Source organism: Rosa chinensis, chromosome 4 (assembly GCF_002994745.2).
Source record: "Rosa chinensis cultivar Old Blush chromosome 4, RchiOBHm-V2, whole genome shotgun sequence".
Lineage (NCBI taxonomy): Eukaryota > Viridiplantae > Streptophyta > Magnoliopsida > Rosales > Rosaceae > Rosa > Rosa chinensis.
The window spans coordinates 15,645,193-15,717,281 of NC_037091.1; the positions used below are offsets into that span (position 1 = coordinate 15,645,193).

The following is a 72,089-nucleotide window of genomic DNA, read 5'->3' on the forward strand; positions in this document are numbered from 1 at the left end:
AATGCTATACCGTCTGGGGCACCGATCAACTCCTGAATCCTGTATCAAGAACACAACGTCAGAGGGATAAACCGTATCAGACGGTTTATACCTCTCCGATGTCTGAGTGAGAAACTAATAGATGTAGAGATCAAACTGTGTATGTAGGAGTTATTACCCGTGAAAGGTGGCTGTGCTAATGTCTTTATACTCAAGCGTGGGAGGGAGTCTCCCCTATCCTCGATGTGGGACACAGGTTGTTCTTCTGATGTCATATCAGCTTTCTTGTTGCGTAAATAGATGGGCTGTGATGGCCTTGCCCCGAGCCCTGGGTGCCCAGGGTGGCATCCCATGTGAGGCCCGCTATGGTAGGTCGTGAACCCGGCCCATGGCGTAGTACCTGGGAGTACCGAGGGGGCTCAGAGGCTAGTGCCAAACCTAGTTGACTCCCCAGTATGTACAAGTCCCCCAAGTTCCCGTTCAAGATGTTTCTTGGGTGGGGACTTTATTTTAGTCTCAAGGTTTGGCAGTAGTGAACCTATAGGTAGTCCCCCAAGTTCCCTCAGAAGAGAAATCTTGAGCGGGCTACACTGTAGGTAAGCCACCTCGGTGGGACAATGAGGTTGAGTCCCTAGTACTGGATGGGATCGAGAATTTGAGCCTCCGGTACCCAGTGGGGTACAGAGAGAGGGCTTGGCTCCGATACCCGATGGGGTAGAAAATTTGAGCCTCCGGTACCCAGTGGGGTAGAGAGAGGGCTTAGTTCCGATACCCGATGGGGTAGAAAATTTGAGCCTCCGGTACCCAGTGGGGTAGAGAGAGGGCTTAGTTCCGATACCCGATGGGGTAGAAAATTTGAGCCTCCGGTACCCAGTGGGGTAGAGAAGGCTTGGCTCCGATACCCGATGGGGTAGAAAATTTGAGCCTCCGGTACCCAGTGGGGTAGAGAGGGCTTGGCTCCGATACCCGATGGGGTAGAAAATTTGAGCCTCCGGTACCCAGTGGGGTAGAGAGAGGGCTTGGTTCTGATACCCGATGGGGTAGAAAATTTGAGCCTCCGGTACCCAGTGGGGTAAAGAGAGAGGGCTTGGTTCCGATACCTGATGGGGTAGGAAAATTTGAGCCTCCGGTACCCAATGGGGTAAAGAGAGAGGGCTTGGTTCCGATACCCGATGGGGTAGAAAATTTAAGCCTCTGGTACCCAGTGGGGTAAAGAGAGGGCTTGGTTCCGATACCCGATGGGGTAGAAAATTTGAGCCTCCGGTACCCACTGGGGTAAAGAGAGAGGGCTTGGTTCTGATACCCGATGGGGTAGAAAATTTAAGCCTCTGGTACCCAGTGGGGTAAAGAGAGAGGGCTTGGCTCCGATACCCGATGGGGTAGAAAATTTGAGCCTCCGGTACCCAATAGGGTAAAGAGAGGGCTTGGTTCCGATACCCGATGGGGTAGAAAATTTGAGCCTCCGGTACCCAGTGGGGTAGAGAGGGCTTGGCTCCGATACCCGATGGGGTAGAAAATTTGAGCCTCTGGTACCCAGTAGGGTAGAGAGAGGGCTTGGTTCCGATACCCGATGGGGTAGAAAATTTGAGCCTCCGGTACCCAGTGGGGTAAAGAGAGATCTTGGCTCCGATACCTGATGGGGTAGAGAATTTTGAGCCTCCGGTACCCAGTGGGGTAGAGAGAGGGCTTGGTTCCGATACCCGATGGGGTAGGCGGTGCATGTAGGCCACGTGGGGCAGACTGGGTTATGCAATAAATGCCCGTCCCTTCGCCTGCAAAGGCCTCGAGAAATGGGGGAATGCGTGGGACACGTGTAGCGATCCTATGGTTGAGGTCTTTTCGGTTTCGACGGCCATGATGTATTGGAGATTGAATTTCAGAGGGAAACCGACTGTTTTCCCTCACTTTCATGAAAAAGAAGCTCAGAAGATTCAGCGAAGAGAAAGGGAGAGCCAAAGCGGAGAGAAAGGGAGAGCCAAGGGAGAAGTGTGAGTGCCTGTGGAGTGATAGATCAATCGTCTGCCGAAGAAGAGGTTAGATCTCTCGCCCTGCTTGTACGATTTAATTTATTTATTTGTCAGGTCTATTGTTTATGTTTCTTCCATGGCAGTTTCTGTTTGTGTTTTTGTTCCTCCTGTTTGCATAGACAGAAATGAATAATTCCAGTGTCGTTGTCCTTCTGTTTTAGATTTCCGGGTTTGTTTCACTTTCTGGGTTTTTCATTGAATTTCTGGGTTTTTATGGGTTTTGGCTTGAATTTCTGGGTTTTTATGGGTTTTGGCTAGGCTAACCCTTGTGCTTCTGGTTCCAGATAGCGAGATTTGAGGTCCCCGGTACCGTAGTTAGGATGGAATCAGAAGCCAGGGGTGGGGATACGGGATCGTCGTACCAGTCCTCTGCCAGGCAAGCTGAAGTGGACATCGACCGATACCTAGGCCGAGTAGATCAATTAGCAGAGAACACGGGATCCTCGACTGGGGTGTTCTCAGAGAGTTGTGAGGAGTCCGACGAGGGTGAGAGCGAGGGTGGATCTGCGGAGGCCCCGGTAGTCACAGTGGCCATTCCGGAGGGCATACCGAAGCCGAGGTATACACTTGCGAATGGGACCGTATGTGACGAGCCTGGAAGAAGTATGATGATGAAGGAGATCATCGACATGCGACTGAAGTGGGGGATACCGGACGCGGTTGAGCTTAGGCCTCTCAGGGATGGAGAGATGGCCGCGAATCCTGCCCCGGGGTGGGTGGCGCTGCACGAGAATCAACTTCACCACGGGTTATCTCTACCGCTGCCCCGGTGCCTACAGTATCTACTGCGGATGCTGAACCTGTCACCGGGGCAGCTGACCCCGAATGTCGTTCGCCAAATATATAGTATGATGGCAATGTGGGACTTGTGCCAACAAGGGTGGCCGTCCATAAACGAGTTCCGCGCGGTACATCGGGTACTGTACTCAAGGAAGCAGCAGTGTGCGGGTACGGTCACCTTTGCCGCTAGGGATTACGAGCCACTAGTTACCGACATGCCTACCTCGATGAGCAAAAGGTGGAGGAACAAAGTGTTCCTAGCTGGGGGGCGGTGGCAGATTAAAAATAAGAAGTAGCAGCTGACCGGTACCTTCCAAGCTATCGGGGACCAGTCCTATACTCTATCCGAAGTAGAAAGGAAGAGGATAGCCCGGGTATATGCCGTTTGGTCAGAGAAAGAGAGGAGTTCTTATAGATTCATCCGGCACTCTATACTTTATAGGCTAGGGCTAGGGTGGCTCCCCGGTAAGGGATTTACAACCTTACACAAATATGTATATTATTATTATTATTTTTTTTTTGTGTCACTCGTCCTTTTTACTTTCGACTAACCTTTGAACTGATTGTAGTGAAAGCGCCGAAGAGGAAACCCCGGAAAGGCAAGGAGGAGGACAGAATGGATGATGCCCAATTGATGGAAATGCTGATGGGCCAGGGAGAAGACACCCTTCACATTGACGTCGACCTAGGGTCGAAAGGTACGAGTCAGTCCATTGAAGAAACCCTGCTGGAGATCGCCGATGAGGGATATGGTGAGCCTGACCCCGACGCTCCCGTGACCCACGTCGCGCAGCCCTCCATGGCCGATGTTATCACGATAGATGACACCGGGATGGGAAAAGTACCGGCCCCATTGCCGATTTCCTCTCGCTCCACTGGGAGCGATGAGGCATTACTCCCTGGTGAGAAGAAGAGATCCCACAGGCATCGGCATCGGGCTGATAAGGAGGTGACGTACACTGGCCGGGATGTCCAAGGTACTGGTGCTAAGAGGCAGAAGAAAGATCACCCGGGACCAGAGTCGTCGCCTTCTCTTGGCCTGTTATCTCCCGCCATTCCGGTAATCCCCAAGAAGCCCATCAAGCAGCTGCTTAGTGAGTACGGGGTTGCCGATGAAAAGTTCGTGCGGTCCATGCTTGGGGATCTGAAGGTTATTGACCTCGACTGGGTTCGGGCCAAGGATAACACTCCCCAGGAGAATCGCCGTCTTGCCCGGGAATCAATTATGCGGGTAAGTCTTGTATTTTCTCCGGTGTTTTTTTTTTGTTATACACGCACTAATCGGTGTATCTGCAGGCACTCTTCAATGTGTACGCCATTGACGCCAGCGAGGAAGATACTCATCTGAAGGAGGAGGTTAGCAATCTCTCCGGGCAGGTGAAGTATCTTTATGGCGAGAAGGCCAAGCTGGAGAAGGAGCGGGACTCAATAAGGACTGAGATGGCCGCCGCTAAGCAGCGGATCGCGGAGCTTGAGGGTGAAGTCGCCGAGGCGCGGGAAGAGGTAAAAAATGCCCAGGACTCCGAGAAAAAGGCTGCAGAGTCTGCCGTCTCATGGAAGGAGAAGGCAGACCACCTGGAGGATCGTCTTCCCGCGGAAAGGCACGAGGCCGTGGAGGAGTACAAGTCCTCGGAAGAGCTCATCTCTATGCTAGCTGCTGCCCAAGATAAGGCTGTCATTATGAAGTTCAAGGAGTGGGTGGCGGCCGGATACTTAGATGAAGCCAAATTCAAGCGGGGTCTCCTGGAGAGGAAGAAGAAAGATCTGGAGGCGGCTGCCAAGTCTGGTGCCAGTGGGTCCCAGAGTACCGGTGGAGATCGGTTGTAAAAAAAATTTATTTTATTTCATTTTGAACAATTATCTTATTGTCTGGTAGTCCAGGCCTTTTGTGAATGGAAACATCCAGACTTTGAATGGGAATTGGAAATGAATTAAAATTTCTGGGATTTTCGTTACCGTAAGCATTTGTTTGCATCACTTATTACCGGAATAGAGTAACTGACAATAGCTATGTCCGGGAATGTCCGGGGTAGGTAAAAAAAAATGTCAGAAATGGTCTGAATAATTCATTTTTCCAGTCAAATACCACAAGGTGGTTAAATACAGAATGAGTACCCGATGGGTAGCTTGCCATAGCTGTATGTTCAAAAAGCAAAAGCTAGGACAAGATGCTCCCGGAGCTACTTATAGTAATACCGTAGGCGCTGGGTATTCCATGGATGCCTGGAAACGACCCCATTCATGTCCCGGATGAAAAAGGTTGCGGGACCTACCTCTTCAATGATCTCGTAAGGGCCTGTCCAGGATGGATCCAGTCCTCGGGGCTCTGGGTAGACTTGCTTCATGACCCAGTCCCCCTATTTTAATGTCCGGGACTGTACCTTGGCATCGTAGTAACGAGCTATCCTCCGCTTGTTTGCCAAGTTATGCATGTGCACCACATCTCTTTGTTCCTCAAGTAAATCGGCATCGAGGTGTAGGCCCTGTGAGTTGGTACCCGCATCAAAGTATTCGATCCGAGGACTCTGGATTTGTGTTTCAATAGGGAGTACTGCTTCTGATCCGAAAGCCATGCAGAAAGGGATCTCCCCGGTAGCCTCCTTTGCCGTGGTCCTGATAGCCCACAACACCTCCGGGAGTTTAGCAGCCCAAAGACCCTTTGCTTCGTCAAGCTTCTTTTTCAGTATTTTCTTTATTATCTTGTTGACAGCTTCGACCTGACCGTTGGTCTGGGGGTGGGCCGGGGAAGCATAGAGGATCCTAGTGCCTAGGTTCTGTGTGTAAGCCCTCAACTCATCATTGTCAAACTGGGTACCATTGTCCGTGACTATGGTATCCGGGACTCCAAACCTGCAGTAAATGTTCTTCCATAGGAAGCTTTTGACCTTTTCCGTGGTGATGGCGACGAGAGGTTCTGCCTCAACCCACTTTATTTGGTAGTCCACGGCAACAATGGCGTATTTGAACTGTCCTACTGCTGTGGGAAGTTTACCAATCAGGTCCAAACCCCACTGACAGAACGGCCATGGTGCCAGGAGGATGGAAAGGGCGATGGGCGGTGCCCTTGGGATATTTGCATACATTTGGCATCTGTGACAAGAACTGGATATTGTTTGGGCCAGAGCCGACATGGTTGGCCAGAAATATCCTGCCCTTAGGGTCTTGTGCGCAAGAGATCGGGCTCCGGCATGGTTACTACATACACCAGCGTGAATGTCCTTCATTATTTTGTGACCTTCCTCCGGCGTTACACACTTCAGGTTGGGAAAGCAATGCCCCCTTCTGTACAGTTTGCCATTCATGATCGTGTATCGAGCTGACCTTAGCTGTAGTCTTCTGGCCTCGACCTTATCATCCGGTGCTAGGCCGTCGATCATGTATCTCAAAATTGGGTCCATCCATGAAGCTGTGTGATCCATGGCAAATATTTCTGACACCGTCTTAGAAGTGCTAGGTCCTGCTAGTATTTCGACCTTGGTGGCCCCATAGGTAGGGTTTGGAGAAGTTGATGCAAGCTTTGCAAGGGCGTCTGCCTTATCGTTTTCTGCCCTCGGTATTTGGGTAAAAATGTAGGAGGTAAACCTCTGAACTAATGCCCGGGCCAAGGCTTGGTAGGAGGACATGTGGGGCTCCTTTGCCTCAAAGTTACCGCTGACCTGGTTTACGACTAACTGAGAATCACTGAAGATACTAAGGTGCTGCACCCCTAGTTCTCGGGCGATCTGCAGACCTGCTATAAGTGCCTCGCACTCGACGGCATTGTTGGATGCTTTGAAGGAAAACTTGAGGGCGTACTCGTAGACTTGCTCGTCCGGGCTAATTAGCAGGATGCCGGCTCCGCTGGTTTTCTTGTTGGATGCTCCATCAACGTATAATCGCCAAGTGCTTGGCGGAGGTGGATCTGCAGCTAGTGGTTCCGATGATTCCCGGTTTGGGTTATGGGAGGGGATTGATTCTGAAATAAAATCTGCCGCTGCCTGGCCTTTGATGGTTGTCCGGGGCTGGTACTTGATATCGAACTCCCCCAATTCGATGGCCCATTTAATTAACCTGCCCGATACTTCTGGTTTCTGTAAAACCTGCCTCAATGGGTGATTAGTGAAAACGGTGATCGAGTGTGCCTGGAAGTAATGTCTGAGCTTTCGGGCTGATACCAGGAGAGCCAGTGCCACTCTTTCAATGTCCGGGTACCTGGATTCTACCCCGGTGTAACCTTTTCCAGCGTAGTACACTGGGTATTCACAATCGGAGTCCTTCCTAATCAGGACTGAGCTCACAGCCGTTAACGATGCCTCCAGATATACGTAAAGCATCTCTCCGGGAACAGGTTTGTAGAGTAGAGGTACCTCCGACAAGTATGACTTCAAACCAAGGAAAGCAGCCTCGTGCTCCGCTGTCCAGGCTATCATTTCGACGTGCTGGGTTTTTAGCAATTTGAAGAAAGGAGTACACTTGTCCGTCAGCCTGGAGATGAATCTTGACAGGGCGGCCACCTTGCCTACTAGAGATTGGACCTCGTTCCTGTAGGTTGGGGACACCATGTCTAATATAGCCTGCACCTTCTCTGGATTGGCCTCAATTCCCCTGTGGCTAATGATGTACCCGAGAAACTTTCCTACCTCGACCCCGAAGATGCACTTCTGTGGGTTAAGCCGCATCCCATTGCGCAATATGATGGTGAAGACGATTAACAAGTTGGCTACATGATCCTCCGGAGTTAGACTCTTCACCAGCATGTCGTCCACGTAGACCTCCATGATAGTACCGATAACCTCCGTAAACATGGAGTTGACAAGTCGCTGATAAGTGGCACCTGCATTCTTTAACCCGAAAGGCATGACCTGGTAGCAATAGAGACCTTTGTCTGTGGTAAAGGCAGTGTGCTCCTCGTCTGCCGGGTTCATTCGAATTTGGTTATACCCACTGAACGCATTCATGAAACTGAGTAACCGGTACCCAGCAGTGGAGTCGATTAATTGATCAATTCGCGGGAGCGGGAAGCTATCCTTAGGGCATGCCCGATTGAGGCTTGTGTAGTCCACACACATGCGCCATGATCCCGGGGATTTCTTTGGTACCATTACCACGTTGGCTAACCACCGGGGGTATGTTACTTCCCTGATAAAGTTGATGGCGATCAGCTTCTTTACCTTAACCTAGATAGCCCGGTACTTCTCGTGTGTGAAGGCCCTTCGTTTTTGTCTTACCGGTGTTGAGTAAGGAACAATACTAAGATTGTGCGTGGCTATCTCTGGCGGTATACCGGGCATGTCCTCATAGGACCAGGCGAATGCAGATGTGTTAGATCGAAGAAACGAGATCAATCCTTCCCTGACAACCGAAGACAACCTTGTACCAATCCTAACAGTCCTGTCCGGGAACTGCTCTGATAGGACCACTTCTTCAATGTCTTCTACGGCACCGGGCCGTTCTTCGTCGGAGTCGGTATCTGCCCTGGGATCCTCGTACCTGTCCAACAGAGGGTTAGTAGCTACGTGCAACATTTCGGACTTTCCCTTACCGCGTGATACAGTTAGAGAATAACACTTCCTCGCGGCTGCCTGATCACCCCGGATCGTAGCAGTGCCGGCCGGGGTTGGTACTTTCATCATCAACATGTGACCTGCTATAAAGGTTTTCAGACGCCAGAGTGCCGGCCGGCCCAGGATAGCATTGTAGGATGAGACGCAGTCCACGAAAATGAACTCTGTTTTGATGGTTGAACAATTCGGGCTTTCGCCTATCGTGATCGATAGGTAATCTAATCCGAGTGGTTGGACGATATCTCCTGAAAAACTAATTAGGGGCTCGTTATCCTGTGACAGCTTGGACCTTCCCCTGTTCAAAGCGTTGTAAGCATCGCGAAATAATACGCTAACTGAGGCCCCGGTGTCCACGAGCACCCGGGACATTATATAATGGTCCATTTGGAGCGTGATTAGGAAGGGATCATCATGGGGCATCCTTAGGTCGGCCTCCTCCTCCTGCAGGAATGTCACCGATGTCCATCCGGTGCCACCGTCTTGCTGCGGAGCCTTGTGGAAGTTGAAAATTTCCGGACGACCGAAACTAGAATTTCGTTTCCTCCCCTGGGGGGGCAACTCTTTCGGGCCCCCATAGTGGATCGTGAAGATCTGACCGTACACGTTTACAGCTCCTATCTCCTTAGCAGGTAGGTATCGTTGAAGCTTGCCCCTCTGGATGAGGGACTCGATTGTATTTTTTAAAGCAACGCACAGATTGGTATTATGTCCGGCATCTTCATGATAAGTGCAGAACCTTCCGGTATCCTGCTGGGTAAGTTTACTCTTCGGGAATTTCCTTGGGGGTGGTCCCAGTATCTCATCCTTGTTTTCGTTCCAAATAGTCTCATATGAAGCGTTGAGGATTGTGAACACCTCATACCGGGGTGGTGGTGGTGTCCGTGGGGCCTGCTGTGCCCTCGGCTCCCGGTGAGGGTGGGTGGTCCCGTAACTGTTTGACCTGGACGAGGACTCTTTGCCTCTTTTGTTCGAGGTATGGGGTGACCTATCATGGCTATGGACCCACTCCCTCTTTCGTGTTTCATCCCTGACAGTCGAGGTCTGTGAGGAGAATCTTAGCTCCAGTCTGGGGTTGTCCCCATAAGTCTCGAATTCGGCCTGGGCGTGTCTGATGGCAGTGGCCATCAGCTCGTCGTAGCTAGCTAGAGGATTATGGTTGATCCCGTAGAGAAATTCTCCACGCCTTAAGCCCCTCCTGAAAGCCAGCTCAGCCAGTTCCTTATTAAGGTCCCGGCACCTAGCGGTAGCCGCCTGCCATCGATTTAAAAAAAACTTCAAAGTTTCATCTTCCCCCTGCTGGACTTTTAACAGGCCCTTTGGTGTGTGTATCCCATCGGTGCGTAAGATGAATCGAGCGACAAATTTGTCAGCCAGCTCCTTAAAATTCCCTACAGAACCGACCGGCAGTTCGTAGAACCAACTCAAAGCCTCCCCTGACAAGGTCTCCTGGAACATATTACAACACACTTCATCCGTATATCCCTTGGCGCTTGTTTGTGATCGGAAAGCCTGGAGATGCTGATAGGGGTCTATAACTCCCGTATAGTCAATCTTCAATGGTTTTGATGTATTCGCTCGAATGGCTCCTCTAACCTATTGGGTGAAAGGCCCCGGGCGGTCCTCGTAACTGTTCATAGCTCTCCAGGTGTCTCTATTTTCTGTGGCCTGTACCCTTGCCTGCAGGGCATGTAAGGAGTTGCTCATTTGTACGAGTAAAGCCGTGTTTGCGTCGGTTACCGGTGGGATGTTTGTGAACTGGCTGCGGTAACGGTGGTGGTGGTAGATGCCTCAAGCTTTCCGGGAATAAGTCTACCGGTACCTGGATTATCCGATGGCCGCCCTCCGCAGAAGGTGCTGGAGCGGTGTTAGGGCCTCCTGTTGTCGGTGCAGTGTTCACACCTGTTGCTAGCGAGGATGCTCTATCCAGGGCCTGGGTGAGTGCCTCGTTGTGCTGGTGCCTCCTGTCCAGTGCTCGGGCCAGCGCTGTGTTTTCATCTTCCAAATCCTGCATTCTCTGTTGTGCAAGGCGGTTCGTTTCCCTATCGGTACTCCTTTGTTCCCGATCGATCCGAGATTGTTCCCTGAAGGCTACGATCTCAGCTCGCATAGAATCCATCTCCGATACCGGAGTCACTTCTCCCGGGACTATGGGGTCCAAGGATCCGAGACCATGCATTTCTCCTGGAACACTGGGCGCTTCTGCTGAAGAAGTTCCCGGTGTGAATATCAGTGCCCGAGCGACACTTCTAACTTCTCCTGCCGCTTCTGGCTCATCCATTCTAAATGATCCACAATCGTACCCCTATCTGGGGCGCCAATGTTTCTGGTGGCTTTCTCTGGGTACCTCACACAGAATGCTATACCGTCTAGGGCACCGATCAACTCCTGAATCCTGTATCAAGAACACAACGTCAGAGGGATAAACCGTACCAGACGGTTTATACCTCTCAGATGTCTGAGTGAGAAACTAATAGATGTAGAGATCAAACTGTGTATATAAGAGTTATTACCCGTGAAAGGTGGTTGTGCTAATGTCTTTATACTCAAGCGTGGGAAGGGAGTCTCCCCTATCCTCGATGTGGGACACAGGTTGTTCTTCTGATGTCATATCAGCTCTCTTGTTGTGTAAATAGATGGGCTGTGCTGGCCTTGCCCCTGGCCCTGGGTGCCCAGGGTGGCATCCCATGTGAGGCCCGCCATGGTGGGTCGTAAACCCGGCCCATGGCGTAGTACCTGGGAGTACCGAGGGGGCTCAGAGGCTAGTGCCAAACCTAGTTGACTCCCCAGTATGTACAACGACCATCTTATATTTTCAAAATCTAATGTCTCTAAATTATTTTGGCTTTCTTACCTATTAGCCAGCAACACTCTCTTGTTGGCCTGAGGATTCTATATATACACACACACACACACACACACACACACACACACACACACACACACACACACACACACACACACACACACACACACAGAGCAGTTCCAAAGAGGACGTCCGCACTGTTGCTAAAGTGCGGACGTCGATGCGGCAGCCTCTATCAAGCTTCGACGGCGCGGCGGTGCTTGGCGGACGAAGGCCAGTGGTAGGACTAACCGGTCTGCAATCAGGTGGAGTCACCGGCAACGAGGTTGCAGCTCTACCCAGAAAGTTGCAGTTGTAGGTCGAGTCGCTGCCCAGAACCTTCAACCTCGACCTCGATTACTGCCCAGAACCGTCTGGGATGCCTCCGGCCTCCTTCAGGCCAGATTAGGGCCACCGCCACCGCCTGAAACGCTACAGAAGATCGACGTCCGTACTTTAGCCAAAGTGCGGACGTCCGCTTTGGAACGGGCCTATACACACACACACACATACAATTTCGTGCTCCCATGCACAAATCGGGAATTCAAAAAGAATTCATCCCACCACAAATACATAGAAGTCAGGACACTAATCAACCACACAATTTTCACCAAAAATGCATTACCGCTAACCTTGAGCAGCCACAATTAACACTCAAATAAATAATCACCAACAACATATCAATCATGATATCAAACATTACGAATTAAAGCAACCAATAACACCCATAAGCTTTTTTTCAATCCTCTCAAAGGAAAACAGACAACAATTACATAATCCCTCAAGGAGTCATCACGTTCTAAAACTAATTTACTTAAACAAAACTTTGATTTCACACGAAAAGAGCATGCAAAAGTAATCAACATATCAAAATATAGAATTGATTTACAAAAACTGAATAAAAGACACTCACCTCAAATTCTAAACAGAACCAAGATAAAACCAAGACAAGTTTCAACTTCTGCCCAACTCCCAATCTTCTTTAACTCCTTCAACATTTGGAATTCCAAGGGTGAAACTCCATGACCATGAGAACAAGTTCTCACATCATCCTCCTAATTACAATACTCGAAACTCCTACACCATAATCCAATTCTAAAACAGAACACTACACAAGATCGACTCCTCAAGACCAAAACCCGATCTCTTTCTCCTTTCTCCGTCTTCTTTTCTTTCTTTTCTCTTCTTCTATTCTTTATTCTTTCCTTATTTTGTTTCTTCTCTCTTCCCTTAAAACTCTCTCCCCTCTTCTCTTTCTCGTAGCCCACTTATGTTCTCTTCTTCTTTCTTTTCTACTCCCCCCCCTTCTTTCTTTCTTTTCCTTTTTTTTTTTTCGTTCTCTTTCTCTCTCCCTTCTCTCTTTCTTTCCCTGCTACCAGTCAATACTTATGTTATGATGCTCCAGTGAGTATGTCCCAATATTGCTAAGACTGTTGCTATTGACTTAGTTGGCCTTGTTATTCATTACGCACCGTTTTATATTTATCAATCAATCACTTTTTGTAGACGTGCACATGTGCAGCACATGGCTAGTTCAGATAGGGTTTGTTGTCTAGGGTTTCCTTTATGTCCTAATCTTTGACAAGTGTCAAGATCTGCTAGCTTTAATTTCAGTATAAGTTTGTAACGTTGAGGAGGCGACCATCAATGGAAAATTATCTCTTTTAATTTCTTATTTCCTTGCATTATATTTTTCTTGCATTTCTGTGTTAGGAGCTGCTCTCCTATCAACTGGTATCAGAGCTCTCGATCTAAGGGCGATGGTGAAACAAAAGGGGGGTGGAGCTCATGCTACAGGTTCTGGTGAGCTCACCAATGTCAAGTTTGATTTACAGGTCCATAAGGACGAGACTACTGTTAGGATCAACGCCCTGCAAGAGACTTTGAGTGTATATCAAGATTCTCTATCTTCATTTTGAACGAAGATGCTAGAGGAGATGATATCCATAAGAGATCGGCCTAGCCACTCCATTCCCGATCCGGATCTCAATTTACAAGCTCTTAAGTTCGGTTCCCTTCCACCAAACTCAGGGTCACCTGCCATGGCAGCGAGACTTGGGTCGGCTTCTTCCACTAGAGGAGCCTCTTTAGCTACACATATAGTGGCTGCAAGTGGTAGTATTTCTAGACCCCAGCCTAGCTTGCCACAAAATTTAGTTCACAATGAGGTATTTCTTAGGTTTGCTAGTGAGTTTGACACGGAAGTGGTACCACCCTCTTCCAACATGAATAGCAGTAGATCAATTATACCTAGCTCGGGGGAGGTCTTGATAACTAATGCCTCAGGAATAGTAACATCAACCATACACAGCACTAATGTTACTCGAGGTGAAACTAGCTTGAGTAAATCTCAAAACCCGGAGCCACAAATTCAAACTCACTTCTATCAGCACACCAGTTTTGGAACACAACCCTTTAACGCCTTTAGAGGTCCTTACTTCATGCCTTATCCTCAACATGGTAGTCAGATTGGACCAGAACCCTTCACTATGAGCTACTCCGGACCCTATTCCCACTCTCCCATTAACTTCCTAAACATACCACCTCAGCCTACTCAGCCTTTTGCGGTTCCTTACTATCAAGGTACTCAAAACTCCACTATGGTAAACTCTCAAGCATATTTTTTCCCAGCTCATGCTCAACCTACGTTTGCTACTACCATTACACACATTCCACTATTCAGTAATGCCACAACTCCCCAATAGAACTTTGTGCCTTTACAACAATACCCCATGTACCATAGTTTCAACCTGTGCAGTATCAATCTTATCCGGTCAACGACCCTAATTTGCCAACTATGAAACAAATGAAGCTGGAATTTAGTGTATATAGTGGTGGGGATCCAGTTGAATGGCTCAACAAGGTAGAGCAATATTTTGATTTTTATCAAATCCCAGAGGACAGAAAATTAGCTTTAGCAGCTATGCACTTATTCGATAGAGCTACGAACAGATGGTACATGTTCAAAACTGAATTCCCAAACACTTGGATGGGACTATCTGATCTTCTCATGAGGGAGTTTAGTGGGCATAATGTGGTGGATTATCAAGCAGCCTTGGCTAGGATGTCTCAAGTGGGATCTGTGGAACAATATATGGACCAGTTTACAAAACTATCCAGAAGGGCCCCCAGATTTTCTCAACAGGTGCTTCTTTCTTGCTTCATAGGTGGATTGAAGGATACCATCAGGGCGGATGTTAAAGCTCAAAAGCCTAGGACATTGTACGAGGCTTGTGAGTTGGCCAAGGTATATGAGGAAAGAGAACTGAATCTTAAAAGCCACTCTAGAGGAATGTTTGTGCACAAAGCTACTCATGCCACTCCTAGATTAGGAAACAAGTATACTGGACCATTTGGACAATTGAGAAATCATCCTCCTGTAGCACAAAATAGACCTCCACCTCCCGCAGTTGCAGCCAACCTAGCTGGAGGGCACAAGAGATTAACTCAAGCAGAATATCAAGAAAGAAGAGCCAGAAACCAATGTTTCTTCTGTGATGAAATCTTTAGGCCTGGTCACAATTGTAGGAGGGGTCAGGCTATGATGATCATGGAGGTTATGCAGGAAGAAGTGGCTATACAAGACCCTAATAATCTTATTGAGGGTGAAGTGGGTCAACCACCCTTAGTGGAAGATAATGATGACCAAGAACAAGAACTGCAATTACAAATGCTGGGGGACTCTAAAAACAGCACTATGCAATTAAAAGGGTCATGTCATAAGAAGAAGGTGCATGTACTAGTTAATTCTGGTGCCTCACATAATTTCATACATTCCACTTTGCTAAAAAATATCCTTGCTGTTGTCAAGCACATCAAACCACTTAGGGTTAGACTAGCAAGTGGGGACATATTGCAAACTAGGAGGCAGGTTACTATACAAATGCAACTACAAGGCTACAGTTGCAAAGCAGACTATTATGTGCTACCTATATCAGGGTGTGAGGTGATTTTAGGAGCTGCGTGGCTAAAAACTCTAGGGGATATAGTATGGAATTTTGAGCTTATGAGGATGAAATTTAACAGTGATGGGAAGCAACATGTACTTCAAGGGGAGACCAATACACAGGCATTAGCAGTGAGCTGTAAATCAATGACTATACTGCTAAGAAAGGAAAGAGAAGAAGTATTGGTACAACTCTAAGCTATTCACCAAGACAATCACAAACAGAGTGTGCAGCCAGAAATTCAGGATCTCATTCACAAGTATGCTGAGGTGTTTGAAAATCCTACTCAGACCATCCTGCTAGATGGCATGACCACAAAATTGAATTATTTCCAAACACTACTACTATCAATGTCAGACCATATAGGTACCCTCATTCTCAGAAGGAATAGATAGAGAAAATCATCAATGAACTGCTAGACAATGGAATCATAAGACTTAGTGTCAATCCTTTCTTTTCTCCTGTATTATTGGTTAAGAAAAAAGATGACACTTGGAGATTATGTGTGGATTATAAGGCTTTGAATGCTGCAACTGTGAAGGATAAATACCCCATTCCAGTAGTAGGTGAGTTGTTGGATGAAAGACATGGAGCAACTATATTCACCAAGTTGGACTTAAGGTTAGGGTACCATCAAATAAGAATGGATGAGAGAGACATTGGTAAAACAGCTTTCAGGACTCACTCTGGACATTATGAGTTCCTAGTGATGCCATTTGGCCTGACCAATGCCCCATCCACTTTCCAATCAGTCATGAATGAAGTGTTAAGAGATTTCCTCATAAAGTTTTCTTTAATCTTCTTTGATGACATATTAGTCTACAACCACACCTTGGAGGACCATTTGAAGCATCTAGAGTTGGTTTTTGAAAGATTACAGCAACACTCGTTGAAGGTCAAAGAAAGTAAATGCAGTTTTGGGGTCCCAAAAGTTGAATACCTGGGACATGTGATCAGTGTAGCAAGGGTAGCAGTGGATCCTACCAAAATTGAGTGCATCAAACAATGGCCACAACCAAAGACCTTAAAGGAGTTAAGGGGGTTCCTTGAACTAGCAGGTTACTACAGAAGTATATCAAGAGTTTTGGGATAATTGCTAAACCCTTGACTGATATGCTAAAAAAAGATGAGTTTCATTGGACTGAACCAACTATAGTTACTTTTGAAAAATTAAAGCAAGCCCTCATCAGTACACCCGTCCTTGCAACTCCAGATTTCTCAAAAGAATTTTTAATTGAATGTGATGCTTCAAATTTGGGAATTGGAGCTGTGTTGTCACAAGATGGCCATCCCATTACATATATGGGTAAGGCTCTAGCTCAAAGGCATTGGCCACTTTCAGTTTATGACAAAGAGATGTTAGATGTGGTAGCTGTTGTTCAACATTGGAGACCCTACATTCTAGGGCATCATTTCAAAATTCTCACAGATCACAGGACCATTGAACATTTTTTGAATCAAAAGATCACCACACCAGCTCAGCAGAAATGGCTTTTGAAGTTGTTAGGCTATGATTATACCATACAATACAAGGCAGGGAAGAATAATGCAGCCTCAGATGCCCTTTCTAGGGGAGCTAGCCTAGCTTCATTGTCGAGAATGTCCAAACCGGTTCATGACTATGTGGTTGAGATACAAAAATCTTGTGAAGCATATCCTGAAGTCCAGAACATTGTGCTAGCACTACAACAAGATCCTACGAGTAAAAAAAATTTCTCTTTGAACCATTCTCAGCTATTCTACAAGAATAGAATGTTTGTGCCTTTAACTGATGGGTGGAGGAGCAAAATAATAGCTGAGTTTCATGAAGGGTTGCTGGCAGGTCATGCAGGAAGGTCTAGGACACATAAAAGAATACTAAGGAGTTTTGCTTGGGTATACACCAAGATATTAAAAGGTTTGTTTCTGCTTGTGAAGTTTTCCAGAGAAACCATTATGAGGCAATCAAACCCCCTGGACTATTACAACCTCTTTCTATCCCTAACAAGGCTTGGAGCAGCATATCCATGGATTTTATTAATTCCCTGCCAAAATCTGAAGGTAAAACTGCTATTTGGGTAGTTGTTGATAAACTAACCAAGTATGCTGATTTTATTCCATTATCTCATCCTTACATTGTAGCATCATTAGCCAAAGTCTTTGTACAGGAAGTATTTAAACTACATGGCATGCCTGATAATATCATATCTGATAGAGATCATGTATTCTTGAGCATGTTTTGGGAGTCTTTCTTTAAGTTGTAGGGCTCCAAGTTGAGTAAATCATCTACCTACCATCCTCAGTCTGATGGTCAAATAGAGAATTTAAACAGAACTCTGGAGAATATTTAAGATGTGAGACTGGTGAGAAACCACATCAATGAGTCCAAGCTCTCCCGTGGGAAGAAGAATGGTGGTACAACACTTCCCATCATTCTGCCATCGAAATGACCCCCTTTGAGGCACTTTATGGGTACCCTCCTCCAGCTATCAGCCCCTATCTGCCAGGATCCATAATTGTGGCACAGGTGGACCAACAGCTAAGGGATAGAGATGAACTGTTGCAACTAGTCAAGAAAAACTTGAAGAAGGCTCAAGCCAGGATTAAGGGGTTCTATGACAAAAAGCATTCAGAAAGGACATTTAAGAGTGGGGACTATGTCTATCTCAAACTGCAACCCTACAAGCAATACTCATTGCACAAGAACTCTTTCCACAAACTGTCAGCAAGGTACTATGGCCCCTTTCAAATCCTTGAAAAGATAGGCCCTGTAGCTTATAAGTTGCAATTACCTCCCACAACTAAAATACATAATGTCTTTCATGTGTCCTTGCTCAAACTGAAGTTGGGAAATGTTGTGCAAGTTGCAACTCAATTACCACACATCTGTGACCCTACCAACATCAAATGGGAACCAGTTACGGTTTTGGAAACCAGAATGGTTAAAAGGAGAGGTTTTGCAGCTACACAATGGTTAATTCATTGGGAATATGCCAATGGGAATATGCACAGGTTTCCTCATTTCAATTCAGATACCTGAAACTTGAGGACAAGTTTCTTGTGATGGCGGGAGTAATGTTATGATGCTCCAGTGAGTATGTCCCAATATTGCTAGGATTGTTGCTATTGACTTAGTTGGCCTTGTTATTCATTACGCACCATTTTGTATTTATCAATCAGTCACTTTTTGTAGACGTGCACATGTGCAGCACATGGCTAGTTCAGATAGGGTTTGTTGTCTAGGTTTCCTTTATGTCCTGATCTTTGACAAGTGTCAAGATCTGCTAGCTTTAATTTCAGTATAAGTTTGTAACGTTGAGGAGGCAGCCATCAATGGAAAATTATGTCTTTTAATTTCTTATTTCCTTGCATTCTATTGTTCTTGCATTTCCATGTTAGGAGCTGCTCTCCTATCAACGTATCCCAAATCCCTTAAATCAACATTTAAATAGATCGAAAATCTGTCTTTTTGCTTTGCTAGGGTTTCGCCGTGTCCCGCCGGAGGCTGTCTTGGTGGTGTTTCTCATGGCGGTGGCCTGCGAGCCGGTTTTGACGATTTTGCAGGTTGGTCGGAGGTCGGTGGAGGTGTTAGTGCTTACCACGTCGAGGTTGCAAAATGGTGGATATGTAGATTTTGCGAATGTCGGCGACAGTGCAGTTGACCCCAGGTCGGGGAAGGGTGGTGGTGCCGCCGCAGCTTTTGATCTGAGCAATGATGGGACTGGTTCGGGTCTGGATCCTTCTAGTGGTTCTAGGCTTCGGGCCATAGTTGTTGGTTGTGGCCGGGCTTTGGGCCTTGGTGTTTAGTCATAGGCCTTGGTTTTCAACTCTTGGTGGTATAAGAGTTTTGGCAATGGTGGAGGATACGGTGGTGACTGAGGCTGCCGTAGAGGAGGAAACCTCATTGTGCCTGGTTACTGTGGATCCTGGGGATGGCCCCTCTGCGTAGGGAGGTCTTGGGTTTAGTTGAATAAGTTAGGGTTTTTTATTTTCTTTTCTTGCCCTAACATTGTCTAGGTTTTGGTTCTTGGTCTTATTACCATAGTGATTTCATTTTGTTGCTTTAGGGTAGCCTGTATGGCTTGATATTGACGTGGCCCTTTCGAGGGTAAGTTATGTTGTGTAAGCACTTATATTCGATATATGAAAGGCTTGACGTCCTATTTCAAAAATATATATATATATATATATATATATATATTTACATGAAGCATTTTAATTAAAGTGATAACAAAACAAATAAAAATAGCACTAGATAAGTGATACCAAAACAAATAAAAATAACTTTAAAAATAAAATCCCCTGTTTTGGATCCGGGGATCACAATTCACACCTAGATATGATACGCATCCAGGTAAGTGCAAGCCACACGATTTCAGTAATGTAATTAAATTAACGTTATACTTGCTTTAAATGACATATACATTCCCATCTCAACCAATGCAGTGGAGCCCTCGGTTGCCGTAGTTTTTGAAAGCTGTGAGGGATAGCAACAAGGATGCGGTTGCCATCGTCTCTGTCGCATTGTATTTTAATTTTCCTAACGTCAACTTCTGCACCCTCAATTCGTACGGTACCAGCTGTAATTACCCTATTAAATTTCTGATCAAGGAAAAAACAATAGAAAAGCCAAAATATACTTGACCAGTTGCCACGATCCACGCGTAATATTCAATTATGAACAACCGGGTTTGGTCGAGAAGACTACACTCATGGTGGTGCGGATCATCATGTTCCGCATGACTTTTTGACCCTACTCAAAAGGAGGAAAGACTAAAGATGAAGCAAATAGGTCCCACGGCGCCTAATTCTTGAAATCTGGAGTTGCAGCATCTTTTCTCGATCTGTGACTTGAAAATAAGTGGAGACCTCTTTACCTCTCCAAGCTTCATCTGCAAACTTCCAACCTCAACTTCTTTTCAGTTTGTCCTGCGACAGTTTTAGAAACGAGTTAATTAATCAGCTTTCATGGAGCTGTCATGGAAACTATTTAAGGATGCAGGCACTCAGTTTACTTTCAAGTTCAACTTGGACGCCAAGTGCTCGTCCGCCAATATGGCCATCCATCCGGTCCTTCTACTGATCATGTAGTCATGTACGTATGCCTGTGTTCTTGTTTTTCATTTTGTTTTTGGTATGACTCTTTGCTCTTGAGCTCTCTATGTTTTCGAGTGACTTTGTGGAATTGCAAAATCATCACTCTGTCCAAATTGCATTTTTCCCAAGCGATCCACAATAAGACCTATATCGTTAATAGAAGTAACTCTAAATTTTACGTATATATGTACACCATATAAATGATTATATGTGTGTGTGTATCAGATCCTATCTAGAGCGAATCTTCGATTTGACATTACATTGCGCATTTAGAGTTTATGGTCACTTTTCGGTTGCATATCTACATCTCGACCGTTTAGTTTTCAGGTATTAATGTATATATCATCTCTGTAAATTTTCAGCCTAATTGATGATCATTAAAGCATTGATAACTGCCTTAAAGTTAGTACGGTTCAAGTTTGACAGATTCAGTTCGTCCATTGGTTTAAGCGAGTTAGATACCTTAACGATAATTAATTTGACTGAAAATTTATAAAGATTATCTATACATTAGTACCTAAAAATTGAACGGTCGAGATGTGAATATGCGACCAAAAAGCAACCCTAAACTATAAATGCGCACTTTAATTTCAAAGTGAAGCTTCTGTTTGGATAAATATATATATATATATACAGATCCTATCCAGAGCGGAGGTCCGCTTTGAAATTAACTTGTGAAGTTTGAGTTTGAGTCACTTTTCGGTCGCATATCCACATCTCAACCGTTCAGTTTTTAGGTACTGGTGTATAGATCATCTCTGCAAATTTTCAGCCAAATTGATGATCTTTAAGGCATTGATAACTGCTTTAAAGTTAGTACGGTTCAAGTTGACAGATTCAGTTCTTCCATTAGTTTAAGCGAGTTAGATACCTTAACAATCATCAATTTGGCTGAAAATTTGCAGAGATGATCTATACAGTAATACCTAAAAACTGAACGGTTGAGACATGGATATGCTACCGAAAAGTAACCGAAAACTCAAACTTCACACGTTAATTTCAAAGCGGAGCTCCGCTCTGGATAAAATATATATATATATATATATATATATATTTATATAGGGTCATTCTACTAAGGGATCCCTTTTCTAGGGATAGGGTATTAGACCAACTTTTCGATTATATTTCGCAATCTCAACCGTTCAGTTTTTAAGTCCTAATGTGCAGATCACATCCGCAAATTTTCAGTCAAATCGATGATCGTTAAGGTATCGAACTAGATTAAATCAATAGACAAACCGAATCTGTCCAACCTGAACCGTTCATACATATAATTGTAAATCGCAGTTTTGAATGTCTTAACGATAATCAATTTGGCTGAAAATTTGCAGATGTGATATACACATTAGGACCTAAAAATTGAACGGTTGAGATGCCAAAATATGATCGAAAAGTTAGTCTAATGCCCTATCCCTAAAAAATACCCAAAAAAAGGATCCCTCACTATAAGTAATAACAATCATATATTATGTGTGTTGATTTTTATTAATAATCATATATTTTGTTTGATGCAATGGAATGAGTGAATAATTTTTGTTTACATTAATTTTTTTTGCAGAATTGATTTTTAATGATTGATTTAACTTTTGAACGGTTAAATTATGTTAAATCTATGATTTAGACTGCCACACAAATAAGAGAATTTGAACATATTGTTATGAACACAAGTATTTTTATTATACTTTTCTTAAACTATACATTTATGTGTGTTGCCCGTCTAGTTTCATTTTAGCAGAATATCGATGTATAAAAGCAAAATTATACTTGAATTATTTTTTAGGCACAACAAAGAGAAATGTGACTTAAGTAATGTCACATATTCTCTAATTAGTAACTAAACAACACTGTAAAATAGAGATGAAGAACAGCCCTGCCCGCCCCCTTTTAAACTGGCTTATTAGTGTTTCGTGCCGTGCTCAGGTCGGGCAATTCATTATGGTGCCGGGCTCGTGCCTGCTCATTTACTTAAACATTAAGTCTGGTCCGGCTCATGTCCCGAGCCCATATTGTGTTGGGCCAATAAATAGGTCGCGCTTGTGTCACCCCAGTATAAGGTACGATTTTAGAATTTTAATTTGCGTAAATAAAACTTGATTTTCTATAACTATTTAGAAAATAAAAATAAAAATAAAGTTCTACAATTTTTTTCTTAATCTTAATTTTTTAAGATTAGTTTTCTAATAATTTTTTATAGTCAGAAAGAAAGAAAGAAAAATAACTCAAAAATATATTATTGTGAGATTAATCTTTATTAATAAATATATATTTAATATTTAGAAAAAAAAGCTAATAACTAGTTAATACTCTGTAGTTTGGGTCCAAAATCAATTCCTCGACTTTCATATTCATCAAAAACACCCATACACTATCATTTCTAGTCCAATAGGTCAATCCGTCATGATTCAATCAAATTCAGCTATTAAGTTGCTAATATGGCATTCCAACTCAGCTTTGGTGGGGCTCACAAGAAAAGGAAGATCTCCAAATTAACCCTAGATCTCTTCTAACCCAGATTATACTAGAGAAAAATTCAGTCACCATCCCCAAACTATGCTGCCAAGGCCAATTTGATACCCGAACTCTCAAAAGTATCAATGTGATACCCAAAGACCTATTTTGACATCAACGTGATACTTCCGTCCAAAATCTCTGACGGTACCGTCAACTTGATAACGTAGCGAGCACGCGCCATGCATGTGATATTTTTATCAAGGGTAAAATAGTCTTTCACTATCAACTAATTAAAAAAAAAAAAAAAAAAAAAAAAAAAAAAAAAAAGGAGCGTGAACACTTGAACAGAGAGATGGCTCTCTCTCTTTCCCCGTCCCTGTCTCTCTTCTTCTTCTTCTTCTTCTTCACAACCCTCAGCAACTCTCATTCTTCGACATTGAAACCCAATCAAATTATAGTTCTAGCAGAAAATCCAGAGATAGAAATTAGAAAATTAGGTCTCCCCTAATTCCTAGAGGAACAAACAGAGTCAATAAGGTGCTATTTCACTCTCTCTGATTTCAATTCATTCCTTCCGATTCCGCAAATGGCACACTTTTCGTTCCAAAGAGACTACCAGGTCGAAGTTTGCAGCAAACTCGAAGGCTTTCTGGGCTCGTACTACGAGGCCACCGTTGTCGCAAACATGTGCACCAACTATGTGATCTAGTACACTGCCGCCGGAAATCAGGGAGGCTAATGCTATGTTTCATGTGGGTAATAGGATCAATGCTTACGATCTTGATGGGTGGTGGGTCTGTACGATTTCATCAGAGGAAAATGGGTCTGGGCTTCAGTCTGTGTTTTTCGAGACAATTGGGCAGGAGCTTGATTACCCTGTTTTGAAGCTGAGGGTTTTCGAGACAACAAGCTTCTCCACAGTCTGTGTTCATCAAGATTGGTGCAATGGAAACCGGAACCGGGTCTCAAACAGAAGGCGAAATGCAAATCCCAACTCTGCTTGCAGGTGTAATAGGCCCAATTGAGGTCAACTTTGGTCCTCTTGGCATCCTTGATGTTCCTCCCCGCGAAACCGGTAGTGGAGAAGCTTGTTGCCTTGCTCTCGGCTTAGATCCCAGACTCCAGAAGCCAAATGCGACCTCATTGACCTGCAAATCTTTCGCCTTTTTAGAATCGGAAACTCACCGCCCACTGATTGGGATTGGAGTTTTCAAGGCCGTCGGGGCTCAGATTGGGATTGGGGCGGTAACTGTCGTCGGGGCCAAGCTCGCGTTCGAGGCCGAAATTGGAATCCATTTTGGGGTGGGTGGTTGGTGGCTATTGATGTCGTCAGGTAAGTAAGGAAGTGTGGTGGCTGAGCTTGCTTCGGAGGTTGCAGCGTTTTGGCTAGAACAAATTTAGCTGAACAAAATTCCAGAAGAAGAAGAAACAATGAAAAGAAAAAGAAATGAATTAATAAAAACAAAAGGGTAAATTAGTCATTTAACTTTCTTTTTGTCTCCACGTGCTTGCCACGTCAATCAAATTGACGGCACTGTCAGAGATTTTAGACAGAAGTATCACGTTGATGTCAAAATAAGTCTTTGGGTATCACATTGATACTTTTGAGAGTTTGAGTTTCAAATTGGCCTTGGCAGCATAGTTTGGGGACGGTGACTGAATTTTTCTCATTATAGTATTATAGCCGCAACTCTTGAAGCCAAAAGAGAAACCTAAGGCCATTCAAGCATGATTCAATTTATAGCGAACATGGTCCTTATTGAGGTGCTTGGTCGAAGAAGTGATGCCCGACGGTCGATTGTAGCAAGGAATGGAATTGATGATTGGACTAGAACTTGCAGAGATGGCCAGCAATGGAATTTGTTAAGATAATCGGACTGGAATTTTCTCAGCGGTGATTGATCTGGGTTTCCAGCGTGGAGGCCGGCGGTGAGAAGTGGTGTCCGCCGGGCAAAGAGCTAATACAGCGAGATTGCGGATGCAGCGAGATGCTCAGCGAAGAGCCAATGCCAAGCTGCTAGGTGCTCAGAGCAGTGATCCGTGGTAACTTATGGCTACTGCCCGGCGCCATTGAAGACTAACCAATCTGCTCGACACAGTGAAACAAATGCAACTAGTCTTACCATAAACGAAAAGAGGGACATATTCCTGTTGATGTTCTATTCCTGTTGTTCCAAAAATTTTAAAACTCAAAATCAAATTAAACTAGCCAAATAGCAGAGCATCATCATCAGCAATAACATAGAATAAAATCATCAGCATGCTATATAACATGAATCAAAAAAAGGGAGAAGATTAAACACAAACAAGTAACTAGGAACTCACAGATGAAGCTGTTAGGCGTTGAAACTGCACTAGGAAAGACACCAATTTCTGGACAGAATATTGGTATTTGAAACGAGTCAATGGTTGGTCTATTTTCCTTGTTCAATAGGTTTTGTTTCTAGTCTAGTTTCTCTAGTTCAGCTTCAGCTTCCATTAGACTAGTTGTCGTTTTTTCTTTTAACCTGGGTGTTGTTTAATTGAAACTTATAATGATTGTTTCTTTAATTAGTTGGTATCACCGACTGATATCCATTGATGATAAATTAATGGCTTTCTGAGGCTTATGAATATATAGCTTTCTTCTTTTGAATATTGAAAACGGAAGAAGGGTTTGAGCCTTCACTGTTTAGATTTCATTCGTTAGTTTGTTACAAGTGTGCCCCAAGTTCATGGATCTTAGGATGGGGAAGCAATTTCATGGCAAAGTTGTTGGTAATGTTGGAGAGATTTTGGATGAAATCTGGGTTAGAAAAAGAGATTTTGGATAATTTTTGGGTTGGAAAGAGCTAGGTTAATTTGGAGATTTTTCTTTTCACGTCGGCCCCATCAGAGCTGAGTTGGAATGTCACATCAGCGACTTAACGACTAAATTTGACAGAACCATGACAGATGGATCTATTGGACGAGAAATGATAGTCTGAGGTGTTTTTGATGAAATTGAAAGTTAAGAGACTGAATTGATTTTGGACTCAAACCATAAGGTAGTAACCAATATTTCTCTCTTAAAAAAAATATTTATGTCAAAACAAAGATATAATATTTTATTTCACTACTTTGATAACATTAATGAAATAACATTGGTGGAATTGTCATGAGATTTTGAATAAAGAGGTCTACTGTTCAAATCTCATCATTGTAATTTTTTAATATTTTTAAAAACAAAATGAAATTCTTTGTTTGTAACGGGCTGACCCACAATTCGTCGTGCCAATGAGCCAATATTCCTCGGCCCAACCCAACTCGTTTGAATAACGTGCTCGGATCATGCCGGGCCACTAACGGCCTTTGGGCCGTGCCTGGCCATTTTTAAACGTGCCAGACCCATGTCGTGCTCGTGCCTAACGGCTCGTTTGCCACCTCTACTCTAAAACCAAACAAAGTATAAAACCCACTTCTTCTTCTTCTTTTTTGTGGGGAAATTACTGATCATTCCTTGTACTTTTCTCCTAAAAACAGTTCGGTCCATCGCCTTTTTAATTAAACAATTTAGTCCTTATTCTCTCTAGTTTTCATACAATAGGTCCAAAATAACTATTTTACCCCTCACTTCCTTTTTTTTTCCTCTTTTTTTTTTTTTAAATTCTTTTATTTATTTATTATTATTATTATGTTTTCTGCATCTCTCTCTCTCCCCTCCTAAAAACAAAATCCCTCCCTAAAACTCTCACAGCTCTCTCTCTCTCTCCCTCTCTCTCGCTGGAGTCAAACTCTCAGTGTCCTTCACCTAGGGATTGATCCGAAATCTGAATTCAACGACGACGATGTTGTTGAATCACTTGCAGAATGGGATCGAGGCGCCGAAGCTGGCCTGGTCTAGCCTTCCAAACTCGAATGAAGCCGAGAACGACGTCGTTGGGTTGAGGAAGAAGGACGACGAGGGCGCCAGTTTAATTTGGGGTTTCTTGGAGCTTTGAGTTTAATTTGGGTTTTGTTTTCGCCTCCTGAATTTGGATGAATCACTTACAATTTTGAGTTTAATTGCTGGTTTAAATGTTGGAGCTTTGGGTTTAATTTGGGGTTTAATCTGAGGTAGGCAAGCTGCGAGTGGAGCTCAGTGGAGGTGAGTTGGAAATGGGAGTGGAGCTGCTACCTTAGATCATAGAGTATAGTGGTAACAATCGTAGCGACCTCTCCAAGCATGGTGGCGGATCAAGCGGTGAGGTTGATGCTAGGGTCGTTGATGATTACATTCATTGGTTGAGCCTGAGTGTAGCTGGAGATCCGACTGCAGTGGTAGGGAAGAAGCAGGTTGTTGACAGCGTGTCAGATCCATTGGTTGTGATGGACTAGATGGATGGGGTGGAGTCGTGGGTGACAGTGGAGTTCGTGCGAGGCACATGCATGCCGGCTCCTAGTTCTTCTCAAGGGTTTGGGTTTGGTCTTTCTGGGGTCAGTGCGGACGAGGAGAGAATGAACAGATTGGGGGGAGGGAGGGAAGCAGCAGGTTGTTGACAGCGTGTTAGATCCATTGGCGGTGATGGATTAGATGGATGGGGTGGAGTCGTGGGTGACAGTGGAGTTCGTGCGAGGCAGATGCATACCGGCTCCGAGTTCTTCTCAAGAGTTTGGGTTTGGTCTTTCCAGGGTCAGTGCAGACGAGGAGAGAATGAGGAGATTGGGGGAGAGGGAGAGAGAGAGAGAGAGAGAGAATAAAAAAAAAAGGAAGTGAGGGGTAAAATAATCATTTTGGACCACATTGTGTGAAATTTGAATGTCTGAGCAGTAATTTGTTAAAATTAGGATAGTAGGAACTAAACTGTTGACGCCCTAAAAGTATAGAGAGTGACCAGTATTTTTTTTTTTTTTTTTTTGGTTTTTGTCCATTTACCCCATTTCTAGAGATTTTTTCCTACTTACCCCATTAAGTTTTTTTTAATTTCCCCTTACCCAAAACAATCTAAGGAAGTCTTCCCTAATACCCTATTAAGTTTTTTGTTTTTAATTTTTTTTTTAGACTATTTTACCCTTACCCCTTTGTTACTTAGAGAGAGAGAGAGAGAACAGAAGAGAGAGGAACCATAGGAGACTTCGCCGGATTCCCGTCAACTTCGCCTGATTTCGGCCAACTTCACCGGAATCCGATCACCTGTTGCCGCCAGCTAGACTTTTCTGAAAACCTCGCCGGAGATCCCCAAAGAGGTCGTTAGAAAGGTTTATTGCCTCCCAATACGTCTATTGCCCCTAAATAAACGTCCATTACCCTCAAATAGATGTCTATTGCCCCCTATTGCCCACCAATAGAGGTTTATGAAACCTCGCCGGAAGTCTCCAAAAAGGTTGTCAGCAATCTCATATGGGGCCGGAGAGGTTTATTAACCCTCCGAATATACTTGTATTGTCCCCCGATAGAACTTTCAGTCTCAAGAATGGGAACTAATCTCCGTAAAATTAGACAAATAAAACTTTGATTAATGAAAAAAAAAAACGAGAAGATTACAACAATTCAAAATATTTATTGCCCAATAGACTTTTATTAGACGTCTATTGGGGAGCATAGACGCCTATTGCCCCCTAATAAAACATTTCTTTTTCTTTTTTCTTTCTTTCAGGGCTTTCTGCCCCCACTACAAAAAAGAAAAAGAAAAAAAAAGGGATACGAGGCCTGAGTTGAGGTACTCCGCCGGATCGGGTTTTGCAAAACGATGGCGGCTGATTGTTCCACGTCATCGACGAGGTCGATCGGAGCAGCAACGACGACTGGTGGTTATGCAAAATGATCGGAGCGGCTGGTGGCTATGAAAAACTATCGGAGCAGAGGCTGGAAGCGTCGTCGACGAGGCTGGGAGCGACTTGAGAATCGCCTCCAGGTTATCCAGTTATTTTCCGGCCATTTTGGTACCCTCTGGCATCGGAGCCTCCTTCATGGAGCAACCGAAGCTCGGAGGTGTCGGGTTTGAGTTGTCGCCGGCATCTAGAGAGAGTGGCAGTGGAAGTAATTGTTTAATTGAGTTGAGGGCAAAATGGTCATTTGGTGTTAATTTGGGTAGGTGGGAATAAAAATCTGTTGCTGAGGTAAGTGGGATCATTTTTGCTCAATTCTGTGCTTTGGGTCAATGACCTTTTTTTTTGTCAATGAAAGATATAATTAGATGGTTCAAATGGTACATCCAAATACAAGAGGTACAAGAGACCCCAGCAATAAGAGGCACATAGGCCCCAACAACAAGAGACACATAGGCCCAGCAATAGAGGCACTTAGGCTCAGCATAAGCAAAATAAAACTCATAATGGGTTTGGCCAAATTACAAGTAAGAAACCCAAAGATAAAAGAAAGAAACTCTAAAATTTCTAACAGCCAACACATCTTCATCAGCCACAAAGTCTTCCTGCCGCTGAAGTCAAGCTGTTGCTTGACGTGAATTCGTCGCCGCAGCATCAGATCGTACCACCTTGTCCACCGGTTGTGACACACGCCGGGCTCAAGAACGTCCAATAAAAATGATGCAGAACGGATGGCAGCCCAATTCGAAGAACAGTTAGATCGTGCTAAAGGAGGAAAACGAAAAGGTACTAGTAGACACGAAACAGCTCGGTGTCCAATTGGGACGTGCCTTACCTTTCCGGAAAGGGAATCGCGCCAGAAACAAGATAGCCATGAGCTATGGCATTTTTCGGGCTTTCGGGGTCATTAGGGCCTCAAAACTGCATTTTTCTATTTTTCGGAGTTTTGGTTTTCCTAATTATTTTTGGATTGTTTTCGTTTTTACCCATGTCCTTTAGGGTTTCATTGTTAGTCGCCCTAGGGTTACTTTTCTCTTATTTAAGCAGCCGCAAGCGGCTGCAGAACCTATCTTTCAACTTTTAATCAATAAAATAGAGAATTTTCTCTTTTATTTCTGGTAGACTCCAGAACCCTTTTGTTAGGTTTATTGCTGGTAAACCTAGTTATCAATCCGACTGCGTCAAAAAACTGAGTAATCGAAGAGGGAGTGATTACTGAGATACTCTGGACACCCTCTGTTCAGATAACAAATTTGCTTTCGTTTTAGTATAGATAAACGCTTTAGTACTAGTATCAAACCCGCTTCTTGATAATAGTATTAATATAGATAAAACTGAGAAAGTTTTAGACAAAGTGGGTTTGTCTCCCCACTTCTTAATAAAAACCTGTTTTAGTTTACGCTTTCTTCTTTTTTAATTATTTAGATTCAAGTCATCCTGCTATTTGTCAGCTTTCGTCAAAGTCGGTATAACTTATGCGTCATTATCCATTCAAGAATAAACAAGTCTTGTCAATTACAAGTTGCATTGATCATTATACACCGCTTCAGATGAAATGGTAGAAAATAGGACCACATATTAGCGTAAGAAATCAAGTCTTATTTGCGGCCAGTTGATGATCTTTCTTTGCTTAGTAGTCTTGAACCAGATGTCTTCCACCGCAAGAGATCGAAATTCCATTCATAAATTCAGTGCGTACCGGAGTAAAACCGATCCATATCCAAAGCTTGAAGCAAGCCTCAATCTTTCCCCATTCAGTCATCCGACCATGTTACTTGTTAAAGACTACGAAGCTTATTCATGGTTTTACCTAGTTTGGTACTTTGTGGAAATGGTAGATTTGCTTACTACGTTCTCTTTGTTTTTGTTTACATGTTTCAGCTTTACGGGGTGACATTATTATAAGTTATATTTATAGATGTTTCAGCTCAGACTTCAGTATATACAGTTATGAATTGTTACTCCGTTAATCCATCATTTGGTATGAAAAAAAAATGAGAGTGAGAGAGAGAGAGTAGTCCAGCATGAAGAAGTGAAGCATTAGCTCCCCTGTATCGATAGCTCAGATATATGCAACTATAGTAGAGGTCTGTTGATTGGCTTGATTAGATTCTACTCAGCATGACTATTCATGCTCATCCGTTATTTCTCACTTTTAGAGATGTACAGAAGTTGTGCTCGATTTAGGGATTGCGGTTTAATACTATGTGCTCGGATAGTAGGTCTTTTGTAACTTGATGGTGTTCCCTAATAAATCTTAATTCGAGCACCGTTAGTTCTCGTCTTACTGGTTATTGTTTGTTATATTACCTCAGGTTTCCAACTTAATTTTGAATGCCGAGACATTAGAACCAGTAGCGGGAAGTGACAGTTATCTGGTAAGGTATAAGATCATGTTATTACAAATTAAGTCAAATAGGTGCTCGAATAATTCACGGACAGTGTTTTCAATTTACGCTAAATTTGGTTGATCTTTGCAGATATATGTTAATTGGAGAGAAAGAGCTAAGAAATGCACCTTCACAATCTGAAACCATATTGAAGCTGCCAACCACGTAAACTATTTAACTTCAATCCTCATCACGTTCCGATCTGATCTATGTGGTTATCTGCATATGTGGGCGTTTAGCAGATTGGTTAGAAACCAAGTCCGACAGTGGAAGTCATAGACATTCTTCATAGGGTAGTAATTACCCTAAGCTCAAGCTGACCTAAACTACATTGGATTTGACCTCAAAGTCAAAGGATGGGTACGAGAAAGTCTACCTGAAATGGAAAGCATCGATTATGGAGTCCACAACTTCAACTGAAGCGATCATAATGAAATGGATCCAAGAGGTTCAAGAGCTGAAAGAGCTCTCAAAGAACATTGTTGGTACCTTTAAATGAGAAGCAGAAGCTCCCTAAGAGGCACTCAAGGAGCTAGCGCTGCAACAAAGCGTTTTAACATAGACCTAAGAGGTCCCAGAGATTGCAGCCCCCTAGATGTCGATCAAAGAGAAAGTTGTATCCAAGAGGTCCTTCGAGTTCTACTATAAGGTGCCTGAACATTGAACCCAAGAGTTCTATGATACCCAAGAAGTAGCTAAAGATTGGAACCTACATGTCACTAAAGTGGTATCGAAAATTGGACCCAAGAGGTCTGAAGTTGCACCCAAAAGACTCATGAACAGGTTCCACCCCAGAAGTGCCTAAAGAGCTTGGACCCAAGAGTCTCTGAAGTTGCACCCATAAGATGCATGAATTAACAAGTTCCAACCTGGAAGTGCCTGAAAAGCTTGGACCCAAGGGGTCCAAAGGCTGCACCCAAAAGTCCAAATTTGCACCCATGAGGTCACTAAAACAAATATACGAAAGTGAGAACCAAAGATGTCCTTTGAGTGGGAGCCAAGAGGTCAAGCTCTATGAAAGCTGGGTGCAAGAAGATCAACTATGCTGACCAGGCAAACTTTAGAAGAACAAGAATTGATCGAAGTACCCAACCTTGTTGTGGTACTTCTTCTAATTAGTCCAAAAAGACGTTTGCCTCAAGGCAAGAAAAGATCCTTGAAGTCCCGCAGAGACCTAAATCTCAATTTTACTTGGGGGTAACTTTCTCCACACTCCCAAGGGGTGTTACTTCACAATCCAAGGAAATTTGCTTCTCAAAGCATAACAAATATGTATACTTTTCTCCAGATCCTGATGGCAAGGTACATATTTCTATACGCTAAAACTATCAACGAGCAATCTTACTTAAACATCAGCATCTTTAATCAGTGCCACATCAGTTTCCCAGGCTAGGTTTCGATGTTTCTTGCAAGTTTTGGTGGATAATTAGGGATGTCATAATTCCAAACATTTGAGCATAATTCTATACGCTGAAACTATCAATAAGCAACCTTAAAAATGGCATTTCAGAAGTAATTTCAAACATGTCTTTAATTTGGTAAAGTTTGGCTAATATGACATTTTCATTAATTGAAGAATACATATATGCCTTTTTGTCTTATATGTTGGGTATTTGGTAGGAACTTTTCTTGCAATCTGTTGGAAAGATCTTCCCTCGCGTTGACAAATTTCTTCCCTCGCGTCACACAAATAAGGTAAGTCTCAAATGCTTATTAGCTTCATCCGTCCAAGTATAACCATCACATATCTATGGCATGTTTTTACTAATAAGAAATTGGAATGGAAAGAATGATAATGGGGTCATTCCAACGTTTCTTACACAATACAGAAAATTAAAAATTTATACCAAAAATATCTTTGCTTTCATGATGATACCTAAATGCCATCAAATTTGAAGCTTAATAGATTCTCTATATCTTCTTGTTTTATGGGAATACTACAATATTAAGACTAAAGATTAAACAAGACGTTACATCGCCGCTACCAACAATCTCTCATTTGATGGGCAATCTAGAAAATGTCCTGCATAATTCTATATCAATGGGCTGGGCTGGAACACTGGCCAGTTTCGTAAGTCCTGTTGGGTTAAGGTCATAGGTTTGCCCTGTCCCTGGTAGTGTAGGGTAGCCTCCCTCTTACTGAACTTTTTGTAACAAAAAAAAAAAAAAAAAGATTAAACAGGACATCACATCTTTTTTGGAGTAGGAGTAAATGAGAGACCACCTAACTTCAGAAGCGCTCTAAATGCAAACATTTTGAAAATAACAAACTATGAAACCAACAATTAAAAAATCAAACACTTAACTTAGGGAGCTCAATGTGTCGTTTCACATATAAAAGAAGGTTAATACTCCAAAACCTAAACCTAGCCATGCCTAGGAGGAGGCACAACATCATGTTCCTCTTTTGATGCAGGGCCATGAGTTAAATATGTACAAGACATTCCAAAAGTCAAAGAAAGAGTAAAACACGGGAGTTCCAATCACCAAAAGTAGAAGCGATCATACGTAGATGTAAGTACAACAGTAGCAATCCTAAGAAAAGAGTTGGCCCAAAATAATCCTAAGGAAAGACCCACCAACTAGAGTCATGTTACTTTGGTGTCGTTAAGTTGAGACATTATCGGTACAATAATGGATCATGGGCCACACTCGTCACTGTTTAGCATAGTATCAGAGTGGGTCCCTCTCCAATTGTCATGGACCTAATTTGGGTTCCTTAAATTGGCCATTGAAAATATTTCAAATGAATTGTTACTTAATTGGACAAGTCTTCGATGTGAGACTTGTGCCCTAATTTCCAATGTGGAATTGAATTTGTTAATTGATTGCATGTGCAGACCTAAAGCGAGATTGCATATGATGGGGCATATTAGAGAGAAAAGATTCTACATTAGAAAAATGACAAAAAATAATATAACTTATAAGTGGGTGACTCCACTCAATTGTACTGAGACATTTTATAATTAAAATTCAACACATAATGAGTAGTTAAGTGGAGACAATATCAATACATTTATGGGTCATGGACTCATGGCTCACATATGCCGCTGTTTAATAATTCATACATTGAGAGAAAGGGAAACTGTTGAGAAGGAAGGATGATGGTCCAATTAATGGGTTTGGTGATGTGGCTGCAGCAATAGTAGGTTTTGGGGTTTTCTATATTCAATTGAGCACATTCGTGAGAGAATGTGGAAAAATTATTTCAGAGTTGCCGCATCTATTAATCTTGTGGATCTATGAATGGTAAAATGAATTGAAACAATACGAAGCACCACGCATAAAATTCAACCAAAGAAACACCACACTAGATACAGCTAGCCGGACAATGTTGTCTAGACCTGGAGAGTTAGTGAACATTGGACCAGAGTGGCCTCTCAAGAATAAAATGTACACATTTTCATCACAATATTGGACAACCAAACAAAAACATAGAAATTAAAAGAAAGTCAATGGATTTCGCTACAACACATCAATGCACTGAACATCAAGTAGACTAATTTGATTAAGAGGTAAATTAACTCCATTCATGGGTAGACTAGTATGTATAGGAGTACTTCTATATCAAACTAGTCTATTTATGTGTTAAATTAAGTCAACCTCTATATCGAATTAAGACTACTTGATCGATGTATTTGTACATTGATGTATCATAAAACTTATCACAAGTGAAAAATGCAAAACTGATTATTTGCCGGTGTTTAAAGGTCTTCATGCTCTTCCCCTTTCTGTACAGCTACATACTTCATCTGTTCATCAAGCTAATTGGCTTTTCTTCTTCAAACATCATGTTGATAGATCATAATTCTAATGGGATGGTGCAATACTTTTCAGCAAGAGAAAATAATGAAGTTGCTAGTTTGCAAATAACTAAAACATTCAATTCCCTACGTGGGAAACAAGAAATTTCACCGTTAATGAGGAAAAGAAATCAGTGAACCACAAAGCTAAACACTAGATATTCCATTCATCTCCTTCGATGAAAATGTAGCGAAAAGTTGCCATACTTGCCAAAAACAAAAACAAAAAAACAAAAACGCGAACTAGTCAACGAAATGAACGTGAAGTGTACGTTGATACTCCTAGCAGCCAAATTATAATCAGACTTCAACTAACTCATGGTTTCCTCGAATCACAGTCTCACTAGTCATTTCCACTCTTACCCTTGTCGTTGAAAAAAAAACAAACTAAAGAAAAACACAGCGCAGCTCCTCACTCTTTTCCGACCACGTGGACCGCCGCCACAAGTCCTATCTTCGTCAGATGGTAGCTACTCGCTATTACTTCCGCTTCCGTTTGGTCGCTGTCGCACCGGAATTGACTGGTCTCTTCTCCGGCGTCTCCTCAACAGTTCGCAGATTGGACCCTTACTACGATCCTATTTCTCCAGTGGTCAACCACTCAACCCGTTGGCAACAAGTGAACGGCACTTAGCCGCACCACCACGTGGTGCTGCTAATCAATCAGTGTCCAGCAGGGGTGTATTTTGAATATTGCACTTTTAAAAAGCAGGAACAATTTCAGATTAAGGAAAAAAATTTTTGGTGTCTGAGTCTGGTACGTCTGACGTACGCAAGATTTTTTCGAGATTTTTATAACTAAACCTAGGGCTGCCACTTGGTTTGGTAATTACCAAACCGACCAAATACCAACCGATGTTTTAGGTTTGGTAAACCGATTTTTTGGTAATCGAGACCGATAAAACCGAAATTGAAAATTACCAAAAAAGTTGGTTTGGTTTTGGTAAATACCGAATCTACCGATTATCTAAATATTAGATTTATATACTACAGTTTTCAATATACATACATGTATATTAAGAAATAAACATAAAAACTTTTATAATAGTTTGAACATTACTACATATATTACATCAATAGTACATGTATTTTAAGTAACCTAGTCAAAGATGGTTAAATAACCTAATTTTATTGAAAATTGCTAAAACTGGATGTCATATGTACAAAAGAAAGCTATAATTAGTAGATGAATACAAAGTTTATGATTATAAAATTCAAAAACCTAGTTTTGTTCATTCTAATTTATATTATAAATAATTAGTTGTTCTAAAATCGGTAATATCAAAAACCGAAATACCGAATTTGGTAAATATAATTAAAAACCAAAAATTTTGGTTGGTAATTGGTAGCTCAGTTTTGAAACCGGAAGCTTTAATTTTGAAGTTGGTAATACCTATAACCGATTCAAACCGACTGAGTGACAACCTTAACTTTCTAAATCTGAGGATAAAATCGAGAATATAATGGAGGAAAATTGAGAATATAAATTATAATAATCATTATATCAATAAATTGATACGTAGGTGATGATGCTGGACGATGGTCATGGATCCTTTGTGGTCAATCATGGATAGAAGACAAGGAATAAACTGTCGCTGTCGCCACGTACTTGGCTATCGTGTTTTGATGTTCTAGCAAAATCCAGATTTTTTTTACTTCAGAGGAACGCGGTATTACGTAATTAAGTAAACCCTACTGGCCACCACCGTGCGTGGCAAGTCTGGGTATAAAGTGCATTGTAGCAAGGATTTCTCATTTCCACTTTCTCGGTCTGAAGACAGCATCAGTTGCATCCATATCGGTGTTCTTGGTCTGGAGAGGAGACTACAACACCGGGTAAGTGTAAATTCTGAACTACAGCTTATTATAGATTGAAGTAAAATAATCAATTTTTGAAGCGAAAAATCACTCTCAGAGTGGATATATGAGGGGCACAGATCTAGACTGAAAACCCTAACTTGTTGCTTTCACGATCTCTCTTGTAACAGCTCACAGAAGGATGAATCACTCAATTGGGTTGCCTTATAACCCAAGCAATGACTTGGAGACCGGTCTGAAGGAGGATCATGTTGAGCGCATGAACCGGTGGACGGTAGACATCTCATTCATCAATTAATGAATTTTTTTTTTGGGTGTAATTAGTTATGATTGATACGTACCTCAATTTTAATTATGTCTTATTTTGTTGCAAAATTAATCATTTTGTGGGTGAAATTGATTCATATTTCTCGTGCATAGTCTTCATCTTGCACTTCTATGTGGCCAGCTAATTGGAATTAATATTGTCTATATTTTACTTCAGGGGGTTCTATATATCTATATAATTTTGTCCATTACTAAGTCTAGCTGGTTTGTTTCTTTTCCGGTACGTGTTGTATGCTTAATTACTATTAGTGCTTAACATTTTATCAAACAGGGATTTGATATTAATTAGGTCAATTTTTCAACTTGTATATGTAATAACCAAGTAATTATTATACGTGTGGGTGCCTAGATGGGTTTATAATTTAAAGAATATGCTTTCTTGTTAATGTGTTCAAATGTGTGTGCGCGCCTGTGTGTATGAGGGTGTCCATTAATAGATTAGAGTTAGATTTCGTGGATGCATTATCTGTAGCTGCAGTGAGTTTCTCAGTTAGTCAGAGAGAGCTTTGTTCATTCTCAACATGGGAAGGCGAGCTTTATCATTATATATGAGTCTTCATAAGCATAAAATGCTATGTCCATGTAAATATTGTGCTAACAGATTAGACCAACTCATTCTCTGACTCAACCATACCACATTTTCTTGCTTCATGCACCTTGCACGCTTTTTAGTTAATTATGTACGTAGATTAAGTAGCATTCTCACTCGTAATTTCTGCTAATTAACTGTCCTAACATATTTGTTGCAATGGTAGTTTGCCCATATCAGTGATCCTTGTTCTCTCTAGTCGTTCAATATACTGTGAAACTTATATTTCTGATGATCGATCCTTTGTGTTTTATTTCTAGCTTCCAAACTGGTTTCCATTATACTTTTGTTCTTTCTAGTGCAATGTATATAGTGAAGCTTATATTTCTGATGATCGATCCTTCTGCTTTGTTTCTAGAATATTCCAAACGGGTTTCCGTTATACACGTGATATATCAGCTAGCTTAGGCTTTCAGGTTCATTTTATTTTGGTTTTATATTGGAGAATCAATGTCGGATCGATGCGTAGTACACTTGGGGCCCGTTTCATAAAGCATATGGGAGAAATGGATCGGAGAAAGGAGGGAGAATATGCCAAAGAATGTATGAAATGAAATATTGGCAAAAAAAAAAAAACTATTTGAAGTGATTTGTACTTTCCATGCCAGTTTTCGTTTTCTGCATTAATGAATACATTTGCTCCCTAGTCTCCGGCCTCTATATCCCTTTCATATACTTCCCTACCAGTTATCTTCAAACCAAAACGGGTTCTTAGTTGTTGGAAAAGAGGTCCTAGAATTCTCTTTTTCAAAACTTGTGCTGAACTGAATATTGTTTCATTTGTAGCTAGCGAAACTATATCTGAAAGCATTGCACCGATTCCGTCACACACTAGTCCTGAAAAAGGCAGAAGAAAAGAAGCAGGCAGCAAGGAAACTACTTCGAGCACATACCCAAGCCCTACGAGTACGTTTTGTAATCTGAAACTATTTGTCTTACCTACAGTGCTCTCTGCTGTATAATGTTTTGTTTTTGTATTAGGCTGCGGCTATCTTCAAAGAAGTTGCAGATCAAGTGAAAGGTATTTCCTATCCTGAAGCTTCTCCTTTTCAATACTAGTCTTTACGATGGATTTCATCTATAATAATAATGTTTTGTAATCAACTTGTTAATTCTGGTTGTTAGGGTCTGGTGATTATTTTCCAATTGAACCAGATGAACTTGCTCGTTTGACGAGGAGTAGTGATGTTGATGCTCTGCAGCAATATGGGGGGGTAAGTGCAACAGAGAACGAATGTCATGCTTTGTTTATGTTTATATATGAGCTAGATTAAAAGATATTGTTACTTATAACATCTTTTGTTGTTCCTTTACACCAGAAGGAAGGCTTGGCAGATTTATTGAAAACAGATTTAGACAAGGGAATTGGTGGGGATGATTTACTAAAGCGGACAATTAAATTTGGATCAAACATATATCCTCCAAAAACAGCAATGAGCCACTGGGTAAGTTTGTTATAGTTGTGCACTTTTGAATTTCCTACATTTGGAATAAGAAGAAAAAGAAGAAGTGATACATTATGCTATTATAATTAATCTTTTTTTTTTCTTTTCAATTGTTTTATCCTGCTGCATATCTGATAGACATGTCTTCGGGAAGCTCTGTACAATTTTACTCGGATCGTTTTGGTGATTGCTTTTATGGGTTCTGTTGTGATGGGTATTCTGGAAGAGGTGAGCTTGGAGTCTTTAAATGCCTAATTAATTGCATTAAATTAATTTAGTTTTTAGTACTCTCACAAAGTGGGAGTTCTAGTTCTACTCACCACTCACGGATAATTAGTTGTTGAATGTTTAGGTTTTATGTAATAAAAAAAGTATTCTCACACAGTGGGATGTGACGAAGGAAATTTTTTTGGTCCAAAAACAAAGAAAAGGTTCTGTTTACTAAATTGACGTTTCAGATCCATACTTATTAGAAGTAAATGAGATTTTTAAGCCAAAAAAAAAAAAGTAAATGAGATTTTAGTATCATGGTCGAAGATTTTACTAAATTATTGACGTTTCAGCTCCATATATACTTAAACAGCTAGGTTAATGTAGCAGAGCTATTGTCTTCAATTTATTTCCGGTCGGCTATACAGCTTATACTCCTCTCTTTTATTTCTTGCCTGAACCCTAGTCATGCATTGTTATGCTAGCTAGCTAGCTAGCTATCTATTTTGTTGTATTTCAAATATCAACAATTTGCTTTACATCTCTTGTGCTTGTGTTTTCTCTATTGCTTCCAGACTAAAAAGCTGGGATGGCACGATGTGTTCAGCGTTGCTATTGCAGCTGCCATGTTCATTCTTATCACAGGTATTAAATTAACTTTTAATCAATATGTTGTTGCAGCATGTACCTATCTTACAGATATTATCTTATCTCACACTTTCATTTAACATTTACTAACCGAGACAAAGAAACAATTAACATTTATTATTTTATTGATTCCTTTCTGCTGGCATCTTTTGTTTACAGTCTTATCTGAGTATATTCAAGCTCGTCAGTTCCAGCATATGATTATCAGGGAGGAAATCAGAAACATAAAATTGAAGGTGTGTTTCCCTGCCCTATTCTTCTCTATATGTATGATTTTCGTTTCTGTTTTCTGTTTATTGATTTGAAGGTAGTCAATGTTCGTCCTTTCGGTTAAATTGTTGGTTATCACAAATCCCATGAGGTTTAGTTCAATTGGTGAGGGAGAATGGAAAATTAGGTTAAATAAAAAATTCAATCTCTTACAATGTAACCAGCAAAAAAAAAAATTGTTGGTTATTATGGTTGTCTTAGCAACTTCATGTGTGTGTAGACACACACCCATTATTACTCATCAAAATTTTAGTCAAATTGATGATCGTTAAGGCATTGATAACTGCCTTAGAGCTAGTACGGTTTGGGTTGGACAGATTTAGTTCGTCCATTCGTTTAAACGAGTTAGATACCTTATAGATTATCAATTTGGCTGAAATTTTGCAAAGATGATCTATACAGTAGTACCTAAAAACTGAACAATCGAGATGTGGATATGAGACCGAAAAGTGACCCTAAACTCTAACCTCGCTCTGGGTAGGATGTGTGTGTGTGTTTATATATATATATATATATATATATATATGTATATATATATTACTCATCGTTTTTTATACCTTGTTGTTTGACATAAGTATTGAAACTCATTTGCAATCATTTGGTCTAACATGAGTGTTGAAACATATTGACCTTCTTTAATTTGGTTTTGATCTTCGATTAGTGACTCTTATACCGTTGTAAATAGGCTCAACAAACATTTTCTGATGACATATGTTATCATATTTTAAGTATAGCGAATTCACATGCACTTTGTGCATGTTCATTGGCTTTCTATCTACACAAGAGTTCATGAGCAATTGAAGTTGACAAAATGAGTTTATGTCACACTCAACATAGAGGACAATAACTAGTGATACCCTCCTAAAACTTTATATTTTGAGTTAGGGTTATTATCACAAATGGTACCTGAACTTATCCTCTATTTTATCGATGGTACCTGAACTTCAATTTTGATCACAACCAGTACCTGAACTTTTCGAGTTCATTTTAAATGGTACCTAAGGCCACCTTCGATCACTATTCCGGCCAAAAAAGCCAAATCTAAAAAAACAAAAAATAAAAAACCAAGTTCAAGGCAAGTCTATTACAAAAAAAATAATCACTATATATGTTCGCAACCCTCGAAATTATCAAAAATCATCACTATGATTGCCTCCCATGTCGTTTTTAGTCGGAATAGTGATCGGAGGTGGCTCTAAGTACCATTTAAAATGAAATCGAAAAGTTCGGGTACTGATTGTGATCAAAATTGAAGTTCAGGTAGGATCGATAAGATTGAGGTATAATTCAGGTATCATTTGTGATAATAACCCTTTGAGTTATATAAGTTAGGGTGGTCAATTCTTGAATTTTAGAATGTTCGTAAAGAGTCTAATTTGGCTTTTTTTTTTTTGAATGGAAGATGTCAGCCCTTTATTAAAACTGAAAAAGATTACAGACTACAAACATCAGCTGCAACTGCAGCTGAAAGAAAAGGAGGAGTAGAAAAGTAAAAACAATCTTGAGATACAGAACAAGCATGAGTTGCTAGCTGATGAGCAACCATATTACCCATTCTACCAATGTGAACCACCTTCACAAACGAAGTGGATTCCAGCAACAGAACCAAATCATCATATAATCTTCCGAGGATAGATGTATTGCTAGTAGTAGACTCACTCAATTGTCGCTGGACATTCAAGGCATCAGTCTCCAAAATTGCCGGAAGATAGCCGTGCTCCATGGCAAACTCAATTGCTGTTTTGCACGCCAAAAGCTCCCCGTGTTCCGGTGAAAGCAGATCGGTGACTGGACAAGCACCACCTGCTAGCATAACCCCAAAACCATCTCGAACGACAAACCCGATACCTCCACTATGAGTCACATGATTGAAGGATCCGTCAACATTTATTTTCAAACATCCCACTGGTGGAGCAGACCAGCGCACCACTCGACGTCGTCGTTCCCCAACATCTACTTTTTTCGAATTATGGAATTGAAACTCTTGTAACCTCGACATAGACCCAATGATCACATCACTAACTGCCCCCCTCTTCTGGCTCCAAACCCTCTCATTCCGCTCCTTCCACACACCATAGAGCAAGAAGATGAGAGTTCCAAAATTAAACAGAGACAACTCCTGTGCACATGAGATCAACCATAAAAACAGACTACTACTAATAATCTGGGGTCCATAGCACACTTGTTTTAGAACAGCATTGGATTGGAGTACCGACTGAGTGAAGTTACAATCCCTGCACAAATGTAGAGTAGATTCATTGCACTCCTCACACAGCACACACATTGTCGAATCCAATTGCACTCTCCGCGATTCCAGATTAGCCAGGGAAGGCAATATATCCAAACAAATTCTCCAAAAATGAATCTTAGCCTTACTTGGCACATTTGCTTTCCACAGTTTCTTCCAAATCACACTCCCCATAGGAAGAGCTAGAGGACTATAATTAGGGGAAGAGGAAAGAAAAGAATGATATGCTGACTTAACTGAATACTTACCATCCGTCGTCAACTTCCACACCAACCTATCTGCTACCACCCTCCTACTCAGTGGCATAGATGTGATCAACCCCACTTCCGATACCGGAAATAGCCGCTGTAGGAGAACCCCATTCCACTCCCCTGTGTCCCCTATTAAATCACTGACTCTACTAACCTCAGATTGGGCCAAAACTGAAAAAGTAGGTTTCCCAGTAGTTAGTCTCAACACCCAATTATCCGAGAATACACCAATATTTCTACCATCACCAACCTGCCACCAACAATGCTCTCTTAGCAAGTCCCGAGTAGAAAAAATACTCCGCCATGAGTACGAAGGAGAGGCATGAGTAGTTGCCTCCCAGAATGAATTGTCTGGATAATACTTTGCCTTATACAATCGAGCAACAAGAGATGAAGGATTGGTAATTATGCGCCATGCTTGCTTTGCTAACATAGCCATATTAAAAATAGACAAGCTGCGGAAGCCTAAACCTCCTTCTTCCTTCGGATTACACAAAGCACCCCACGTCTTCCAATGTATCTTCCGTTTATCTAGCGTGCTCCCCCACCAAAACCTAGTACACATTTGTTCCAAGTCATCACAAAATTTTTTTGTCAATTGGAATACACTCATAGCATAAGTAGGTAGAGCCGAAGCCACAACACGAATAAGAATATCTTTTCCAGCCCCGCTTAACAGCTTCCCCTGCCAGTCAGAGAGTTTCTTCGCCAATTTATCCTTAATATACTGAAAAGTAGCAGATTTCTTGCGCCCCACGTAAGTGGGTAGCCCCAGGTATTTATCATGGACATCAACTATTTGCATCCCCATATAACTAGCCAACTCCTCCCTCATCTCAATTGAGACGTTCTTGCTAAAAGCCACAGAGCTTTTGTCAAAATTAACAAGTTGCCCTGATGCCCGACCATATATCTCTATGACATCCTGAAGCTCATAGCAATTCTCCAAAGAAGCGTGAGCATAAATCATGCTATCATCAGCGAATAATAAATGATTAATAGGAGGAGCATTATCACACACCTCTATTCCGGATATCAGGCCCAAAGCTTGTTTCTGTTGCAAGAGAGCTGAAAAGCCTTCAGCCCCAATCAGAAAAAGGTAGGGAGATAACGGATCACCTTGACGAAGTCCCCTACTCGGTGTAACATAACCCCGAGGTTTCCCCCTGATCAAAAATGAATATCTCACCGAAGACACACACTGCATCACCATGTTTATCCATTTCTGAGCAAAGCCAAAACGAACCATTACCATCCTTAGGAAACTCCATTCCATTCGATCATAGTCCTTACTTAAATCCAACTTTAGAGCCATAAAGCCATCAGCCCCCTCCCTCTTATTGTGCACAAAATGGGCAATTTCATTAGCAACTAGGATATTATCCGTGATCAAACGTCCAGGAACAAAAGCACTTTGAAAAGGGAAAATCACAGACGGAAGAATAACCTTTAATCTGTTTGCAATCACCTTCGAACAGATTTTATAAATCACATTACACAATGCTATTGGACGCAAATCAGACATGTGTTCCGGTGTATCCACTTTAGGAATTAGGCATATGTGCGTAAAATTGATTTGACGAAGAAGTTGTCCCGTTTGCAGAAAACTACGGACTGCCTCAAAAACATCTGTTCCAATCGTCTCCCAATAATGTTGGAAGAATAAAGGAGACATCCCATCTGGACCCGGTGATTTAGTTGGGTACATTTGGAAAAGGGCATGACGGACCTCTTCAATTGTACAGGGTGCACAAAGTTGAGCATTCATCTCTTCACTCACACTAGGTTGAATAGCTTCCAACGTAGTATGCACTGCATCATAATCAATCTCCGAAGCTTGAAACATTTTTGAAAAATAGGACGTAACCACATTCTCAATCCCAGCATCATCTTCGAACCATTGACCTTCGTCATCGTAGAGACCCTGCAGCATATTCTTTCGTTTCCTATTTTGAGCCTTCCGGTGGAAAAAACCAGTATTTCGATCCCCTTCCTTTAGCCAAGTCACCTTAGATCGTTGCCGCCAGAAGGACTCCTCCTGATATAACAAGATTTGAAGCCTATCCATCAATTCTTTCTTTTCTGGAGCCGCAACAGAACTCGGTACACCGAGTAATTCCTCCAATCTGGTACGAATGCCTAGCATTTGGAGTTGGCGACCTCTAAACACCTGTTTCTGCCATTTATCGAGATGAATCCGAGTATGTTCTATTTTTTTTGCAACACAAAACATCGGGGTTCCCGTCACATCCCTCTCCCAAGCTTCCTTAACTACTCCATCACACTCTGGGTGTTTTATCCAAAACGCCTCAAACTTGAACCTGTGATACTTTGGTCTAGAAGCCAGAGGTGACGTGCTTGCCTTCAACAAAATGGGAACATGATCCGAGTCCGAAGGAGGCTGATGATAAAGCTTTGAATAGCAAAATAAGTCATGCCAAGAGGGAGTGCAGACCGCCCTATCCAATCTCAGTTGCGTCTCCGAGTTCCACCATGTTGCCATTGCCCCATGAAACCCTAGGTCCAACAAATCCCCATACCCTAGGGCTTCACGGAATCCTCTCATTTGCCTCTCTGCCCTAAGAGGTCCATCAAGCTTCTCCCCACTGTTAAGGATCTCGTTGAAATCTCCAACTACAACCCATGGTAACGAATCCAAATCTGAGAGATCCCTAAGTAGTTGCCACGACTGGTCTCTGTCCCGTGTTCTAGCATAACCATAAAAGCCAATCAGCCTCCAAGAAGGATAGCCTGAGTCCCCCACAATCACCGCATCAATGTGATGGGCTGACGTCGTGCCCAACTGTATTTTGATCTCATCGTTCCAAAACAGACCTAGACCCCCGGCTTGGCCCTCACTAAGCACTACCTCTGCATTTGCAAAACCAAGCGAGCGATGCAAACGATCAAAATCCTCCTAACGACTTATCTTGGTCTCACACAAGAAAACGATCTGAGGCCGGTTTTGCGAAATCAGATCTTTCAACGCTCTAGACGTCGCCTCATTGCAGATCCCTCTACAATTCCAGCTAAGCACATCCAGATCCACGGATGTAGATTTTGCTTTCTAAATAGCTAGAAAGTAAACCCTAGTGCGAGAGGAGCTAGGTCAAGAAACTTTTTAAAAGATGAATTAAGAGGTTAAAGAAAGTAAACATGCTCGTTCATTCTTCTGTTCTCATATAATGTTAGTATTTGATGTTATCTGACTATATATTTAGACAACAATTTTTCTATGAGTCTAATTTGGCTTTATCTCGGGTTCCTCCGTTAAAAATGAGGAAAAAAAGAAAAATCCTCGTACACTCTCGTACCCGTATTCTATAGTTCGGGGGTCGGGACTCGGGAATACTATATCTTTACCTCCAGAATCCGAATCCATAGAATTCCACCTCAATGTAGAAAGTGTTCAAACTTTGTTCAACTGAATCTTCCAGGTGCATCAGCATCCAAGTCTCAGTTGAGGCTACCATTTCAAATTCTCTGTACTCTTCCTGCTCTTGTGTGGAGAATGGAGAGTGATAATATTTCATCAATGTGCATTGGATTGATTGATGGGCATGGATATATTTGGAAGATCTGTTTGTGGGTGTGAATCTTTAGGATTGTGTATTTGTTTGTGAATTGTTTGATTGATCTGCAATCATTTCAAAAGTGGATACAATGTTGTTGCTTCTAGGGAGCACATTCTGGAGTAGTTACAGTTTGTATAAATGAGAAATCCCTGCATATTTGATATCCTAATTTGGGATAGCATGCTTTGAATCAAGTAAAGGTTTAAGAGACTGCCTTGAAAGGTATTGAAATGGCATCCTTTTTCTGTGCACCACATGAAGTAGTAGGGGTAATCTTACCCTGAGCAGAGGCAGATAAGTCTCACATTCGTCATCATTTTCCTTTAGTGATATGCTTTATTCTTTAGGTTACATTCTTGGAAAGCCAGAATATGTGTCCTGGGTGTTGTGGAAAACGATGGGGAAGTAAATTTTTACGGCTTCACTAAGTGGGATAGTATATCAACCTCATCAAAATTGACCAAGTTATTCAAAGTATCCAGAGAGAGTGAGGAATGTAGCTATAGGATTTATCAAATATTGGCTGCTGAATGTGAACCAGTACTTTGGGTCATGTACTAGTCAATGTCTCCCATCATCAATCTCTTACTTGAGGATCTTAATTTTTAAGAATTTAGGTAAGCAATTTGAGTAATTACCGAAGGTAGTAGAATTAGTTGGTAGTCCATATAAGTGTAATCCATCGAGTAATACTAAATAAATTTTATAAAATCTATTCATTTTGTATTGTTTTTCCCTCACTTGAAATAGTTTTACTCTATTTGCATATTGCTAATGTGACAGTACCTGTGTATAATGATATATACCTAACCTTTCACCTAATTGTTAACTTTTGGGCTCATTCTCTGATTCTGCAGGTTATTAGAGCTGGTCGACAAGTTGTGGTTTCTAATTGTGATATTGTTGTTGGTGATGTTCTACCTCTTAAGACTGGTGATGAGGTTTGTAGATTCATTAAGAGTTAATCTTGAAACACACCAAAACTGATTTGTTGTTAATTAGTTTGTTCCTTTTTCGTCTCACTAAGATATTGCCACATCATCTCACATTATCTTTGGACCATAATACGAGTAATACTTTACATGACTCTGGCCTGTTTTATGTATTCTGTTATATGTTCTGAATTTCATTTTAAATGCAAAATGTATTGGTTCGGTGATGTATCCCTAGGTCCCTGCTGATGGCATTTTAATCCGTGGTCGCTCACTTGCAATTGATAAGAGTAGAGTCACTGGAGAGAGCAAGATTGTGAGCCTTCATGCTTGTTCAGGATCCTTGTTTAATTTGAACTTGTCCATTTTTTTTTTCTGTTCTTTTTCTTGTGAGTACAATATTTCGTTTCTGCAGTTTCACAAGGATTCAAGGAACCCATTTCTACGATCTGGCTGGAAAGTAGAACATGGCAGTGCTACTATGCTGGTAAAGATTTCAGATTTTTCTTGTGTGTACAGGACACTGTCTTGAAAGATTCATATGATGTGATTTGCTTGTGTAACCAAATGGATAGTTGTCAGGATTGTTGAAAAAGACCAATTCATAAAGCTCGTTAAAGTTGAAAATGTTATAAAAGTTGTACATGTTGTCCTGAAGCATAGAAATTTCTGCCATAAAATGTAGCATAAATTTTACTAGTCATCTATAGGTGGTTTAATTTGTAATTAGTTCCTAGTAAACACAAACAATATCATCAACCCTTGCACACAAGCATCACATACAAATGCTGCCAATAGACTGGGAACATGACCCAAACTACGAAGGAAAGATTATACTTTTCTGTTTAAGGATTAGAATCAAGTTTTCCACTTAGAGTATAATCTAGTGAGTGTATCTTTGGGTGGAATCAATAATACATAGTGGTTTATATGTGGTTGAGCTTCTTAAGAGTCCAAGAGCACTGTTAAAGTTAATTGCACTGACTGAGAGAAATCATTAATGGAAATAGGTCAGTGTCTTTAGTTATGAAGCCGTAATCATTGGAAACTTATACAGAAGTCCTACCTGATTTTCTGTGTAGTGCAGAATATGAAGCAGGATGTACTTTAATAGAGAAGTGATTAGGTTGGGTCGTTGGAGTTTTGATATGTAGGAGCTCTATAGGGCCAATGGCGCTAAATCCCACCATAATTATAGCACCCACCCCCTACCAACAAAGAGCTTTATCCTTTGTGTACGTATGTCACTTATATGGTCAATTTTTATTACTATTTCTACTGCTCTGACATACTTTTTTGATATATTTGTGTGATCTTTGCCTCATTGGTTATTAATTGCTTTTGTTACTTTTTCCTCTTTGTCACGGGTAGCTATGTAGTTTCTCCAGATCCATTCAAAAGATTATAGTTTCTCCAGATCCATTCAAAAGATTATATCAAACCATGAATGCTTGTTGCTTGTCTATTTTTGACAGGATTGCATTTTTCCTTTGTCACTGAGGGTTTCTTTTATCAGGTAACTGGGGTTGGGAAATGTACTGAATCAGGAATTCTCAGGGCTAACACTTATTCAAAAGACACCGAGAATAAAACCCCCTTGCAGGTCAGCAAACTCAACTATTATTGTAACAGATTTTATTCTTTTAATTTGTAAATGCAAGATATACCGAACCATAGTGGACTCTACATAGGTGCTTTTAAGGGAGGTTGCTACTTTCATGGGTGCTGTTGGATTCATGGGTGCTGCCATTGTTGCATATGTTGTTTGGTTCAGGTATTCAACCTCCAGATTAATTTGGCCAACTCCCCCATCTTTCTCTAGAATGTACTATAATCACATAAAATATTATTTCTGCAGAGACTTCTTTACTGGTGATAATTCAAATGGAAGTCCTGAACCTGGAAGTACACTTGAAGAAGTGATTAGAATTAGTACCATTGCAGTATGTCTGTCTATATGCTTGGTTGCGTTATGTGTGTGTGTATTATATGTGTGTGTGTGTGTGTGTGTAAAGGTTTGTTGTTGACTGATTATAAGTGAACATTTCAGGTTGCCATTTTTGTCGTTGCATTACCTGAAATGCTTCCTTCAGCTTTCAACATAAGGTAAGTCTGCCCGACAGTTCATGTTAAAATATGTCCTAATTTTTTTTACTTCAAAATGGCTTATTGATCAATAGGATGGTTCTGAAGAGGGAATTGGCAAGTGTGGATGTGCAAATTTGAACATTGGGTCTGCATGTTTATGCCAGTTGATCCACATGTGTTAATGTGCACATACACATATCCAAGTCCTGTTGATCGATGATATATTGTCCTCTGATTTTAATACTCAGCATGCCACTTTTGTCAGTACCATTTAGTATTGATGTTATAGATTTGTGTTTAATGGATTGATTTTTAGGCACTTCGTTTCCAATTATCTCATCCTATTTTATATCATGAACTGGTGACTAAATAAGTAAATGCGAAGAATCAACACTAATTGAGATTATGTGACAGTTGATCTATTTGTGAACAATTTCCATTTATTTTAAAACGATAAGTATATCTCAATTACCATTATTTGGTCAGCTATTGTGGTATGAAACTATGAAAAAGGTAATCGCGTTGACATTACTTGTTTAGAATGCCATACCCTGAAGTGCAACTCTTAGATCTAGTGGGCATGGGGTGGATGGAGTTAGTGAGAAATATATTGACTTTTTAATAGTAAGAGGAGAACTTAGCAGCATTTTATGATTTTAATCCTTACACAAATGAAGAAAAATTGTCTCCTAAGTTTCTGTCATATGTATTCAGCTTTCTAAGTTTGATTTTTCTGTCACTTTGATTGTCTTTGACTGTGACACAGCCGTCTCAGCACAATGAAAAAGATGAAGGCAGACAATGCCTTGGTAGGTGTACTAATTTGTTTGTGATTCTTCATAACTATGCTTTCATTTCCCAATTGGATGTGGTCCCTTGAGTTTTGTTATGGCCAATAATATTCTTTGCATTAAATTCATATATTTGGATGGAACTTGAAATGTAGGTGCGGAGGCCAGCTGTATGTGAAACCATGGCCTTATGCAGTGATGCACTATGTGACAAGACTGGAATAACTTTGAACCAGGTGGATAATTTTTATTATAGCTTGAAAGTTCCCCATTATGATTATAGTCGAGTAGTCACAATAAGACAGATAAACTTAATAGTACAATCATGAAGTTAAAACCTTGAGGATAGTTTTTACAAAAAAGAGAATAGTCAGACAAACAAAACAGTGAGCAAGAATTGACAAGATCAAATCATGGCCATTGGTTGCAGCAAAGGTATTTCTAGAAATTGATTTAGAGAGGATGATGCCCTGACTGAAGGTCTAACACAAGGGTTTAGGTAAGAAACAATCAGAAACTAACAAGAAATTTGTTTCGAGAAACACCAAGCTCATGTATCTAATTCTCCCACAAAGGGAGGAGGCAGTGGTGCAGGGCTTTATTGTTATTGTTATTTTTTCCTTGTTTATTTTTTTGGGTAACCCCTCAATTCCTACTAAACGATGCTCTTGTCGATATTCATCATGACTGTAGATGACTGTTTCTGAGGCCTATGCTGGTGAGAAGAAAATCAATTTTGCTGACAGCACAAGCAACTTGTCTCCGATACTATCGTCCTTACTTGTTGAAGGAATTGCTCAGAATACGAGTGGCAGTCTATCTGTGCTTGGGGTACAGATCTGTGCTACTTCACTTAGTAATATTTATCTACAAAACTAGTGATTGCAAAGGCTTACTACTTAAATGTAAAAATTTAATGTTTATATGTAGAGTGGTGATGTTCAGGCTTCTGGATCACCAATTGATAGGGCAATTCTGCATTGGGGAGTCAAGGTTGTCTAACTTGGTCACTATTTCCACTTCTCATGTATAACTATATACTTTGTAAATAATATCAGTTACTGATACCTTTGCAGCTGGGAATGAATTTTGATGATATAATGTCTCAGTCTCCAGTTTTGCAAGTTTTGCCATTCAGTTCCGAGAAAAAACGAGGTGGTGTTGCACTTGATCTGGTAATTTGAACTAATTGTTCTCTGTTAGGTTGAATCATTTATCTTCCCTTCCATCCTTTAAAATGAAAAGCAATGCTGCCAGTACAAATTGCCAAGTTGCATACATACATTGGGTGGATCTTCTGATTTTCACGTCCTGTTATCTAAGTTCTCATGGCTCATATCAAGCCACACCACCCCAATTCTCTGGATTTTGGATTACTTTTCATCATATCATGAGAAAACTATAGATCATGTTCTGCATTATATCATAGGATAGGAAAACCATTTTATAACATAGTTGTTTGCAGGTAACTTACGGCTGAGTTAAATTGTTATTAATGTTTTGATAATTTTTATTTCTGTATTCACAGACACATGGTCGAGTTCATGTACACTGGAAAGGGGCAGCTGAAGGAGTCTTGGCCTCATGTACAAGATACATTGGGGCTAATGATCAGGTTTTACCAATGGATGATGAGAAGGTTGGAGAAAATAGTTTTCTTATACGGAATAGTTATATGGTATTTAGTTAATTGCTCTGCTACCTTCTTCAGTGAGATCCACATCTATAAAATTGTGAGTGTATTAAATGTTCAGATATTGGAAGACATCTTAAAGATTAAAATATCGCTTGAAACTTACATTTTTACTGCTTTGTATGTTTTTGGTGGTTTTGTTTAAATCCCAAATCTCCAAATGGTGATTGTCATGACCATATGTCTCTTTTGCAGTTAACATTTTTTCAAAAAGCTATCGAGGATATGGCTTCTGGAGGTTTGCATTGCGTTGCTATTGCATATAGATCACTTGAATTGGAAAATGTTCTAATCAATAGTAATGGACAACTAGCGCAGTGGGAACTACCTGAGGATGACCTCATTTTACTAGCTATTGTTGGTATGAAGGTAGTGCATGCCTCCACAAGTGCACACACATACATATATTGTTTTTTCTGTCTTGCAACGTACAAAGCAAATGTTTCAGAAAATGAAAAATTAATCCCTTGGTCGGACTAATTCCTCTAGTCACTAGTCTGTTTGTTTCTAAATGTCTCCATCTCCACTTCCCCAGTGGCAGGCCGTCTTTATTTATTTATTTGTTCCACTTTTGGTTCATCTATGAATGAACACAAATGATTGGTTTAGGTGATTTGTAATAGAAGGTCCCTTTTTGGTAAGGGGGAGCTTCAGTTGAGAGGTCAATTCTTCATTTTCATTTCAGCTTCTGTATGCTCCCATTGTATAATGTTTATAATATCATCAGTATTAAATATATGGCTTGTCGTCTTACATTTACATGTAGTGTTTTTTGTGTTGTGGGGGTGGGATTTTATTCCATTTTTTAAATTTATATTACTATATTAGTTTATCTTATGTAGACAACAAATTGCAGGATGATAGTCAACCGGGGATCAAGGACTCGGTGGAAATATTGCAAAGAGCTGGCATTAAGGTATTAGTTGGGAATTGTTTATAACTTATTACAGAATTACCATGTAAGCTTCTACTACTCTTTTGTATGGATGAAGAGGTTTGTTTCTTATTCAAATGTGTTTCAAAGCCACAGGTAAGACAAATTAGATTGAGAAGCCATGGCTGCAATTCTTTGAAGAAAGCCAAAATACTGATGTTTTCCCACCTAAAGTTTTGTGTGAATTTAGTGTAATTGCCTGTATATTGAGTACGTTAACAGTGGATTTTTTTTTTTTTTGTTACGATTCCGGTCCTTTTCAATTGGGTTCTTCCATTTTTTTTTTCTCATGCTGAGGAAAGAAAAAAGCCTGAACGAATTTAGTCCAGACAATTAAGAAATCCGCCAGTTTGTTAGACTCCAAAATTTGTTCATTATTAGATTTCATTCATTTTAGTTCTTTGTTACTAATTGCTAGTTTCTCTATTATTTGCCACTCCTTTTTTTTCCCTAACAGATGGATTCCTTGGGGCCTCTACTTTCTTCATTTCGTTGTTTGGTGCAGCAACTTTAGTATGAAATGTCATTTGGATTTTTATCTCTGTCTCTCTTGAAAACTGAACCATTGATATAATTTTCACTGTTATCTGAAAATGAAGTTGTTTTGGAACCAATGTATAATTTGTTCAGGCTTTTTTCTTTCCTCATCATTAGTTGTTTTTGTTTAACTATGTTTAAGCTTTCTGAGGATTTCATATGTTTAAAAATAATTTTGATTTCTAAGAAAACTATAGTTGTAAAAAGATACATGAGTGCTTGGGTTTAATAATTTTCAATTCAATATAATTTGGATCTGAAGAAATTTTCCACATCATGAGCCATATATAGGTACGCCTTGTTACGCATGACAATCCTCAAACTGCAAAAGCAATTGCTAAGGAATGTAGCATACTTGCTTCTGATGGGTCAGATGTTACTGAGGAAAATCTTATTGAAGGAAAAGTGTTCCGAGAACTTTCTGATAGTCAGAGAGAAGGATTAGCAGAGAAGATTTTGGTGGGTAGAGAATCTACATATTTATTCTTCATAAGTATATTAATTATTGGTGGTATTTCGGATTAAGTATTGCGAAATTTTTACTGGACATATATCATTCAATGCAAGTGTAGGTAATGGCACGGTCTTCCCCCAATGACAAGCTTTTACTTGTGCAAGCACTGCAGAAAAGAGGAAAGATTGTTGCTGTCACTGGATATGTCAGTAATGATGCTCATGCACTACATGAGGTTGGAGACCATTTCCTTATTTGCTAGACCTTCTTTTGCCCTAATTATGAAAATGACCCATGGAGTTTTTGTCGCGCATTCGATTAAGGCCCTGATGTTTTAATGTTGTCAATTGCTCATGTAGCTGTCATACTGTTGCAAATTGAGCACAGGGTGTATTTGGCCTTTTCTTTTTGCTTTTTCCTTATTATTTGACAAGTCATGATAGATTTTGTTGATTTACTACCATTTCTCTAAAGTTAGGATGTGAGTCAACAGTGTATTTATATTCTGACATGTGATGCGTGATGGTGTTTCTTATATGTTATATCTATTTCTTTCACATTTAGGCCGACATTGGTCTTGCTATGGGTATTCAAAGGACTGAAGTTGTTAAAGAGAGTTCAGATATCATAATCTTGGATGACAATTTTGCTACAGTAGCCAAGGTTTGTTTCTTTTCTACGGAGTGATTCAATGCTGTTGCTTTTTATCTTCCTTTTCTTCATTATATGTGCTCAAATGAATCTCCACATGCAAAGTCCGTGAGAGAATGATTGAATTAAATTTTGTTCAGTAGGGAATTGTAACTCCAACGGTGGAGAATTTGAACCTCTTATTCCTTTCTAGATTCTTTCCAGAAAAAGAAAATGGCGTGTTCTTGAAGGACAGTTGTCAGGTCGTGATCAGCAGAAAATAACTCCAGCAAAAGTCTTGCTGGCTAAAGATAATTTATACAATATATTAGGCCTTAGATGAATTTTCTTTACCAAATGATATTCCAGTAAACATGAGAGTATATAGTTGTTATAATAGTCAAATGAGGTCCAGAGTAAGCCCATACATGATAAAAGAAATATCAACACAATTTAGCCACAAAACTTGATGATCGGATATGGTGAGCTGCAGTACTTTAATATGTAGCAATTAGCACATGGGATGCTTCATTCAAGAATAAGCTCTCTATCTGTTTACACTGGAATTTTTAAGGACTTGTTTTGAAATTTGAACAATTATTCTGAAACCAAAAAGGATTAGCCAATATCGGTTTGGTTTATTGGGTGTCTGGACACACTGTGGCCATAATATCAAAGTCTTGACATTAGAAGATGTGACTTTTTCTAAAACTGTATGAGGCATGCGATTCAAAAATATAATTTAGTGTAGTGTATCCTACTCCCAACATGGTTTTTATGTCTGTGGATGTTGGATCTTCTTATTAATTCAAAATGCTAATTCATCAATGACATTAAGTTCTTCAGTGTTTTAGATGGGGACGATCGATGCATGAAAAGGTTCTGAAAGTTATGCAGCAGCAACTTACAGCCAATATTGTAGCAGTAACCATAAACTGCATGGCGGCAGTTTACTATCGTTACATCCCGCTCAATGCTGTGCAGGTTCTCTCCTTTTCTTGCACTTTCTGTTTATTAATTTCTCTCCATTGATGCACCTAAGGATGTGGATCTGTTAATTTGTTTTTCTGGTCCTTTTCACAGTTTGTGTGGGTGAATCTTATCATATTTGGTCTTGGACCACTAGCACTGGCTACTGAATCTCCAGCTGATCACCTGATGAACGTACCCCCTATTGACCGAGGGTAAGATTTCTTTGATGGTAAAGTAGAATCGGTTGGTTTCCATAGAGGATCCCTGCATAAGAATCTGTGTGTGTGTCATGGTTTGGAACTCTACATTGTACTTCATCGATCCAACTCCAACTGTCTATTTTTAAAACTTTATTCAGTGATTGTCCTTGCAAAGATCAGCGAAATATAATGGTAGCAAACTCCAGTCAAAAATAGCTGTACTATCATTATCTTCCTCATGTTCATTCCTTATGGAGGGGGCTGTGGTTTGTAAAAACGGGGGTGCCAATATTAATCCCTTTATTTTTTTGTCTCTTCACTTTTGCTTTTCACTGATATAGTTATATTCTGTTCTTGCTTTGACTATGGTTGCTTAAACTGGACCCGATTTTGAGTTAAATAATCAATAAAACCAAATTCTGTGACGGTTATAGTAATGCACTTCTGTTACAATATCATACAGACAAACTCTTATAAAATATATTCAGTGGAAGAGACTGTTGACACAGGTAAATATTCTTTTCTTGAACTAAAGCAACAAAAAGTATTACCGTTGTGTTATTGATAAATTGTTACTGTAAATGTGGTGTGGAACTTTCAGGTTCTGTACCAAATTATTGCCCTGCTTGTCATCAATTTTCAAGGAGGGAGTTTACTGCAAAATTATACCAGAGACCATGCCACAAAAGTGAAGAATACAATGATATTCAACACATTTGTTGTTTGTCAGGTAACTTAGTCTTCACTAGTTAAATCGAAAGTAATTTCCCTTTTCTTTGTTGGATTCTAGTAGCTGCCTAGTTTTAGAAATTTTTGGTCTGTCAATTTTTTTTTTCCTTTTAATAAAAGAAAAAGAAGACAAGCTTTTGGGTTTGATTTAGGGTGTTATGAAGCAAAGTGATTTGAAATAGTTCATTATTCATTTGCGGTTCTAGACGTCACAACTTCCTGGTGTGTTCTCTTCCTAATGCTGCCTATGTTTGCATTTTTACTTTTTTAGGAAATTTCTTTTCTGTCTAAATTTTTCTAAAAGGTACCTTACTATGCCGTCAGTAATATGAGGACTATGACAAGCTTCCTGTTTTGATTTAGGATGTTATAAAGCAAAATGATTTGAAGAAAAAGTAATTTTTCATTTGCATTTCTAAACATTAGCATTTCCTGATCTGCTCTCTTCCATTTAATTCCATATGCACATTATTATCACTTCAACAAATCTAATTTCTTCATATCTCAGATTTCCATTGAATTTGGAGTTCGAAAGACTGGTATAGTGGACCATCCTTGGAAATGGATTACTGCTAACTCTGTGTTTCTGGGAATAGTTGGAATAATTCTTTTGATTCAGGTGCGACATTTTGTACTCCTTTTCTTTTCTGTCATATAGCTTGATAAGCATTCCCATCTGTTTACACTTTATGTTGCTGCATGTTCTGTAGTTTATCATCATTGAGTTTCTTGGAAAGGCGTTTTTCATAGTCAGGCTTGACTGGAAAGAGTGGCAGTTTTCGCTGACCCTTGGCATTGTCGAGTAAGTTGATGACTGAAGATATCATTACAGTTTTAAGGGTGTTACTCGATTGTTATTTATTGTTAATGAAAGATTTAAATATATATATATATATATATATATATATATATATACATCCCTACCGCACCATCTAGTGAGATTTCTACTGTCAATGAAGATGATTATCACATGTAATCATATGTGCTCAAGTTTCCTGAATTTCGCGTTTTGAGTGCCGGATGGTATTGGCTATCCGGTAAAGGAAAAAAGATCGTTATCGCATAGTGTCACAAGTTGAATAGTCAAGTGACTTATCTTCTTTTGTTTGCTGAAAACTCTCTTTCTCTCCCAGGTTGTTGTTTGCACTGCTTCTATTTCTGAAGCACCTGGTACAAAGGAATCATAATTAAGATCCTATGTCGGTGACGTTTAAGATTTGAAGGTTCCATACATCTTCATGAAACTTATGTGCAGTGGAGTTGCAGTAAGTGAACTTGAAAGTTGTGTCACTGTGTATGGTGTATATAAGAAATGCCCTTCCCACTGAAAGCCCTACATTAATGTAAATTATGCTACTATGCAACTGATTTTATTACAATATTGCCTTTACTTGTACAAGTATGACTGCTAAAACTCTCCCCAATAACCACCACACTTAATTGTGCTTGTATATATATCTACATCACACTTTTTTTCACGAGTACGTAAAGCCTACATTACATTTCTTCGAGTCAAATTGGCCTGGTGTGATACCGTTGCAGTTTCCTAGTCTTTGCATATGACTGATAGGAGTTTCTCTCCTCTATATATAAAGGGAAATTGGAAGTTTGGTGTCAAAGGGTCTGCCTGTCACCTACTGCTCTCGCTCTTGATTTTGAAGTTGCCAAATTCTGAGGAGTGGATATCAGTCCGTATACAGTCCCTCTAACCATATTTTCTAAATAATCGAGGGTCAATCTGAATTGGTCTTGTTAAAGATCCGCTACAGACTGAATACGTTTGTTTTTCAAATGATTCATATCATCAAGCGTACCATTCCATATTTCATTCCAATGAAATGATCTGCAGCTGCCAAAATTTCTCGCGGTAACAAAAATGTAATGTTCTGAGGGATCCTTGGTTATGATTTTGCCTGCATTCTCTATCTTCTTTGTTTACTCATTCTCTTATTCCTCATTTGGGGTAGGTATATGGAGGGGAAAACAAAAAACAAAAAAATGAACTGTCGAGTATGGGAGAACAAAAACTGAAAATTCCAGTGATGATATTGATCTTCATGACTTCTTCTAGACTCAGCAATATGAGACCTATGACGAGTTTCCCGGTTAGATTTTGGGTGTTATAACTTACGAAGTAAAGTGATTTGAAATTGCTCTTTATTCATTTGCAGTTCTAAACATTAGCATTTCTGTTCTGTGCTGGATAGAATGAGAATATGTTATATTATCACTTCAATAAAAAGTAGTCTTCATATTGCGGATTTCCATTGATCTTGGAGATCGAAAGACAGGTATTTTATCCTAGTGTCATAAGGAAATCGATTTAATATCAAACTTGCTACCTTTGAAGTTTGAATCCTAGGAATCCTAGTATTTTATTCCTCTTCGGGTATGCTAGGGTGTGTTGTGTACTTGTGTATACTAGTGAGACATGTACTAGGGTAGTGTGCTCTATATAGTGGTTTCTTCTAACGGCGCTTCGAGACAAGTCATTATTGTATGGTTTGTTGAACTACATAATGGATAACCTTTCGATTAAAAAAAAAATCTTATTTAAAAGAGATCTTATAGGAATGATCAATTTAGGGGGGTGTATTCAATTCAGATTTTAAAAGACTTTGTTTGAGTTTTTAGAATCCATGGATTTACTTAATCCACAGATTGTTTAAATTCTATATGGACTCTGATTGATTTTAATGGATTGATTTACTAGTATTTGTTTAGATTTTACAAATCCTTATGATGTTTTTGGTAGGTTATTTTTTTTTTCTTCTTCTTTAATTAAGCAATGGATGTATGGATCCAACTATAATGCTATATCAATGACAAGAAAATATGACAATCTCCCATTCTTTATGTTGTATATAATGATATATGAACAATAAGAGAAAACTAACGAGTCAAAATGTTACACAAAAAATAAAGTAGTAAACTAATGACATAATTTTTTTCATATCTAATTTACAAAAGAATCATGTGTGTATGTATCATCTTAATAATACCATTGAAAGTCATAGCTTCATTAGCAAGAGCTATAGTGATAAAAATAAAATAAAAAATTATTAGATGAGAGCAGAGGCAGAGGAAGATAGTGGGAAAATAGGTTTAAAACAAAATGGATGAGTGTCACCTATTGAGACCTGCTTTTTATTTATTTATTTATTTTGGTGAAGAGGTTCTTCATTTTTTGAGTGAGAAAGAATCCATCAAAATCTTTTGGGAAGTGGTTGGATTGTTTTTGAGTTATGATATGTATAAAAAGCACTATAAAATCCTCCAAAATCCAGCATTTAATGAAATCTTTAAAAATCCATATACTTTTGAATATCAACAGATTTGAATGGATAATTTTAAATCTTAATTGAATACATCAAGATTTTAAAGGACTATTTAAAATCTCAGTTGAATACCCTTAGACTTCTAAAATACAAAAAAATCTTGTAGACTCTTAATTGAATACACCCCCCTTAATTGGACGAAAATGACTGTTCTCAATTTGTGACATGATAGACGTTGTTAGATGAGGGTGAGTTTTCATACAAAGTTTAAAGTGAGTGAGATTTATTTATGAGTCAAGTGTCGAGTTGATCATATTTTTTTGTAAGAATAACATCACATATAGAATATATATATTTTTTTTTCACAACATACAAGAAAAAAGACTAATATCATTTGGTACAGTGATATAAATCTTTGCTTAATATGTCGGAGGTCGTGAATTCCCCTCACTTCTGGTAATTCTCAATTGTTTGATATAAAATGTCAAAAGCACTGAAGCAATCAGGCTGAGTGCGCCGGAGTTTCCGAAGCATGGAGTCGACGATGACGATGACTGTGACTATGGCAAGTCTCAAACCCAAACCGATGCGACCCAAAAGCCCTTACCTTCCCCTTTCGTTGAACTCAAGAAGAATCTTCAAGTCCTTGTCTCTCCCCAATCCTTCAGTCGGAGCCCCGACACTGGTGGATCAATTCGACCCGACAATCCCAATAGAGCGAGCCGTGACTCCACCCAGCTCGTGGAGAGCGAATGGCTTGGAAGCTCTTCAGATGTACCGAGTAAAAATGGGGTTGATTCATCATTAAGTTATGTTTGTAGACGTGAATATACGATTGAATGTAACTGGAAGGTACAGTTCTGTACTTGTCTCATTTAAAATTTCCACCCTATTTGATCGTCTCTTTGAAACCCAAGTAAAAAAAAAAAAAATCTCTGCTATAATCTTCTTTCAGGTCTTTTGTGACAACTACTTAGATGGGGGATATCATGTGCCTTATGCACATAAAGGCCTAGCATCTGGACTTAACCTTGATGGTTACTCTACCACAGTATGCTTTATTTTGGATGTGTACCCCATTTACCGTTTCTTGACCAATTGAAGTGTCGATAACCCTCATGTAGCCCATCTGTGTATTTGACCTTTTCTTTTTGCTTTTTTCTTGTTATTTATTTTAGCAGCTATATATATTCTTGCAATCCTGCTTGTCACCATGATAGAGTTAATTTGTTGATGTACTACATTTCTATTAGAGTTAGGATGTGAGCCAACAGTGGATTTATATTCTGACATGTGATGCGTGATGGTGTTTCTTACATGTTATATCTCTGTTTCTTTCACATTTAGGCCGAATTGGTCTTGCTATGGGTAAAGAAGCGACTGAAGTTGTTACAGAGAGTTCTGATATCATAGTCTTGGATGGCAATTTTGCTACTGTAGCCAAGGTTTGTTTAAGCTGTTGCTTTTTATCTTCCTTGTTGCTTTTTCGGTAAAATTTGTAAGGGAATGATTGAATTGAAATTAGTGGGGGACTGTAATCCAATGGTGGAGGGTTTGAACCTCTTATTCCCTTCTAGATTCTTTCGGGGAGAAAAAAATGGTGAGTTCTGAAAGACAGTTGTCAGGTCGTGATCAGCAGAAAATAAGTCCAACGAAAGTCTTGCTGGCTTAAAAATTAGTTTATAGAATAATACTCAATGCTGTGCAGGTTGTTTCTCTGTTTCTTGCACTCTGTTTTATATCTCTCCATTGATGCACCTGAGGATGTGGATGTGTTAATTTGTTTTGCTTGTCCTTTGCACAGTTTGTGTGGGTGAATGCTATCATATCTGGTCTTGGACCACTAGTATTGGCTACTGAATCTCCGGCTGACGACCTGATGAACGTCCCCTATTGACCGAGGGTAAGATTTCTTTGATGGTCAAGTAGAATCAGTTGGTTTCCATTGACCCTATAAGAATAGATACATATGTATGTATGTATGAATGTATGTTATGTATGTATGTATGTATGTATGTATGTATGTGTGTATAGGGGTGTGTGTGTGTCATGGTTTCCCACTCTACATTGTACTTCATCGATCCAAGTCCAACTGTCTATTTTTATAACTTTAAAATTCTCCATTCAGTGATTGACCTTGCAAAAAATCAGTCAGCTATAATGGTAGCAAACTCCGGTCAAAAATTGTTGTATCATAATCTGCCTCATGCTCAAAGAACTAAGAAACTAATTAGTTTTGATGATTATTTTTCTAGTCTCTTCACTAAGAAACGAATTATCAATATATTGAACGTGAATAGTATCGTTGTGTATAAATAGGTTGTCTAGCATTCCAGCTTCAGCATAGGGGAAGGGCCCTATAGATGAATCGATCTGAACCACAAAACGCCGGCTAATCAAGAGTGTATATGAATTTTGAGTTGATGGATTAAACAAGACAACGAAGTTACTCATGTAATACGTCCCTCTTAATCTTCAGTTTGCCGGTAAATTGTTTCATACATAAGAAGTTAATTAGGTTGCTAGCCCAATTGGATGGCTAACTCCAAACTGGCGAATTAATGTCAAGCAAGTATGGCCTTACATAGGGGTACTCATTCGGCCAGTGGGCTCAAAAGTCCATGGGCGCCTGCTTTAACATCAAGCCTTGACATCAAACCTGTTTTTTCTTCACAATGCCTTCATTACATTTTTCGAGTCGAATTGGTCAGGTGTGATACGGGTGCGGTTTTTTAATCTTTCCATGATAAAGGTGTAGTCATTTAGCTTTACTTCTTTTAGTACGCCCCACACGCCGACACGCGAAAGAAAAAGTAAAACTTAAACTTCATTAGAAAGAGTTCTCGGCCGAACGCTAGTGGCGTTATTGCTACAGCGTTCTACCCAGAGAGGAGATTGTTTGGGTGGAGCTCACCCATTTTTGACTCTTGGTTTAGGTATAGAAGTGGAGGATGGTGGTGATGTCGTTGACGTGAAGGTGGGAGCTGCAACTGAGTTTCAAGAGTGCGCCTGGAATCAGAAACCTGAGTTTGGTTTAGTGCTCTTCGGCTTGGCTCTGACCCCGGTTTTCTATTTCAGGCCTGGTTCCCTATTTCGAGCCTGGCCTTGGGCTGAGTCTGGGCCTCTGGGTGTAGCACCTCCATGCATTATTTATTTATTTATTTTCTCTATTTAGGTTTTTCTGTTTAGTTTCTTTGATGTTTAATTAAGTCTGAACATATGTGGTCGTGTTATTGGCTCACTACAAAACCCCGTTGATCAATTGATGACAATTCTCACCCTTTCTATCACATGTATTCACTGCTCAGGAGGCGGAATTGACTCGAGCACATGTCAATCCTTCACATATTTAAAGCCACTTATCCGATTGGTATGTTGATGTTCCACTTCTAACAATGTTGGAACTTTGTCGGATTTGTAGCCTTTATGGTCTACGTGACCATCTTTCTAGGCTTATAGTGTATCGGAGATTTATTAGCTTCATTATTGTCCTCTTAGACTGAGGAAGTTATGCTTAAGCTTGTTAGTACGTAGCTCTTCATTGATAGAAAGATATGATATTCATATACTTAGTGAATTTAATGCTCAATTGTATTAAATTATCATTTGATTCATCAAGCATTTTACCATTTTAGTACCGTTTAATATGTACTTTAACATGGAGTAATTGTATAATTTTTGGGCATTTTTGGTAGTTCATAAATTTAACAATTTTAAAGGAGAATTAACTTCATTAATAAAGACTAGTCTTGCCCGGAGATTTTCAGTTTTTATTTTTTATTTTAAAATTTATAAATTAGAAGTATAATATTTATGTCTTGCTAGTTATTTGAAAAGAGAGAAATATGGGAAGTTACAGATGAGAATAATGGGAAGTTATCCAGAGATGATGGTAGCGGAAAGTTATTTACGTACAGATAGGCTAAGGTTAGTAGAAAAATATCTGCAGATGAGTTTTTATCAAATAAATATTTTTATTATTTACTATAATAACCTTTAAATATTAAAAATGATTTGAAACCTAATATATGATGTGGGGTTTTTATGTCTTTTCACGACCACTTTAACACTTGGAAAATATTCACTCCAAGAAATGATACGCATCCAAGTAAGTGCAAGCTACACCATTTCACTAATGAAATTAAATTAACATTACACGTACTAAAAATGACGTATCCCATCTCAACTAGGCCTCATCATTTAGCCCGCAGATCAAATAGGCCTATGGACGCCCGCCTCGGTGTGTAGAGGGTTGGGCTTGGTTTAGGGGTTTCAAACCCGGCCCGGCCCATAGCCTGATGACCTGGATTTTCGTTATTTAATTCTGTCACGCCCCTGATTTTTAATACAAATAAAAATCGATATATAATCTCATAATTATACATGCGTGATCGTTCAACCATCAATACAAAATACCTGAAAACTTTTTCCCTTTAAACCAAGTACGTACTGATGCCCTCAACCCTCAAAGTTAATATACACTCGCCCTCCACAGAGTTATATATTACACAAGCTTACGAACTAAATTGCCAACAACAAAATAAAACGTAAATGCTCCTCAGAGCCTACTACATAGTGGAAGACATACAATGGCAAAGCCAACAAAATTTGATTCCTACCCGTTCTGCTGCCAACATGCTACCTCAGCTTCAACTACGATTACCTTGACCTGCAGGATGAACCCCTACATCGATTGAATGGTGCACCGGGTTGCCACACAACAAACCCGGTAAGCTTTTGTAAGCCCGTATGAGTAACTCAAAACAACTCACACCAAAGCACGGGATAAAACCCACGCAAAATCATGAAATAAGGAAAGCAACCCACACCTTGATTTCCTTAAAAAAAAAAATGCAACATAGAAAACAACTCACTCCTTTATTTCTATCAATCATACCATAGAAAGCAACTCACAACAAAACATATCGGTCCAACCTGGACAAAACATCAATCGGTCCAACCTAGACAAAACAACAATCGGTCCAACCTGGACAAAACAACAATCGGTCCAACCTGGACAAAACAACAATGCACCTCAATCATATCTATCGTTAACCTAACAAATAGAATGTGATTCACAAGTCCTCTCCGGACATTTAAAAGAAAGAATCCCTGAACTCCCTTTTATAAACATGTACTCATGAGCATCAGATAGCTCCCCGCTACCCCTATGATGTACCCTGGCAACAGACTGTGGCTCTAACTGATCGTAACCACTCGCCTGGCTCAAGGGCGTGATTCCCGATTTCTTGCCTTGGTCACCATCTGCGACCTGTCACCATCTGTGACATGATTTTCAGACCCCGTCTGGTCTTAGAATCAAATGTTAAGTAAGTCGCACCCGACCTAAAAACGTTACAAACATCAAATTTCGGCTTTCCTCATCCTAACTCACCATCTGTGGCTCTTAGTATAAGGACCAATACATTTAAAATGAGTCACGCTTGACTCAAAATGTAACATCAAACTCAATACTTTTCAAACAATAGAAAACATCTTTTCTACAATATTGCTTCCTGAAAAGTCGCATTCAACAATAATATGAACATTATCATGCATATTATTCATCACACATCACTCTCAAGAATATATATATTCCACGTAAATATATATATATACACACACACACACACACACGTAATCATTCGCTCAGGAATGCCTACCAATACCAACTATAGTTTGCAGTTAAATAAATAACGCCATAACAATAATGGTAACTCCGTTCGTAAATGAACCTTGTGAGATTACTCACCTCGAAACTCCCGCTGCATCTTCAATACAGAACAAAGCAGCTCAACCACAATTTAACCGTCCAAGGATACTTCGTCAAGTACCTAATCACATACGGTTTCAACTTAGTAACGATTCATAGACGATTTAAGTTCGAAACCCCTGTTTTGAACTAATATCCCCAAAGTGGCGCCAATCGAGGCAAAACCACATCCGAGACCTCCCAAAGTCTCCGGATTCCACGATCGATATGTCCAAACCACAAGTCGATCGGATGCTTGGATCCTCACGAATCGAATAAATTAACTGGTATGAAACCGTAAAAATCATAACAAATTCATATGAACTCCAAAATTTTCGTATTATATATCGAAACGATCGTATCGACGAGTAGAAGATATATAATACCAGAAATAGTCCCTTACATGGCTGGAAAGCCGCCAGAACATAGTCACAGGAGGTGGCGCACCGCCGCTGGCCAAAACTCAATATTTCACAAAACTTCCAACATCAAAGATGTTCATCCCAGCATGCTTAACCATTTTCATAACTAGCTCGAAGTCAAAAACTAAGCATAAAGGGTCGAAAACTACCTCGCAAGACGTGAATTACTGTTGAACCCGAGTTTGAACCAAGTTTCACGTGAATCGATCCAAACAACCACCATAGATGGATCCAGGAGGCTCTTACGAACTCACCATTGGAACCATGAAACCACGACGTCGCCGGAGCTACATTTTCCGACAGGGTCAAAAAACACCAAACTGCACCGCACACGGTGGATATCACCCTAGAGGATGCCACAGAGACGACTAGATGGAGGAGACGAACCAGCTGACCAAGTTTCATGGCCAGAGATTGCCAGAGCTGCGAGTTCCAGCCGGGTCGGATCGTTCGGATTCGGTTCTGGTCAACCGGATATTTTTGATTCTGAATGTGCAGCCGAGAGAGAAGAGAGAGAGAAATATCGGTTTCCGGAAATGGAAACCAAATGGAAATAGTAAATTTCCCACTCGGGAAACTTTTATTTATACCAAAATGGAAACTTCTTCCAATGGCCATAACTTCTTCATACGAACTCCGATTTCCGCGTTCCACATATCTACGAACTCGTATAGACGCGCTCTACAACTTTCGTGGAGGAAGTTTTTAGAGAATCCCAACGAATAAAAAGTCAAACCTTGCGCTCCCTCTTATTCGCCCAAAACACTTCCGCTCCATCCACGAGCCACGAAATCGTCCAATAACCACTAATTAAATTCCCGAAAATCCTCGGAAAATAATTACGAATTTCTGGGGCATCACAAATTCTTACAAATGAACTAGTTGTAAGATGTTGTTTGTGAAATGGAATTATTTTCGGACTAATAATTATTCAAAAAACGTCATTTAAGGGGGCGTGAAGGTTGACTTTTTATACGTTGAATTTCTCTGAAAACTTCCTTCACAAAAGTCGTAGAGCGCTTCGATATGAGTTCGTGGACATGCACACACAAATCGGAGTTCATAACGGAAGTTTATGCTATTTTTGGTAATTACTATAAATAGAATTTCTGTTTTGGGAAAAATCAGAATTAACCTTTTTAGAAACTTTCCAAAATCAGGAACTCCCCAAACGCTCTGTTCTGTTATTTTGAAACCCTCGACCCGACCCGGACCCGTTTCTTTAACCCGGCCGAAACTCGCTCCTCCGGCGACGCCAGACCACGGTACCAACCCAGATCGCTTCCTCTCCTCCGTCCGGTCCTCCCTACGGTGGCCTCTAGCGTCGATTCTCACCCACGGCAACGTATTGAAGTGGCGAAACTTGGTGGCGATAGACCTGATAGGTTCTCCTGATTAGGGCTACGGTAGGACGTGAAACAGGTCACGTTTTGCTCCTGGTAGTGTCCTCTTTCGATCCTTGGTGGTGGTTTTGATCGATTCTTAGTGTAGAGCTGCAACTCTCAGTGAACAGTGATTTTTAACTAGTGGTGACGATCTAGGCTGAATTGGCCCAAGTCTCAAGTATTAAAGTTGATCCTTGTAGTGTAAACTCCATTTTGGACGGTTGGATCAAGCTAGTTATGAGTTTGGCATAGCGATGCGTGCGGTACACGTGCAGCTGCCTGTGGCGACGGGTGGCTGCGCGTTCGGCCATGTCTGGGGAAATTTCTTTCTTCCTTTTTCATCTACTCATCGATACGAACATTTTGATATATAATATGTAATTTTTGGAGATCGCTTAATAATGCCAGGGTTTTCTGTAATTTTGAATTGTTCAGTTTTTGATCCGTAAGGATCCGACCATTCGATCGACTGGTAGTTTTGACATATTGATCTTAGGAGTATTCCGGAGACTTTGGGTGGTCTCTATTGAAGTTGCGCCTCGATGGCGTTACTTATGAGTTTTAGTTCAAATGAGAGATTCAGACTTTAATCGCTTTGTGATTTGTGCACTGAATTGAGACCGTATTTTCCTTAGATGCTTGACAAAATGCATTCTGTATGTATCTAGTTGTGTGGAGACGTAATAGGAATTTCAAGGTGACTAATCTCACAATGTTCATTTACGAATGGAGTTACCTTATCGTTTTGGAGTTATTTATATGGGCTAATTACTGTTTAGTACCCTGTGCTTTTGGTCCAACATCAATTCAGTCCCCAACTTCCAATTTAATCAAAAACACCCCCACACTATTATTTCTCCATCCAATAGGTCCATTCGGCAAAAATCAGTCAATTTCAGCTGTTTTGGTGCTGACATGGCGATCCAACTCAGCCCAGGTGGGGCCCACATCAAGGCGAATTGACCAAACTGACCCTGGCTCTAATCTAACACATTGACGATATCCCCAAATCCCATTACGGCTCCTGCCTCCCTCATTACGTGATCTGAAACCCTAAGGAAAGCCCCAAATCGCATCCCTTTGGAGAAACCCAAAATTTGGAGAACACCCAAGCAATAGATGGTTGGTGAAGAAGGAGAAGGCTATATATTGAAAGCGAAGCCCTAAAATCTAGAAGGAGACGGTCGATTGATAGCTGGAGAAGGTTTCGACATGGCCGATGGTGCGCTTGATGTTTGGATACCCAGAAAAACAGAGGACGGAGATGACATCCCTCATTACGGTGAGTGTGGGTTTAGTGTTTTGCATTACGGTGGTGAGGGATTAAATAATTTCTGGTTTAAGTTTTGAAATTTAGTGTGTCAATGTTTCGAAATTGGGGAAAAATGGTTTCTGGTTTTGTTTGAATTCTTCCAACTTGGGAATAAGGTTTACGGTTTTAGAGTTTGGAATTTTTTTAAAGGATTTGAAACTTTCAGAAATGGAAAAAGGGGGTTTGAGGTTAGGGTATGAGATATTTGAAATTTGAAACCTGGGTTTACAATTTTTGTTTCTGATATGGGTTTTAGAAGTTTAATCCTGGCATGCTTTACTGATATGGGAAAAAAGGGTTTGAGGTTAGGGTTTCAATATGATCTAATATGGAAGTTTTGAAATCTTCTAACTTATAGGTTGCAGAAACGTGCTTTAATCCCGACACAACAAAGTACAATATAAAACAACAAAGTTACCCTTTCCAGAAACATGGCTTTTCTATTCTGACTCCTGTTTTTGTCGCATATAGATTTAGCTTCTACTTTTTGTTTCATACTTATTGAATCACAATAATTGTGAATGATAGCCTGCAATTGTATACCACTAATACTAATTTTAAAGTACGATTTGTTGTCTGTTTGTGAAGGATTGACCCTTAAAGTAGGAGATTAAAGTAAGGTGGTGCATGTGAAAGTTGTTGGGGATAATGAATGAGGGTTTTAATATTGTTGTAGTTATGGTTTTGATATAGTTGTTGTTGGATGTGGTCCTTCTTTGTCTTATTTGCCCACTTAGCAGTGTTTTTATAAGTGTCATATTGTTGGGTAATAACTGACAGGCTATTATGTTTTTTTTTTCCATGCAGATGGCCCCGATTACTTCACAATGAAGATATATCATGGGGGTAACAGACTTGGAAATAAGTACGTTGGTGGGAAGATATCCTTCTATGATTATGCTGACAAGGATAGGATGTCGTTGACTGAGTTAGATAACATGGTCCAAGGGTTGAACCCAGATTATGCAGGTACTAGGATTGATTATTGGTGGAGTATAGGAACAAAAGATGATGCTTTGACAATAATAGATTAGGATGCGGATGTGTGCACTATGCTATGTTGTGTACCCGAAGTGAGATTGGTTGTTGTGTACTTGGATCATATTCATGAAGGTGATGAGAGCTCGGGTGAAGAACCAGCTGGTTTTGATATGTTTAGTCAGTCCGGATCTACTGGAGTTGTGATTGAAGAGCTCCCTGATGAGCCGAGAAAGAAGGCTACATGTGTGATTGAGGAGATTATTGAGGAACCAAAGCTGGCTATAGTCATCAGAGAACCTGAAGTCTCCATCCCAACTCAAGGCATGAAAGTGGCTGAAACAGATCCAAAAGATAAGGGTAAAGGAAAGATGTACCCCGAGGAAGGTCCTGTAGCAAACAGTGTTGATGGTGTAAGTGGTCTAGATGAAGAGATGCTTCAAAGATATAGATATTCTAGATTATATGCAATCATTTGGGTTCCACCCTGAACAAGAAGATGAAGTGGATAGCAGTGAGAGTGATGAGGATGATGAATACATACCCGCTGCTGAAGATGATGAATATGATCAGTATGGTGTTGATGACGACGATTGGTTCGAGGAAGCTGATATAGGGTTTGAGGTTAATGACAATGGTGAATGGGTTGGACCAAGTAAAGAAGCTGTTCTGCCTTTGGAGATGGAAAGTGGAAAAGAGTTTGAAGATCATGAAGATATGTTTGGATCAGCCGAGTCTGATGAAGAGAGATTGCGGCCTGCTTTGGATTCTGATGGTGAAGAGGAAGTACCATTCCCTGAGTTTAATCCAGAAACAGATATGAAGGACCCGGTCTTCAAGAAAGGGATGATATTTGGCAGCGCTGCCATTTTGAGAGAGGCTATAAGGGAGAGGGCTATTAGAGATGGTTGGGAGGTATATTTTATCAAAAATGACCGGAAAAGGGTGAGGGCTATATGCAAGTCCCAAGACTGTCCATTCGAGCTCTATGCATCTAGGATGCAACATGAAGAATCTCTTATGATCAAGACTTATGAGCCGGAACACAAGTGCATGAGAGTCTTTGATAACAGCATGCTTAGTGCTAAGTATTTAACTAAGCATTTCATGGAAAGGATCAAGCTGAACAGTGGCTGGAAGCCAGGTATCCATTCCAATCTCTTCATGTTTTTGTTTGGTTACTGTTTGTTGTGTAGTTTTCTAATTTTTTTGACAAGTTTGGTTGCTGCAAGTTCGAAATTATAGTGCCTTCCAATTCCTAGTTTTTGTCTTGTTTCCATTTTTTTTTTGGTTTTAGCAAATTTTGGTTGGTTGCAGCAAGTTGCAGGTGTTACATGATTTTGGTCATTCATAGGTTCTTATGTGAAAAGCTTGTTTCAACTGTACAGTTTTAGAGTGATTAAAACCTTCATGTTTGTATCAACTGTACAGTTTTAGAGTAATTAACCACCTAATGCTTCAGTTTTGGAGTGATTAAGCCTTCATGTTTGTATTTTTGCTTGTTTTAGAGTAATTAACCAACTATTGCTTCAATTTTAAATGGTCCAGTTTTGTTTTGTTCAGTTTTGGAATACTTTTCTTGCTTGTTTGCTTGCTTCAATGGTTACCGATCCTTGTTTTGGTTTTTTATTTTATTTTATTATTTTTTTTTTTCCGGTTACAGAATCCTTGGCTCAAACTATGTCTTCAGAAGTTAGAGCAAGGGTCTCCAATAAGATGGCTTATCGAGTAAAGAAAGCAGCCCTTTTGGTGTTGGAGGGAACCATCATGGAGCAATATGCCAGACTTCGAGATTATGCGAATGAGCTGAAAAGGGTGGACCCTTCTACAACCGTTGACATAAAATGTGATTTCAGCAAGGGAGAGAGCCTTCCAATCTTCAAGAGGATGTATATCTGTCTTGGAGCTCTAAAAAATGGATTTAAAGCGGGATGTAGGTCTGTGATTGGGCTAGACGGTTGCCATTTGAGATCTGCATATGGGGGTCAGCTCTTGATAGCTGTTGGCATTGATGCCAACAACACTTCATGGGTGATTGCCGACGCAATGGTGGAGATGGAAAGCAAAGACTCGTGGATTTGGTTCCTAGAGCTTCTGTGCAAAGACCTGAGTATACTTGAGGATGGAGCAGGTTGGGCTTTCATCAGCGATAAGCAAAAGGGTTTAATCCCTTCCTTTGAAAAAGTAGTTCCATTCGCCAAGATTAGATTTTGTGTGCGCCATATGTGGACAAATTTTACGAAGCTGTTTCCGGGAAAGGTACTAAAGGATCAAATGTGGAAATGTGCAAAGTTAACTACACTTCCTTACTTTGCAAAGGAAATGGAGGAGATGAAGGCTTTGGATAATGAAGCGTACAAATGGATGACACGTAAGTTTTCAAGTTTACAAAGTTGCTGATTTTTTTGTTTTTGTTTTTTTTTTGTTGCTAAGTTGACCCATATCAAGACTAATGGCTGATGCTGCTTGTTTTGTAGATAAGGATAGGCCTCCACAACATTGGTGTAGAGCACACTTCGAGACTTGGTCGAAGTGTGACATTATGATCAACAACTTATGTGAAAGCTTCAACTCGTTCATTTTTGATGCTAGAGCAAAACCACCAGTGAGTATGTTCAAGGAAATGAGAGTGAAGCTAATGAAGAGAAACCAAATCAGAAAGGATAAGATGCAAGCAATGGTGGGAAATCTGTGCCCCAAGCCTAGAAAAGTACTAGAAAAGAACAAAATGAAAGCTGCTTCAGATTGCATTTCTATCGGGAATGGTGGTGACCAAGTGGAGGTGGAGACTTTTGAAGGAACAAAGAATGTGGTCAACCTTACGGCAAGGACCTGCACATGCCGAATGTGGGACTTAAGTGGTGTTCCATGCAAGAACGCGGTCTCAGCAATATACAACAACAGGGCATATCCGGAAAACTTTGTTGCAGATTGCTACTTAAAAAAGACGTACCTTAACATTTATAGCAATTTGATCAAGCCGGTTAACGGAATGGAGATGTGGACTAGGAGTGAAG

General features: G+C 40.4%; 1 protein-coding gene across 13 annotated transcripts; it reads left to right on the forward strand.

Annotated features, from left to right (window-relative positions):
• The first annotated feature begins 19,875 nt into the window (after positions 1–19,875).
• LOC112196403 (calcium-transporting ATPase 10, plasma membrane-type) lies at positions 19,876–57,423 on the forward strand. Of its 13 annotated transcripts, none has more exons than XM_040518485.1 (39): positions 19,877–20,192; positions 22,115–22,248; positions 30,727–30,794; positions 30,892–32,103; positions 32,422–32,496; positions 36,128–36,440; positions 36,593–36,696; positions 38,125–38,244; positions 38,320–38,359; positions 38,464–38,552; positions 38,658–38,783; positions 38,922–39,011; positions 39,569–39,638; positions 39,801–39,877; positions 46,843–46,926; positions 47,156–47,233; positions 47,333–47,404; positions 48,434–48,520; positions 48,609–48,691; positions 48,776–48,860; positions 48,968–49,023; positions 49,772–49,814; positions 49,952–50,032; positions 50,490–50,627; positions 50,727–50,789; positions 50,873–50,971; positions 51,325–51,435; positions 51,685–51,858; positions 52,346–52,405; positions 53,252–53,419; positions 53,533–53,649; positions 53,979–54,077; positions 54,891–55,028; positions 55,128–55,228; positions 55,680–55,725; positions 55,818–55,946; positions 56,454–56,564; positions 56,656–56,747; positions 57,079–57,423. In XM_040518485.1, the coding sequence occupies exons 7-39, from the start codon at positions 36,604–36,606 to the stop codon at positions 57,134–57,136; spliced, it is 3,078 nt and encodes a 1,025-aa protein (XP_040374419.1). In that variant the 5' UTR covers positions 19,877–20,192; positions 22,115–22,248; positions 30,727–30,794; positions 30,892–32,103; positions 32,422–32,496; positions 36,128–36,440; positions 36,593–36,603; the 3' UTR covers positions 57,137–57,423. The 13 variants fall into 13 exon arrangements, with proteins under 13 accessions (XP_024192500.1, XP_040374419.1, XP_040374423.1 ...); XM_040518489.1 differs by having other exon boundaries at positions 30,727–30,789; XM_024336732.2 differs by lacking the exon at positions 22,115–22,248 and having other exon boundaries at positions 19,876–20,184; positions 50,742–50,789.
• Positions 57,424–72,089: the final 14,666 nt, after the last annotated feature.

Excerpts from the sequence above, each read along its gene's own strand:
- LOC112196403 (XM_040518485.1), top strand. The coding sequence starts at position 36,604 with ATGAATCACTCAATTGGGTTGCCTTATAACCCAAGCAATGACTTGGAG. Across the intron at positions 46,927-47,155 it reads CTCTTAAGACTGGTGATGAG|GTCCCTGCTGATGGCATTTT; the intron begins GTTTGTAGATTC and ends ATGTATCCCTAG. Across the intron at positions 53,420-53,532 it reads GATTAGCAGAGAAGATTTTG|GTAATGGCACGGTCTTCCCC; the intron begins GTGGGTAGAGAA and ends ATGCAAGTGTAG.